We start from the raw sequence: 60,948 nt of genomic DNA on the forward strand, positions 1-60,948 counted from the left end.
AATAAAGGTATATGGTTTTAGCGGAATTGTAATAAAGAATTAAGTAAAAACTGATTGATAATGGGCCAAAATGAAAAAATTTAAGGTTAGACCGTTAAGATAAACTATAGAACAAAAATTGAGAAAATGGAAAAAATTTGCTGAAATAGTTAATTGAACTAGAATACAAAAAAGGGAGGTGTGAGGAGGCCGATGAAAAAAGTAAATGAAAGGTAAAGATATGGAACATTGGATGTGTGTTTTAGTGTTTTTGTTTCTTTTTGCTGTTTTGTTGTATTGTTTTTTATGTTTTTCTTTTTATGTATTGTAAGGTATGTTCTGTTAATTTTTTTATTGTTTTTCTTTTTTCCATTTTTTGTAATTTTTAAACTTCTAATAAATATCATTTTTTTAAAAAAGTAAAATTATCTAAGATGTATATCATAGCATTGAATTGCTTTATGACATAAAACCATTGTCTTGTTTCAAAGCAGAGATGGGGGGGGGAATTAATTCAGTTCACATATAAAGGCAAACCCGTCTAATTCACGCATTCTGAAAAATATGTGAATCCAAACATTGGCATCCCTTGAAATTTGTATTTCTTCAAATTTTGCAATGGAGCTCCTGGCCAAGTAGCATGCATAAAAATGCATTGAAATGTAACATACACCCTCCAGGTTCTCCTCCTCTTTCCCTCCAGGTTCTTCTCCTTCCAGCACCATGTAAAGTTGGACCATTCTGCTTAGCATCAGTTAAGTGAGAGGTTCTGACCCAGCATGGTGCTGTTTCTTCATGAGTGACTCATTCATTAAAGAGCTGCTCATAGGGAAGAAGCTACCAGGTGGGAGGATCTGATGTGGCAACCATCCTTTCCTGTCTATTTTTTTGTTTTGTTTTTAGCATTTTAGCACTGCTCCATGAATTGCTTCAGGAATGAATCCAGGGTATGGTAGGTAGCCACCGGGGTAGCTCAGAGCAAATAGGCCCAATCTGGGGGATACAGATCAAGGCCACACAGGGCAGGTTGTGGGACCTATGCACAGGCCTACTTAGTACTAAGTAGACATGTTTAGGATTGCACAGCAAATGGTTTGAGAGCTTACTCTGGAATGACCCTCTTAATGTTTGAATTCTGTTTCGGTTTTATTCAAGTGAATTAATTGAGTTGAACAAGTGGGTGGATATGATGGTTCATTGTAAGATAATTCACAACATAAGACATATGCACTGCCTACCCCCACCCCAGAGTAAAGACTTGCACACAGGAAAGTTGGACTAAAGGGTCAAACTTTATTAACAGAACAAAAGCATTTGCAGCTGGGTTGTAAACACATGTGGGATTAATTTTGGCATACAGCAATGGAATGCCAATAGCCTTTGGACAACAGCAGCCCAGTAAAAGCCCAAACCCTAGCTTTAGAACTAGAAGAGGTTCCTATTGCCACCTAGCACAGCTGTGAACTGACAGGAAACCTGTTTCCTCACACTGTCCAGCATTCAGCTGGGTAGACCTCCAAGTTCCAGGATCATCAGACCAAGTGACAAGTCACTGTAACCAGCTGGCAATGTGAGGTGGTTGGTGCCTCAGGGAGCTTACATTATGGGCATGAGCTAGCTGTTATATTCTGGAAGATCAGCACTACATAGAACTATAGAACCATAGAACCACAGAATCATAGAATTGTAGAGTTGGAAGGGACCCTAGTCCAACTCCCTACAATGCAATTGCACCTATGTGCAACCTCATGCACATGCTCTGGACTTGTGAATGGGGAACATATTTCTTCCTATCACAAGCAGCTTTAAAGACAAATCAATTCAGACAGATTTAGTAAGGAATACATTTGTTGCTACTAAACAGCAGTGTTTCAAATGACATTTGAAACACTGCTGTTTAGTAGCAGCAAATGTATTCCTTACCACATAAGAGACAACAACACTGTTTCCTATATTTTCCTTTGGGTGCCTAGGTCTTCCAAATAATCTGATGCAGGTCATGTGGCGCAATGGGTCAGTGCATCTGTGGTACAAGCCAGCCAGGAATGGCTGTGGGCAGGATTCCTGCATTTTTGTCATAATCACATACATATTAATTGAATGGATCAGACGAGGCTGTATATGCAATTTAGCATTCTAATTCAAACAAGTCACTTTTCTCTGAAAGCAAGGTATGATCATGGTAGCCATCTCATTGAAATAGTAGTGGCAGCTTTTACATTTTTATTTAAATAAAAAAAGGCCCTCCAGATGTTGCCAAACTGCTTCTCCCATCAACCCTGACCATTATCCATGGTAGCTGGAACTCATGTAAGTTGAAGTCCAACCAGTTCCCCATTCCTGGAGTATACAGAAGAAAGCCTGATGATGCTTATGATCTATCGACAAAATATCTCACAGCTTTCCTTAATGCTTGTTTAATGTCTTTATTTCTCAGGCTGTAAACGAAAGGATTCACCAAGGGTGTTAAGACAGTGTAGAAGACAGAGCAGACCTTGTTAAGGTCTCTAAGTGTTCTGGTTTTTGGTAACACGTATACAATGACTATAGTGCCATAAAAGAGTGTAACCACAATGAGGTGTGATGAGCAGGTGGAAAATGCTTTCTTCCTTCCTAAAGTGGATGGGATCTTCAGAATGGTTTTTATGATGCAGCTGTAGGAAATAAGTGTTAAAAGAAATGGCACCAATCCAAACAGAGCTGACAGAACAAAAATCAGCAGCTGTATTTTCAGGGTATCGTTACAAGACAGTTGAAGTAATGGTGCAAAATCACAGAAGAAGTGGTCGATTTCATTAGGTCCACAGAATATTAAGTGCCTCATTGAAGAGGTCGTTAAAGTATTAACGATGAATCCAATGACCCAAGAACCACTTGAAAGTTGCAGGGAGAACCTGGCATTCATAATGGTCATATAATGCAATGGTTTGCAGATTGCTAGATACCGATCGTAAGACATAGCAGCAAGCAGATAGCATTCTGCAGTAGCCAAGGCCCCAAAGAAATACAGTTGCATGAAACAAGAATTCACAGACATAGACTTGTTCCCAGTTATGAAACTGTTCAGCATTCTGGGCAAAATAGTTGAGATGTAGCACGACTCTAAAGAAGACAAATTTGCTAGGAAGAAGTACATGGGAGTGTGTAGGTGTTGATCAGCTGCAACTAAGATAACAATCAAAATGTTTCCCAACATGGTCACAAGGTAAATCACTAGAAATACCAGGAAAAGGAGCTGAAATGAATGTATATTTCCAAATCCAAGGAGGATGAATTCTTTGACCATTGTTTGATTGTTCCATTGTTTATTATCCATGAAATGCTCCTCAGGGTATTTCAAGGAACTGCAAAAGGCAATAGGTAGAAATAGAGATGTCATCATTCAAATCTGATACATACCATTTAATATACAAGTATGACTACACTCTGAGTTTTTATGTGCATGTGCACAAGTGTGTTAATGTGGAGATCATTCTTTTAATAAGCAAGTTCCTTGGTTCAGCAGATGAAAGGAACAGATTATTTATTGTTTTCTGATGAAGTTTGGTTTTTTTCTATAAAACATAAATCTCTTTGGTTTTCTGCTATTCTTTGGATACCATGAACAGACTAAATGTAGCCATTTACAGTGGTACCTCGGGTTCCAGATGCTTCAGGTTATGTATTTTCAGATTGTGCACCACGCTGAACCCAGAACGGGTACCAGAATGGGTTACTTCTGGGTTTCGGTGCTCATGCATGCGCAGAAGTACTAAATCATGCTTTGCACATGTGCAGAAGTGCTGAATCACGACCCACGAGTGTGTAGATGCGGCGCTGCGGGTTGTGAATTTGCATCCCGCATGGATCACGTTCACAACCCGAGGTTCCACTGTACATGTCTCCTGAGAAGTCCTAAAGAGTCCAGATAAATATGTATAGTGAAGTATAATACCACACAGCTTCTAGAAGAGGAAACATACTTTTCTCTAATTATTTTATAGGTGAGACACAGGTGACATCAGTGTAGATTTTTAACAAATATTACTGGTACTTTGAAACTTACTTGTTTGCAAAAAAATTAAAAAAGTTGTACAGATTACCTTTTATGAAATAAGCAAATATTTACTCAGAGAAGACCAAATGAAATGAATGGACTTATTCATGTTCATTCATTTCAGCAGGTCTATTCTGAGTAAAACTCAGTTTAATGAAACCCATTGTTCATGACTTCCGTTTGTTGTTCCTTATTTGTCTCTGTTAGAAGCAATTTAAACAATCTAGTTGCCTATGGAAATTGACAGTACTGCACTCAGATAGCACTAACACATGTGCAATAAGTGTAAGTAAAGCTTATTGGATCTTAAGTGCCACTTAAGTGCTATTTTAAGTGCTACATGTAACCACATTTCTCTTCTATTTATGTTTTTCTCATATTACATGAGTATGGTCTTTCAGGTCAATCTCAGGTCAAATGCAAAGACGAATGAGCATTTCGTAGCATTATTTAAAGATCTTCTATTTCAATTTGGTAAGCATTTGCCCAATCATCTAAAATTGGCAAATTCATTCAAGTTTAGCAACATATTTAAAAGGCAATGGTGATTTTATTATTATAATGTGATGGCATGTTTTGCTTTTAGGCCAAATTATCATGAATATCTTATCTGAAGATGCTGTATCATATCTCTCCTTCGTGCTACATTAAGGCTTTTACTTTACATCCTCACAACCCACACTACAGTCTAACGAGCAGAGTCTACAACCTCTTAGAGTGAAACAAGCTGTCTCCATTTTTATTTGTTACCCTGTCTTGAGATTCAAGTAGAATCCAGTTGTTGGGCACCATCAAGCAGCCAGCTTTGCTCCTTGTAGTTCCTGCATGGGCGGCTAATCAAATGTGAACAAAGAACTTCAAATAAAATCACCTTATTTCCCCCCCCTTCTGAATTTAGTCACAATGATCCAGATCACATTTGCAACAACAGTACCCCAACAACCATGGTTACACTTCTTTCTTTCTAGAAACAAAAAAATGAATGATTTTACAAGACGAAAAATGAGCTGCACTCAACAGGCCACGTTATATCCTTATGAAACTGTCATGCATGGAGGTTTGTGGACTACTCTACTGTGATGACAACCACAAATCTGTTTACATTCAACAGGCTAGGGAATTAATTAAGGTAAGAGTATGAAGAGAGGGAATTATTAGGGTCTAGTTGCAGATATCCAGAAATCCCAAAGTGGAAGACCCAGAATTCCCAAAGCTAGCATCAGTATTTTTGTTTAAATAATATATGCATAGTAAATAAATTTACATCAGGCATAAGAGAGTCTCCATTGATTATTTTAATAAGCAAGCAGGCTCTTATGGGATACATATGAGAACCAGTGTGGTGTAGTAGTTAAAGTATTGGACTAGGTCCTGGAAGACAGGGTTCAAATCCCAGCTCAGCAATGAAGTGGGTGACCTTGAGCCAAACGCTTTCTCTTGACCTAATCTAGCTCAGGGTTGGTTTGAGCGTAAAATGGGAAAGAGAGAGTTCTATGTTTGCGACCTTGAACTTCTTGGAGGAAATGCGAAATTTAAATGTAATAATAAAGAAAATAAAAATATGAGTGAAGGTGGTCTTTCACATATGCCTATCCTAAATATATGTCATAGCCAGTTCTTTTGTCCCGGAAGCCATTAAGAAGCAAGTTGAATTCTGTCTTCTTCTTTTTCTCATAATATTTTATTAAAGCTTTTTCATAATACAGTAAGATAAAAGAAACTAATCTAAACAAAACAGAGAAAGGAAGAGAGAGAAAAAACACAGAGACCTCTCTCAAAGGCAGCACTTAACCCTTGTCATGCACAGAAAGTGGTGGACCCTCCCAGCTCTCTGGGAACTCTTCATCTCCTCTCAGTCTCTCACTCTGGGATATCTTCTCTTCCCTACTTCTCACTCAGGGTCCTTCCACCAACCATCCACTGCTTTCATGTGTGTGCCATCATTGGGCTTTATGTTTGAGGGTATTGCCATCTGGATTTGGCATTACTAACATGGCCACCTTCCCAAAGAATTCAGTCTGAATTTGAAATTGGTCTGAAAACACTAATGAGGTGGAAATACTGTGGTGCAGAAGCTTTAGCCAGCTGGGGCATGACTGCAACTTCTAGGGTTCATGTAGTGGAATGTATTTTGAAACATATCTCACTAGGATTAACCATTTCAGTTAATTCTATATGTGCTAAACTAAGACCAATTTGCTACACAAAATGGTACCCAAATTGTAAGATAACTTCTACTACTCTGCTGCCTCTTTTTGCATGTAGTCAAAAGTGTCATTCTTTCAGGGATGTTAGGCAGACTGAGGCCTCTGCATCAAGTGGCAGATACTGAGAGACAGGAAGTGGTGTTCAAGGACAGAGTTGTGTGTGCTACTGAGCCCAAATTATCCTGCTGCCTTGAGGTGTCTTAGAAGCTGCTAGCTTATAGCCATTATTAAATATTCAACTGTCTATGCAGTTGACTTCTTCACATGGAATCGTGTGTGTGCGTGCGCGCGCACACACACACACACACACACACACACACACACACACACATCTTGTTCTCTGCTGCAGGTATCTGAAAGAGTTCTTAGGTGGGACTGAAAAGACCACATTTCCTACACCATCTTGGCATCAGTTTCCATCAGAGGAGAGAACAACAGAGACTTAGTTTATCTCTTATGACCTCTTTATTTACACTCTTTATTTACACTTGTTGAGAAGGTTCTAGAATACAAAGCAAATATTTAGGCACACAAGTTGTAGCATGGCTGGGGAAACCCAGCCAGATAGGTGGGATATAAATAATAAATTATTATTACTATTATTATTATTATCATTATTATCATTATCATCATCATCATCATCATCATATTGACCAGGAACTACCTGTATCATCTCTCAAGCACTGTGTGCTTGTGTCAGTTGTTTCTCACTTCATAACAATTTGTATTAAAGTTGTTTTTGTTATTCATCCTCTCTATGGCCTTATCTTCATGATAGTTTTCACCAGAAATATTAGTCTGGCTTTTCTTTTTGGCAAGAAATGGTAGGTGAATGGGATACATTTCTGAAAATGACAAAGACACCTTTGTCATTAGATTAAGTGGTTTTGCATATTCTTTTCCTTTGCTCCAAAATATGAAGAAGCATTTGGGTTGCTGGGGGCTGTACTCTACTGCACTACTTGATCTGAATGACTATGGGAATGATGGCACATAATGATGATTTTTTTGGACATGTTTTCCAAGAGTCCTTCTTTCCTTGCTAGGAATTTAAGAGCAAAAGAGTCTTTTATTCTTATAACTCATTTGTTCCAGCATTTGATTTCTTTAGTAACTTACTTTTGGTGTTCTGGTCAGGCCTCATGACAATAATGTAGACTTTGGGGAAGAAGATGCACCCCAGCAAGCCTGCACTGGAGGCTAAAATGGAGAAGACCTCTACAGCCACCATAAACTTCCCTTTAGTGCTGAAATATGTGGGAATAAATGAGATCCAAATGCTGCAAAAAATCAGCATGCTGAAGGTTATGAACTTGGCTTCATTGGAAATGTCTGACAGCTTCCTGGCTAGAAAAGCTACAGAGAAGCTTACAATAGCAAGAAAGGCCATGTAACCAAGAACTGTGTAGAACATATGGGCAGCTCCTTCATTACACTGGATTACTATGTGATTAGCTTCAGATTCAAAGTCAAAATCAGGGAATGGAGGAGAGGATTTAAGCCAGGCAATACAGATGATAACTTGAGCAAGGGTACAGAAAAGAGTGATGGAGTTTGTCATTTTTGTTCCATTCCATTTCCTAATCTTATTTCCAGGCTTAGTGGCCATGAAAGCCAGAACCACAGTGACAGTCTTTGCCAGGACACAAGAAATAGAGGCAGAAAATATAATCCCAAAAGTAGTTTGACGGAGAAGGCAAGTCACTTTTCCAGGCTGACCAATAAATAGGAAGGAACAAAGAAAGCAGAGCATCAGGGTAACGAGAAGGGTGTAGGTAAGATTCCGATTGTTGGCTTTTACAATGTATCCTGGTTCTTAATAAAAACTCCTAGCACCAAAATTGTGATAAGAAAAAGGGAACCAGCTGTCCCAGCCAAACCAATCCCCAAAGGCTCATGAAATGACAAAAATGTGACTGACTTTGGAATGCAGTTTGTTTTATCTGGATTTGGGTACTGATCTTCTGGGCATTTCTCACAACGATCTGCATCTGAATGAAAGGAAGAAACATTAAAATTGAGGGGGGAATGTTTTGCAGCCAGGACATCCAACTGAAGTGATGGAAAGACAATCCATTTTAGTCTCAGCAACGGACATGGCATGCAGTGTGAGCTCCTGATAGTTTGATAATATTCTCTAAAGGTGCAGGTGTCTCCCTCCTGTAGTTACAAACTGTTTGCCCAGTTTTGGGATTCACACCGAAAACTGAGCTCCATCTCCCTTAGGTTGGAAAGTAAACTCATCTGTTCAGATGAGGGGGATCTGCTTATCTTAGTAGCAGCAGTGGCACTGGTGCCAGCATCCTCTTTAAAAAATGTCACAATGTGTGAGTTTGGCAGCTTGGGGCTTCTTCTGATCTCTCCTGCACCCATATGTCCCCTCTGGGGTTTAGTGGCCAGAGCCAGTGGCGTAGCGTGGGGGGTGCTAGGGGGGCAATCCGCACCGGGCGCAACATCTGGGGGGGCGCGCTCGCTGCCTCCGGAGTCGCCGAAGAGCCTCGGGCGCAGGCTGTAGCAGAGCCGGCGAGCTGTGCGCGCGTCCGGGCTGAAGGCGCCCGGCAGGCAGCGGCTCTCAGTGCTTGCTGCGGAGGACGCACCAGGCAGCCCCTCCTCACAGCCCCGCCTCCGCCGCTGCTGCTGCAGCTGCTGGGCCGTTGCATTTTTCTCGCCTCTCTGCCCGCCTCCTCCTCCGGGCAAGCGGCGTCGTTTGGGCGGCAGCGCCAGCGGCAACTCGCAGGTTAGGGGTTAGGGGGGGCGCAAATTACGTGCCTTGCCCCGGGTTAGGGGGCACAAATTACTTGCGTTGCCCCGGGTGCTGACAACTCACGCTACGCCGCTGGCCAGAGCTCATGTTCCAACCACCCCCATTTTTCTGCAGTAGAAGTATGCTGGGTCATGAATTGGTCTTCGGTTGGGCCTCCCTGCATTAGAGAATGAACCACAAGCCAACTAAACTCTCTAGGACTTAAATTTAAGATAAACCAATATATTGATTCCACTAAGATTAATACAACAAAACATATGCACTTGTTTGTTTAATCAGGCTGTAGAAAAAACATAGGTGTCCTCTCCACTAGACATTTAAGGTAGTATTAAAATTTTCTCCATCCAGTTTGTACCACACTCATTTCACTGTCACATCAAGTAAACAGTTTTGCTGGGCTTTTCTATTGCATCAGAAACAGAAACAGTGAGTCAAAATAAATGATTTTATGCCTGACATGAAACTATGTCTCTAACTCACTTTCAAGTATTTTAAGGCCTATACTCACTAACTAGAACACCCTTCCCCAACCTCATACCCTCCCAATGTTTTGGATCATCCTGGCTGGGAGTGATGGGTGCTATAGTTTAGAACATTTGGAGGGCAAGAGATTGGGGAAGGCTGGGCTAGATAAAATTCTGAGACCACTTTTTTCTAATCAAATAGGTTATGATGATGCCTTCTGATAAAATGAATGAATTGTAAAAAACAAAAACAAAAACACCCTTCTTTACATGTCATAGAGTATTTGCATACAGAGCATTTGCAAAGAACGAAGTCCCTCCTGATTTTTCAGAGCTATATGTGTGGGTCTGAAATTCACAGGACATTGACTATATTCCAGGTTTTTGCAAGACATGATCTCTCCATAGCTCTTACTTGTGTAGTTAGAAAATGTTCCTTCTGGGCATGGAGAACAAGCAAAGCAACAGACAGGATTCCCTTCAATGGCTATCTTATGCTGACCTTCAAGGCAGCTCTTGGTGCAGATAGATTGTGGAACCTAAAACAACATGAAAACGAAGTTCACCACAACCAATCACAAACAAACAACCACACCTTAGGCCAACCCCAACCTCTCTCACAACCAAAGGAACACAAGCGAATAGTAAAGAAAACCCACACAAGCAATGCTGACACAAAACCTCACACATAAGTTAAGTAGAATAGAAACATTGCCACCCGACCCCACCCCCACTCACCATGCCCCCCTCCACCTCTTTCCCCCTTTTCTTCCTCAGGTAACACTAATGTCTCAACAAATGAAACTGATCTGTAGAAAATGTAACTTGAAAAAAGAGACATTGCACATACTTTTGTAAACCAAGAAATCTTTAATAAAAATATGTTTTATTTATATAGAAAAAAATAGAATAGAGATTCACAAAAATGATGGGGAAAAGCAATGGTTCATGTCAGCATGTGAAAGAGATTACTGAAAGACCATATGCTTTTTGTGAATATAAGCAAACTTTATATATCTGGGAAAACAAAATAAATGGCTCAAATGAAGGCTGCAGATGTATTTTTTATTCTTTTGTACTTTACTGGGAATCTGTATATTTGTGGACATTTCCATGGGTCAAATGCAATGTGCATTTATTGAAGCTGCACACAGGACTCCCATTCTGATTTTGGGGCTGATCCAGGGCTTCCTATCAGCCCTGATTTATCCTGGAACCAAGCCCTAGGGAGGCCTAACACTTAAATAAGCTTGAAAACCTAATTAAACATGTGGCTGAGAGGGAGAAAAGGAGATGCAGTGTCTCCTTCCCCCATCTTGCTGACTCCATGTTCAGTCAGAGTTTAAAACCACTGCATTCCTGCATTTCAGGGGGTTTGACTAGATGGCCCATGGAATCCCTTCCAACTCTATGATTCTATCTCAAGCCCTGCTGATTCACGTCAGTCAAGACAGAAAGTATGGGGCAGGTGTATATTTTTTTCCATATTTAAATACATATTTTGAGCAAATATACTTTAAAGAAATGCAAAAGTATGATGGAGCAGAAATAGACAGATTTTCTGATTATCATCTACAATTGCATTCAGTTTAAAAGATGTAAAGATGTATGAAATTACTACTTAGTGTGGTAGGGGGAGAAATTGCTAGTGAATACTAGTATATTATATTAATTATCAGTGATTAAAATAAAAAACAAAACAGAAAACCCACAACAACAACAACCCCATAGCAATTCTTACTTTCTTGAAATTCTTTTGCCAAACAATTCTTGTTGAATTTATAAAGAAAAATGGTTCAATTGATGGATGGTGCATGTAGACTCTACCAACTTTCCTGTTAATTAAGGTATCGTTTGGTAGGGTAAACCAATTGAGAATGTCATATCCAGATGTTGATTCCCCCCTCTCATCAAAAAAGACATCATCTGTTGAAGTAATATGATATCTGACTTCGTTCAGAAAAGGATGCAGCTGCATAGCATGATCAATTAAAAGAAGGAAATGCACAATGGTCAATATTTTTTGCTCAAATGCAAGCAACATTTTTTAATATACTGCAATAGCATTTTTTGCATTCATATCCCAAATAATAAAAACATTAGACCTGTACAGACATTATCTGTATACATGCTTGGAGCAATAAAGTTATGAACTATGCTGCAGAAGCCTGACTCTGGGCACTTTCATTTTTAGACATGGACTCTTCTTGTGCTCAGAGCAGGGCTTTCACAGTGATGGATCCACAGCTGTTGAACCAAGTTACCTGGCAAGCCAAAGTAATTGTTTGGTTAATTTCAAATGTGGAAGACAAATATTGGATTACACCCAAACTTGAGTCAATATGAAATCAATGTGATATTTTAATCATGACTAATGTTAAATCCTATTGATTTTGGTGGGAACTAAGTACAACTAATTTAGTCTGGATGCAAGCTATTGTTATTTTTAAAGTCATTTTTGAAGATAATGTGGTTCTTCTGGTGTGTGTTTTTGGAATGGGAAGTAAGGGTAATAGTTTTATTTTTATGTATGATTTGCTTTTATGTGCATACAGCAAGTCCTCCAAGTTGGGAACAATGTAATTAAAAACATCATCACAAAGCATTCATAACACCATTAAGACTCTAAAAACACAAACTTGGAAAAAGTTTTCAAGCATTTTCAACTACTGGGTCTTAAAGGCCCAAGTGAATGGATAAAACTTTAACTGGCTTCTAAATGCCACCAATGACAGGCTATCCATATTTCCTCAAGGATGGAATTCCAGAGACCGAGGGTCACCACCGGAAAGGCCCTGTCTTTGGTAATCACTCAATGAGCCACCCCCAGTTGTGGGACCATGAGCATGATCTCTCCAGTTAATTGAAACACATGGACAGAGTAGTATTGCAGGCCATGATTTGGGATGTTTTATCTCCCATTAGCCCCCATCTGGGGCTAATCATCAAAACTTTTATCATGGACCCCTTTACCAGAGTACCCTTAACATTTTGTTGCAGTTTTGACTAAGGATCCAACCTGTTATGGCTTGGTCTCTCCCACAAATGCGAGACGACTCTGGCTGTTAATTATTTCAGATTTATTGCTAAAACAACAAATTAGAACAGAGCTCCTCTACTCATCATCCTCCCCAGAAGATGGAGTTGCCCGGACTGAGCTCCTCCCCCTTTCCCAGCACGAAAGCCCCCACCTTCTTTTCCAGTATCTTTCACACATCTCAGCCACTTTTGAGGTCCTGCGAGATTTGGGAGAGAATGCTTCCTGCATTCCAACATCTAACTCACTATTGGAGCTCTCACAGAGCCACCTGTCACTTTGGCCCTGTCTTTTGTCTCCCCTTTGTTCAGAGCTCAGATTACAGCTGCTCTCCCCCTCTTCTCTGTCTTCTGCAGTTAACTGTTCTATGTCTATGCCTGGTTCTTCTTCTACTGCCAGCATCTGAGCTTCACTGACACAACCCAATGCCTTTTCTGCCAAAAGTTGTAACTGTTGCTATGAGGTAGGCAAAAACTCCAGACAGGCTTAATTTGTCTGCAGGCAAATTCCTCCCTGGCCCTTAATACAGCAACTGATTAATTCCACAGCAAGGCTGTGCTTGAGCACTGTCTACTAGCCTTTGGGCAGGGCCAAAAGATACAGAGTGTTGACTATGCTGGCCACTCAAAGCACAGCAAGAATTTATGCAACGGATCTGAGTGGAGACTAGTTCCCTCAGGTTCATCTCCCAAACCACACTCACTATTGGCCAATCTGAAGTTTGGAGAGATGTCCCAGAAGTCCCTGCTACTGGTAAAAGCTGTTATTGCTGCTGGTGGTCATGCAGGTGAGAACCCCTGGTTTTCCCATGGCCACGCAGAGCCGCGATTGCCGCCACTTGAAAAATAGTTTGAAGAACAATAGTAATCTGACTAACAAGAACACACTAAAGCAAGTAGTAGAAAGTGCAACTGCAACTGAATTGTTTCATTGGTGGGAACAGGTGGGTTTTTGGAAAACAGAAAATTTGGTTGCACCTTCTTTAAGCTGGAGACCATCATTGCTGTCATTCATCTTTCAATTTCTCAGGAAATGGAAACCTTGAATAATAATATTCCTTTGTTAACACAGATCCATCCTGAGACATACTTTTCTTTAGTGGAAACAGAAGCTAGCAGCAATTGCTCATAACCTTAAATAAGTAGAAAGTAAATATTCTTACTACCTTCCATGGTTTAATTTTATGCATCTTTGGTCTTGATCTGTTCTCCATCTTTGTTGAGATGTATCTGGATGAATACATTTCATGTAAAGATTTTGCGATGGCATAAACAGCTTTGTATATATTGTAGCTCAAGTCCAGTGTTTGCAAATCAAATTTGTACTTAGGCAAATCCTTAATCCTTTCATTTCCAGTACATAGTTGCCAAAACATGCTGCCTGAATCTAGTGATGGAATGAAACAGCTGAATGCAGCCCCCCAAAAATGTGGCAGAAAGACATCATCTGGGTATTTGCTGAGGGTTATGTTCTGAAGAAAATGGCGAAATCCCACAATTTCATGTTTATGGAGAGCAAATGACAAGGTGCCACTGAAGGAAGAAAATCCCATATGCAAATAAGAGACACTAGATAGGAAGTCCCATTGGGATGTGATGATTAAAACCTTCCCTGAAACTGCAGAACTTTCAATAGTTATCTTTACCCAGATGAGGAAATCTGTATCTCCATACACCACAATGATACTGGAGGATGACTTAATTATTTTATTTTTTATATGCATAGTTTTATCAAGCATTTTGGGAAGCATTTCTGTAAATTCAATGCACACACCCTTTTGGACAAATTCCTTCTTCAAGTTCAGGACAAAGGTTTCACCTTGATCATTATAAGATGCTATGAGGCCAACCCACGTCCAATCAAAGTGCAAAACTAATTTGGTTATTCCTAAGGTCTGAAGACCTTCATTTGGGACAGTCCGGTAGAAAAATGGGAAAAGGGTTTTACTTCTCAATACTTCATCAGATGATCCGTAGCTGATCTAAAATGAGGGGGAAAGAAGACAAGTACCCTTTTCACTGAGAGTCACAAACAAAGTATCACACATTTCCATATTAATTTACATCCCAACATCCTTCCTATTGGTGGTGAAAGCGTGCTCACATATAAACCGTCTAATATCGCTAATATGCCAAAAGAAGATCTGGATGTCTGAATGTTCTATCATGAAAGTCTCTCCCAATATACACACCTGTGGTATCTTGTATAAACCTAAGACAGTTGACATCTGAATGGATGACATGGACTTTAGCCCTCCAATAACAGCTATTAAGTTGTTCTGTTTCCTGCAGGTGTAGTTGGGAACTGTTCTGCCTCTTCCTGAAAGGATACTTAATGAACATTCATATGTTTTCCTTGCATTGAAATAGTTTTCATGGGTGTGAAATCCCAGAGTCATGTTGGGTAGCAGATTGGGGTTCTTGTTTATCTCCTCTACTGCATAGACCAAGGCAAGAACATGTTGATAATTGCGAGTCAAGGGACTGCAATGAGAATTAATTCTGTAAATGCACAGAAGATGCAGTATTCCATTACCACCACACATGCACACACACTGCAAAATTTAATTTCAAGAGTAATTGCAAGAAACCACTTATAAAAATACAGTGATCATAACAAAATAGAACTGGATCATAAGTACACCCCATTGAAATCACAACTGTTGGCAGCTGTTGAGTAAACATTCACAGGCAAACCAAGGTTTACTTCTGCGTAATGTTTGGAATGGAGAGAAATACCAGCTTGGTTTGGCGTGATCATTGAGTAGTTTGGGGAAAATATATATAATTGCTGAAGAGTTTTTTTAAAAAATCTTCCCAGTTTAGCCCTTATTTAAATATTTTTGTATATGTATTCAAGTATGTGTGAAGAATATGAAGAAACATGTCTGTATACCCACCAAAAACAACAACAACAAAACCCTTACAGGGATTCATCTTTATTGAAATAAATGAACTTTCTTTATTTTATAAGAAGCATTTCACAACATATTTGAAACAACTTTAACACAGTTAAAGGAAGAAGAGTGACTTACTATGGATCTAATGAGTAAGCAAGAGGAGGCTGAATATCAAATCCCTCTAGTTTTTCCCATGTAAGGAACTGAGATACAAGTGCGCCAATAATGAAGTCCCCATCTTTATGGTATCCCTCTGGGTAGCGGTGTTCACGTATACACTTAAAGTGGGTTTCTTTCCCTACCACATTTGGAAACAGCAGTGAAAGGAAAACCAGAGAGAGCATCATGAACATTTCAGAACAAGGTCTGCCAGGGCATGTTTCCTTCACATGTATCCCAGGGCTATGATAAGAAAGTAAGGCCTTTAGAAAAAGGAATGACTGAATAAGAGAGAGGAAGAACAAGGATTTTTGATGCATGCCTAGACTGAGGAAGTAAGTAATAGAAGAAAACCTCCAAATGAAGATACATTCCAATCTATCTCTCTTTCTGCCTTCTGAATTGGACACAAATGGGAAAGGTGTTTGAGATGAATTTAGTGTTTCCTGCGAAATATTCAAGGAATTTTGAAGAGGGTGGAGGGTTAAAATGAGTGGATATTTTTTCAGAGGTGCCTCATACCTCTGTGCTGCCACCTGCTTCACCAAAAATAAAATTTCAAGACCAACTCAGAGGTCCAGATGGAACATGCAAAGAATTTTGTCAAGAAGTGATTTGAGAAGGCTAGAAAAACATATTCCACACATGAACTAGATAATCTCAATATAAACCCTCTTGCTTATAAAACACAATCTCACTTAGGAGCTACGTATCTGAGGTAGAAATGTCAGGTCAGGCCAAAGGGTGGTCTTATTTATAGCTTCACTTAAGTACTCCTAGCCACTTTCACTGCAACATTTTTTCTTAATACATCCCTTCATTGCTATAATTCTGATGATCCTCAGATGAATATGGGGCATGAGGGAATTTACCCAGGTGCTTCAGTAATTGCAAGGTAGATAGAAAACTAATTTCACCCAGAAGAACTAGGTGAACTGTGGTAAATTCTTTTGTTTTAAGCTTGATACAGGCCAAACCAAACTAAAACAACTGACAGATTGCCTCTATCCGGATACACCCAACTGTTGTTTACATTTTCCAGTCTTTGTTCCATATCTGTTTTCAGACACCTCAGTCTGCAAGATGTACATTTCAGCCCTGTATTTTTTTTTAAGTTGCTAATTTCCCCCTGTTCAATGCCACCAATAGTCTAAATTAATACACAAAATGAACACACAATACTCAACAAAACACTAAATCCAAGATAAATATATACCACAACTACAAAAGGTAAACCACACATGCACACCCCACCAAAAAATCAGTCTTAATTCTCACCAAAGGTGAACTTGTTGCAAAAATAAAACTACAAATTGTGATCAAAACAAGATACATGTTCTAAATCAATATTAAATGATTGAGTGACTACTGTACTATTGTTATCATTGTCATCAACAACAACATTGTTACAATATGATTACATAGCAATTACAAATGTACTTCATATATATATAAAGCTCTGCATCTTGTAGGAATATTGCAAAAGTTAGAGACCTTGAGTTCCCAGGACAGGAGAGGATTTGGGGTCAAGGGGAGAGAGGGAGAGGAAAAGACAACAATGAAAGGTAAAACAGGAGGATAAAAGGTAATGAAGAAAAGATTAGAAAAATCCCACATACCAATCTGATCTAGCAGTAGCCAAGTGAAAGCATCAAAGTTTAGTTGTCTGTGAGAGATGCATGATTCCTGGGAAAGAAAAAGTAGCTTCTTATAAACTTGTACCTCTCTCCTGACTGAAAATATAGAGCAAGGCCTACCCAGGTATTTCTGTGGTTCTCTAGCCAGATTCAGCCTGTGGAAGGAGGCTAGAAATTTGCTAAATTTGGGATGGAACTAGTCCAGATTCTGTCATTCCACATTCAGTGTGTTTGTGTGTGTGTGTGCTTTTCTAATGTGCACAAAAAGGAGCACATTTATCTATAAAAATGAAAGCATATATGTTTAGTGATGCTATAAAATTTGACGTCACTTTTGAGAAAACAACACCTTTAGCAAATCTTAAGTCTGTCTTTTCTTCTCATTTTGCACTACTAGGAATGAAATATGTCTTCTCAATGCTTCCTTTACTTCTTTATTTCTTAAACTATATATGATGGGATTGATCATGGGAGTCAGGATGGTATAACAGATAGAGAAGACTTTGTGAAGGGCATTCAGTCTGTCAGTGTTCGGAATCACATAGACAGCCATCAGTGTGCCATAGAAAATTGTAACTACCAAGAGATGGGAGGAACAGGTAGAAAATGCTTTTTGTTTTCCGGTTGCAGAAGGGATTTTCATTATGGCTATAATTATGAAAGTATATGATGTGAAGGTCAATATAGATGGGGGAAAGGTGAATGCAGAGCATAAAACATATATATACACCACTTTAACGTGCTAGTGTCACCACAAAATAGTTCTATGATGGGGAAAGTGTCACAAAAGAAATGGTCAATTTTATTGTCACCACAGAAAACTAACTTGGACATGATAATCGTTGTCATAGTAATTGACAGAAAACCACTAAACCAAGAGCTGACTATGAGTTGGAAACACAATTTGCCATTCATCATGGTGACATAATGGAGAGGTTTACATATAGCTAAGTACCGGTCATAGGACATTGCTGATAATAAGTAGCATTCCACACCTCCAAAAAAACCAAAGAAGTAATGTTGCACAAAACATGCATTGACTGAAATCACTTTCCTTCCCGTAAGGAAACTGGATAACATTCTTGGCAAGATGTTTGAGCTGCAGAAGGTCTCCAAGCATGAGAGGTTCCCAAGGAAGAAGTACATTGGGGTGTGAAGGTGTCGGTCAGTGGCAACTAGTAAAATGATGAGGATGTTCCCAGCCATCGTCACAATGTAGATGAAAAGGAACAAAAGGAAAAGAGGAATCAGCAGTGCCTGGTGGTGATCTCCAAATCCCAGAAGAATAAATTCAGTTACATGTGTATGATTTAGCTGTTCTTTATTTTCATATAACTGCACCTGTAAAAAAGAAACAAGTTCATGGCAAAATTAAATGGTTTTTATATCTTGGATCCGAACACTTCAAAAGGAGCACATTTCCTTTGTTCTCCATATGATAATTGTTCAGCTGCATCAACTTTTAACCTGGCTAGCTTTTGCAAGAGTTTATAGTTCCAACAATGATAATTTCATTTCTTAAATGGAATATGGCTTTCCTGTTCCCTAATGGAACTACAATATCTGCATTAGAAATCCAGCCTGCCAAATTTCCATTCCTCCATCTAACTCACACTCCAGCAGCCTTGCACCCTTGTAATTCTAAGCATTGTTAAGTACTATATTGCATGCATTTTATATATTTCAAAAGAGAGTAAAAGGCCACATACCTTTAATTGGGTAGTCATAACTGATTCACATTGGTTAATTTTGTCCAACGTTTCAGCAACCAACACATAATTTCATTAGAAGTTCTTCATCTATAGAATTTGTTTTGTCATGTTGGATAGTCTTACCCATACTATCTAACATCTCCTTTGTGATTCTTCTGCTGTTCTTTCATTTAATACATTGCAGTACTTAGTCTGAAGAAAAAAATGTGGGCAACACTGAAAGTCAAAATCAAGAAACGTGTTAATTGAAACCTCCTAAATGTGGCCAGGTTCCTTTCCACCTTCATGTCTCTTTCTCTTTATTACAAGATGCCCCTCCTTATTACTAGTGCATTCTGCACTCAAGGGGAATTTACAGGACAGGGAGCAATCAGCAATATATACATTTATTTTCTTTAATGATGTCTGCTGAGCATCTTAATTCAGGAGTGGGCAATCTCCAATTCTGGCAAACAGGGAGGGGGCACATGGCAGTGGTAGATAGAGTCAGAAGCAAAAAGAGGGTGGAGAGATGGATTTTATGTTTATACAGTAGCCTAGTGGATACACACACTCTCACACCCATCTCCACCATCCATCTGAACAAGCAAGTGTCATTAGAGTGCAAGAACACATTCCAGCAAGGCAGGGAATATCCAAGGATACAGTGGTACCTCGGGTTAAGAACTTAATTCATTCTGGAGGTCTGTTCTTAATCTGAAACTGTTCTTAACCTGAGGTACCACTTTAGCTAATGGGGCCTCCTGCTGCTGCAGCACCGCTGCCATGCAATTTCTGTTCTCATCCTGAAGCAAAGTCCTTAACCCGAGGTACTATTTCTGGGTTAGCGGAGTCTGTAACCTGAAGCATCTGTAACCTGAAGCGTCTGTAACCCGACATACCACTGTATTGCAACAAATACGCAAGGAGTGTGAGGAAGGTGGCCTGGCAAAATAGGAGTTGACTGTGGTGGGTACCAAATGCCAAACAGAGAGGCCTGGAAGGCAACATTTGGCTCCCAGACCTGAATTTCCCCCACCCCTTCCTTAAATTAAATCCCTTTCCTGGCTTAATTTGGATATGCCATTCCCTGCCCCTGTGTGAAATATAAAACCGCTTGAGCAAGAGGCCGATGAACAAGGTTGGAATTTTGACTGAGCCCAAACATGCTTTGGAATGCCATGGCCTTGATGCTTTCAGGATACAAACCCCAAGCTGCTGCCATTGAGAATGAAATGTTACCTTGCAGGCATTCTAACACAAAGAGGCAAAGGACTTGGATGATGCACTCAGATTTGGCTGACTGATTGCCTACCTGGCTTAATTCATTAATTCTGCAACAGTCACTATGTTAATTACAAGTCAATATTAAATGATATATAAATTCAGCATGAATGCTTCATCACTACATTACTATTTGGTAGATTCATGCCGCTGATTGCTTTGGTCCCCTTTTATACAAGCGGACCAGAGTGAAATTTCCCTTGGCATAGTCTGCTCCTGTCACCCCAGCACCCGGCCCCTGCAGATTGACTGAATTTGAATCTGGGTTTGGTGGGAACCCAGAGGCCACCGTGACGGCTGTTGGGGACGTGGCAATGGGCAGGAAGAAAGAGCCATGGCTGTGGGATGATGGGGGAGCCTTGCACTGGGTCACAAACATCGCCCACTGCTGGATTGGTGAATGGCCATTATAGTTAAACTATGTGCTGTATGAAAGTGTATCCTTTTACTTGTCCTGAATCACCCACCCTTCAACTTAATTGGATGACCCCTGTTTCATCATTATGAGAGAGAGAGTGTGAATCTTATTTCTTTCCACTTTCTCCATGGTGGGTAGATCTGCGTTCACGTGAAAGATTGGGATAATGTTTCCCATGTGTCAAGATAAACTGGTTTTGAAATTGAGCAGTGATTTATTTATTTATTTATTCATTGTGATACAGTCTGATAAAATCCAATTTCCTATTTGGTGCATGAAAACATATGGATTCATCTTGTTTGAGCTACGTATCTACAAGCAACTGACGAATCTGTCTCTTCAGTGCCTTCTTTACTTCTTTGTTTCTCAGGCTGTAGACAAGTGGATTTATCATGGGAGTCAGGACAGCATAGAAGACAGAGAATACTTTGTTAAGATCTCTCAGTGTGACAGTGTTTGGTAACACATAGACAATGGCTATTGTGGAATAGAAAATTGTGACCACAATAAGATGAGATGAGCAAGTAGAAAAGGCCTTTTGTCTGCCACTGGTGGACTTGATTCTCAATATGGCAGTGATAATGGAAGCATACGATATCAATGTCAGCAAAAATGGAGGACCGGTGAATACAGAAGCAACAAGGAATATCAAAATCCTCAAAAGACTAGTGTCACTGCAAGACAATTCTATGAGTGGAAAGACATCACAAAAGAAATGATTTATTTCATTGGGGCCACAGAAAGCTAACCTGGACACTAATGATATTGTTATGGAAATAGCCAGAAATCCACTGATGAAAGACACACCAACTAACTTCACACAGAACTTACCATTCATATGGGTTGCATAATGCAAGGGTCGGCATATAGCTAAATAGCGATCATAGGACATCACAGATAAGAGATAGCACTCAGCTGCCCCAAATGATGCAAAGAAATAGTGCTGAACAAAGCAGAGATTGAATTGAATAGATCTGTCACCAGTTAAAAGGCTGGCCAGAGTCTTGGGCAGAATAGTAGAACTATAGCAGGTCTCTAGGCCAGAAAAATTCCCAAGGAAGAAGTACATGGGGGTATGAAGATGTTTATCAGCTATAACAAGCATGACAATGAGAATGTTCCCAACCAAGGTAACCATGTAGAAAAGCAAAAAAAGCAAGAAGAGAAGAATTTGCAGCTCTCGGAGATTACTAAATCCTATAAGGACAAACTCGGTCACATTAGGTTGATTTTCCTTATCGGTGCTGTTTAGAAGTTGCATCTTTGGGTAAAACATATTCAGACATATAATCTGGTGAAAATAAGAGAGGAACACAATATTGCAAATATTATGGGTTGGCCTTCAATTTCACAATTCAGAAGAGCAATCAAAGCAATGAGTCTTAAGCACAGTTAAATGCTTAAAATTGAATGATGTGAATGGTACTGATGCACAGCAACATTCTGATGCACAGCAACATTCTCTGATGCACAGCAACATTATCTGCAGTGTGCTACAGCTTAGCTGTTGTTGCTGCTGCTGCTGTGATATTCCATCCTTCCTTCTAAAGGCTCCTAGGGAAACAAACACATAAGTGATAAAATTAATTAATTAATGTATTAAAAACATGTTTGATACAATTCCATTACAGATGCAGAATGGGAAATATCTCTACTTGAAAGACAAGAGGCATTATGGAGAAACATGTTAGCTCTCCAGACTCAGAAAAGAACCACTACTCTTTCTCGAGAGAGGAGGCTAAACTATGCTTCTAAAAGCAAAGCAAAACAAAACAAGATCCACATATTACCATCACCTGAAGAAATAACACACAAAAAAAATTGTCCCTGGAAACGGGGCAACATAAATAGGAGCTTGAATGCAGGTCTTCCCAGTCTCTCCTGCTTTCTCCTACTCTGGATCTTAAGAGCAGGACTCATAAGCATCATCATACATTAGTTCAAAGACCTCTTGATTTCCATGGGAAATTTTAAAAAGTAAGAATGTGTTTAATTCTCCCACTAGAAAAAGAACCAGTTGACCTTAAAGGTGTCTAATTTTTGCACATTTCTTTTAACTTCCAGCAATGATAAATCTCTTTAGATATATCTCATTTCCCCTGCTGCTTTTGTCACATGGGACAATTTTAAAAGCAGTGCTGACCCAGTCCTGCATTTTCATCCATTCCAACATTTATTAAAGAGAAATATTATTACTGCTGTCTCAGTTTTCATCTTTTCCTTCATTATTCATCCTACCTTATACTTTGCCCATAATCAAGGATTGTACAGTTGGAGAAGTTATTAAGTCTGTGGTTTGTTGACAAGACATCCAATTAGATTCCTCACAGCATTGCAGCATGCCACTTTAAAGCATTTAACAGAGTTCGTTACTAAAAAAATAAATGTCTTTTGGAATGATTTCAATTCTTTTAAATATCAACTGCCTCGTGGCCTGTTAATTTACAGACTATTAATTTCAGTAAGGAAGAGTTTAAACTGCAAGCATGATAATCAATGGCACAAGAGTCTCCAAGGAAGAAGGAAAATTGGGAGAAAAACCACTGGGGCATCCTGTTAGACTTAAGCAAAACTCTAATCCCACAGGAAATATTAATGAGGAAGAAGACTGATCAAAACATAACAATAATAAACAATGCCATGATCTAGGGTTAAGTTGAACCTCACCTCTCTTTCTTTGTCCCATTCATGAGCAGTGAAATCAGGGTCACTGGGTTTTGGAATCCCCCCCCCCCTAGGATTGGTGGCTAACAATACCACTCGCAGAGATATTCAGGGAGATAAAAATATTAGCCAGTCAGGTCACCTCTATGAGCAGGGTTGCAGTGCCTTAAACAGGGGGGCACACCCTGAGCCTCTCCCCTTTTGAACCTTACCACAGGATTCACCACCCACTCTCCCATTTGTATATAATCTGTATGTAGTCCTGTCCAAAGATGTGTGGGCAGGACAATGTGGACCTTGCTATGGTATATGTTGTCACCATATTCAGGGCCAGGGAGGATTTTCCTGCAGACAAATTGGCTGGTCTGTAGATTTTTACCTACCTCATAGAAAACATTACAACTTGGGCGGTTAAGGCATTGGGTTGTATACTTAGCTGATCAGGTAAAGGGGCCAGGGAGGGCTGTCTCTGCCTGAGAGCCCACACAGGGGCCAACAGGCCATAGCAACCTTCCGAAAGGTGGCCCTGGCAGGTGACCCCCCCTTTCTACACCTACTTATCAACCAGCAGTCGGGCTGCTTGATACGAGATACATACCCAATGACTTTGGCCAAAGCCTATTCCATCTGCAATCAATAAAAGTTGTGGCCAATTTCCACCCAACATCAATGTCTTATGTCTTATTTCATACTGAGACCCTGCACCAGGTAGCAAGCATCATGTGCCTGGGTATGTAAATGACACCTGCTTTCTGTTAATAATCTTGTGTGGTAGCTGGAGTCCAAGGATTGAAAAGTGTTGCCTTCCAGATATTGTTAGGTTCCAACTTTTGTCAGATCTAATAAGCATAGGTCAGGGGTTATTGGAGCTGTCATGCAGACACACCTGGAGGGCAATAGATTTTCCTTCCCTGCTGTAAGCATCCAACACCCACACCAGAACCAGAATGTTTGTTTAGCTACAAGTCAGCTACAGAAAAATTTGTTTGGTAAAATAAAATTATCTGGAAATAGCTATAGAATTTACCAGAATTCTCATGACCTATTTATTGGATTTTTTGGTCATGTAAATATCACATTTGTTGCACTCTCAGCCAGATCACATAATTTTCTTCTTCATGTCTAAATAATCCAATGATAAGAAAGAAAAGGGGGGAACAACCTGCCATTTTAAGATGAGAGTTAAGACTATGGCATGTTGCCACAGAATTGTGAAATCAGAAGCTAGGATGGATGCCTCAGTGAATGTATCCCATGACCATGCAATGTCACAAATATTGCTTGCTTACAACCAGCAAAGATTGCTGTTGCTGCCTTGGTCTTCCATTGCTAACCACCTGAGCTTTTTACTGGATTGCTAGAGGACTCCTCATGTGAGCTTTTGCTTTTTGCTTACCTCATTCCTTTTTTGTTGACCATTTTATTCCCTCTTAACCCTTCAAGGAAAGCTGTCAGGGTGAGTTACATGAAAACCCTCATGAGTGCTTTTCCCCCCTTAAAAATTTTTTAGGAGTTCTCTCATTTTATAGTTCAAATCAGGAAAAATAAATGCAGTAAATGGACAAAAGTACAAAGATTCACAAAATATTTAGGGGTATGCACCCCCTTGTTTTCCCCTCAAACGCATCTCTTTCTTTCATTCATATGCCCCCCACTCACCCCAAACATACATAATAATACATTTTTCCTCATTATCTTAAGTGCACTTATTGCTCTCCCTCCCTTGAGTGTCTTCTATTTTTTTCTTGCCTTTGTTGATTCTTGATTGTTAGGAATTTCTACTTTACTCATTAATTTCCCTTATGGTTTTAGTGTTTTCTTCTTCTTTTACATTTCTTACTGAGTTTTTTTTTCAGGTTGATTAATTGGTTTGGATATATATATATATGACCTATAGATGAATTGTATTATGCAGGGGGAGGGATCTCACAAAACATTCATCCACATTTTCAGTATAGGGCAAGATTGTCAAGGTGTCAGAGACACCTAGACAGCTTTGAAGTGTTGGATATAATGATGTTTCACTAATATAATGGCTTCTACCTAACATACAACTGATGAAGATCAACAGAAATTATGTTATGTGTCCAACTATTCCCATGCTCCAGGATTCCTGAACACTCTTTGCCTGTGACCTGATCACAGCCTGGGTGAAGTATTCTTTTATATTTATTTTTCAATTCCCATTTAGATTTCAGCTGTTTAAATTAAATAGTTTTATTTGACAGAGCATCAGGATGAAAACAGGTAATATCTCAGACTGCTCTTACACACAAACATAGGAACCAGGTACTCAATGCTAGAGGCAGGAGAGGTGTGAGACTGCAGCGGCATCAATAGCCGCAAGACTGGGCAGCAGATCATGCTCAGGCATAATCTTGACTCCAGTCACAGGAATGTCATGCAATAATCATAGTGACTGACTACAGTTTTCATATTTCTCTTTTCACATTTTGTTTATCATCTTTCCAGTCCAGTGCTCGTGCTCTCTCTCTCTCGCTCTCTCTCTCTCTCTCTCTTCTCTCTCTGTCACACAGACACACACACATGTGTGCAGAGATACACACAAGCCCTTGTAGCTGTTCATTCATTAAATGGATGCACAGAGAAAATGTAATCAGAAATGCTCACTTTCAAGATGCAGAAACATTATGAAAACTGACATTGAGTTCTACGGTTTTCAACTGGTTTTATAGTTTGACAATGGAGTAATACACCAATATTTCGATGAATTAATTATTAACAGGAAATCAAGGTGAACATTCATTGTTTTATTACAGCCTGACAAACAAATGAGAACAAATGCTCAATAAATCCAACCCTGAATAAACTATGTGCAAACAAATTAGGATGAATACTCAACAAATAGGTCATCTGGAGGTGTTCCAAGTAGTTTTTGAGTCTGTTGGTGAACAAGTATGTATTTTCAATCATTTAGGCTCTTTTATCAGACAATTCTTAAGTTCGATAGTGAGCTCTCACACTTTACATTGTGGGAGCCCTTTACAGGATTGCGCGCGGTGCTACAGTTCCCAGGGAACTTACTGGCGAACAAGGACTGGCCTGCCTCTCAGTGTTAATCTTTGGAGGTTCATGCCCAGCTTCTGTAGTCAAGTTTCAATCCTGGGAGGTGGAGCCGACAGTATCCAGGCAGTCGGCTTAGGAGATTCACCCTCTCTACCCTCCCTTAGTTTAATGTTCTCTTGTTTGCAGGTTAACTTTTTCTTCCTGTTTAGCGGGCGCTGCTACGGTCTTTGACTGGTTGCTGTTGAAGGACCAGGAATAAATTTTCCTGCATTGGCAGGTTTCGTCTTCCCTGTAGCAGTTCGTCACAACTTTGGCGGTTATGGCCTTGGGTGGAATCCTTTAGTCTTTTCTTCCCTGTATGGGGGGAGGGCGTGAAGTGGTGATTCACTCCCCCCTGCAGCGGCAATTCCAGGGTCTCTTCTTAAAGGGGTTATATATAATGGGTGTCACTGGCCACTGAAAGGTTGTCAGTAAACTACCCTGCATGCGGGAATATGGGCTGGGCTGCCTGCTACACTTATGTCTCGCAGAGCACCCCAATATCCCATTTACCCTGATGAGCCCCAGCTCCCCCTGGCTGGGGGGTTGGGAGGGATACATGCCCACAGCCTAAGCCAAGGTCTTCCTACATTCAGAAGTTTAATAAAGTTGTAGCCTAATTGTAATTCCATATAACATCATCAGAGTCTTTATTCTTTCCTTATGGTCCCTGGGGGCTGGGGCTGCCGCTGCCTGGTCACACAATTGGCAGAACTTCACCCTCTCTTTTATTTCATACTGCATTATATTTGTTGCCAACTGCTTGCCAATGATGAAGCGGCTGGGCCAAAGCCGAAAGGACGCTCAGTTGTGGATATGCATGGAAGCGAAAGGAAAGTCCAATGCTGTAAAGAAAAAAATATTGCATAGGAACCTGGAATGTAAGAACCATGAACCTGGGTAAGTTGGATGTGGTCAAAAATGAGATGGCAAGAATAAATATTGACATCCTGGGCATCAGTGAGCTAAAATGGACGGGAATGGGCGAATTCAGTTCGGATGACTATCATATCTACTACTGTGGGCAAGAAACCCGTAAAAGAAATGGAGTGGCCCTCATAGTCAACAAAAGAGTGGCGAAAGCTGTACTGGGATGCAGTCTCAAAAATGATAGAATGATCTCGATACAAATCCAAGGCAGACCTTTTAACATCACAGTAATCCAAGTTTATGCACCAACTACTGGTGCTGAAGAAACTGAAATTGACCAATTCTATGAAGACTTACAAGACCTTATAGAAGTGACACCAAAGAAGGATGTTCTGCTCATTATAGGGGATTGGAATGCTAAAGTAGGGAATCAAGAGATAAAAGGAACAACTGGCAAGTTTGGCCTTGGAGATCAAAACGAAGCAGGGCAAAGGCTAATAGAGTTCTGTCAAGAGAACAAGCTGGTCATCACAAACACGCTTTTCCAACAACACAAGAGACGACTCTACACATGGACATCCCCAGATGGGCAACATCGAAATCAGATTGATTATATTCTCTGCAGCCAAAGATGGAGAAGCTCTATACAGTCAGCAAAAACAAGACCTGGAGCTGACTGTGGCTCAGATCATCAGCTTCTTATAGCAAAATTCAAGCTTAAACTGAAGAAAGTAGGAAAAACCACTGGACGGGTAAGATACAATCTAAACCAAATCCCTTATGAATACACAGTGGAAGTGAGGAACAGGTTTAAGGATTTAGATTTGCTGGACAGAGTGCCTGAAGAACTATGGGTGGAGGCTCGCAACATTATACAGGAGGCAGCAACTAAAACCATCCCAATGAAAAAGAAATGCAAGAAAGCAAAGTGGCTGTCCAACGAGGCCTTACAAATAGCGGGGGAGAGAAGGCAAGCAAAATGCGAGGGAGATAGTGAAAGATACAGGAAATTGAATGCAGATTTCCAAAGAATAGCAAGGAGAGACAAGAAGGCCTTCTTAAACGAGCAATGCAAAGAAATAGAGGAAAGCAACAGAATGGGAAGAACCAGAGATCTGTTCAAGAAAATCGGAAATATGAAAGGAACATTTCGTACAAAGATTACCATAATAAAGGACAAAAGTGGTAAAGACCTAACTGAAGCAGAAGACATCAAGAAGAGGTGGCAAGAATACACAGAGGAATTATACCAGAAAGATATGGATGTCTCGTACACCCCAGGTAGTGTGGTTGCTGACCTTGAGCCAGACATCCTGGAGAGTGAAGTCAAAGGGGCCTTAGAAAGCACTGCAAATAACAAGGCCAGTGGAAGTGATGGTATTCCAGCAGAACTGTTTAAAATTTTAAAAGATGATGCTGTTAAAGTGCTACACTCAATATGCCAGCAAGTTTGGAAAACTCAGCAGTGGCCAGAGGATTGTAGAAGATCAGTCTACATCCCAATCCCAAAGAAAGGCAGTGCCAAAGAATGCTCCAACTACCGCACAATTTCACTCATTTCACATGCTAGCAAGGTTATGCTTAAAATTCTACAAGGAAGGCTCAAGCAGTATGTGGACCGAGAACTCCCAGAAGTGCAAGCTGGATTTAGAAGAGGCAGAGGAACCAGAGACCAAATTGCAAACATGCGCTGGATTATGGAGAAAGCTAGAGAGTTCCAGAAAGACATCTACTTCTGCTTCATTGACTATGCAAAAGCCTTTGACTGTGTTGACCACAGCAAACTATGGCAAGTTCTTAAAGAAATGGGAGTGCCTGATCACCTCATCTGTCTCCTGAGAAATCTCTATGTGGGACAAGAAGCTACAGTTAGAACTGGATATGGAACAACTGATTGGTTCCAAATTGGGAAAGGAGTACGGCAAGGCTGTATATTGTCTCCCTGCTTATTTAACTTATATGCAGAATTCATCATGCGAAAGGGTGGGCTGGATGAATCCCAAGCCGGAATTAAGATTGCCGGAAGAAATATCAACAACCTCAGATATGCAGATGACACAACCTTGATGGCAGAAAGTGAAGAGGAATTAAAGAACATTTTAATGAGGGTGAAAGAGGAGAGCACAAAATATGGTCTGAAGCTCAACATCAAAAAAACGAAGATCATGGCCACTGGGCCCATCACCTCCTGGCAAATAGAAGGGGAAGAAATGGAGGCAGTGAGAGATTTTACTTTCTTGGGCTCCATGATCAGTGCAGATGGTGACAGCAGTCACGAAATTAAAAGACGCCTGCTCCTTGGGAGAAAGGCGATGGCAAACCTAGACAACATCTTAAAAAGCAGAGACATCACCTTGCCAACAAAGGTCCGTATAGTAAAAGCCATGGTTTTCCCAGTAGTGATGTATGGAAGTGAGAGCTGGACCATAAAGAAGGCTGATCGCCGAAGAATTGATGCTTTTGAATTATGGTGCTGGAGGAGACTCTTGAGAGTCCCATGGACTGCAAGAAGATCAAACCTCTCCATTCTGAAGGAAATCAGCCCTGAGCGCTCACTGGAAGGACAGATCGTGAAGTTGAGGCTCCAATACTTTGGCCACCTCATGAGAAGAGAAGACTCCCTGGAAAAGACCCTGATGTTGGGAAAGATGGAGGGCACAAGGAGAAGGGGACGACAGAGAATGAGATGGTTGGATGGTGTTCTTGAAGCTACCAGCATGAGTTTGATCAAACTGCGGGAGGCAGTGGAGGACAGAAGTGCCTGGCATGCTCTGGTCCATGGGGTCACGAAGAGTCGGACACGACTAAACGACTAAACAACAACAAGCTTGCCAATGAGATCAATTCTGCATGATATTAGAAATTAAGATGCCTCTAAATGTGCATATGGATTTGTGTGTCTAGATACTGGTGAGCTCTTACATGCTGCTGTATTGTTTAATACAGAACTTGCACAGATGAGCTATGTAAACTCCTTTATTGAAATTATCCATACAAACATACTATTTACTTTAGTTGCTGCCAGCATAGACATTGAAGCAGCTGATGCATAGCATTCACATAAGTTTTGCCTCACCCATGAACTTGAAAGCAGCGCTTTATCTGTTCTGCTGACTAATGTATGTGAGCTATATTTGGCAGAAATATCCCTGAGAAACCAATGAGTTACACAATTTATTGGTAAAACTAACACTGAAAGCAAAGAACATTGAGAATTTTCCACAAATCCCATCCTCAAATGTAAACATAAATTTATTTGGATTGTTGTCTTTGGCCTTTAACTGCACATAATGTTAAAGGACTGAATGCAATTGAAATGCAGTGTTTCTTTTGTAAAATAAATGAAATGAAATCACCCTCAATAGGTGCTGAGTAGAAACAGGGAGACTTTTCTCTTCTAATGTGATCCCACCTGCAAAGCTTCTATGCATTGACAGGAATACAGTCTTAGCAAATAATTACATGTTGTGCTCATTTGAATGTCAACTTCATAATATAGTAGAATTGTTTATTTAACCTATATATAATGTGGTTTGCTCAGCTGAGTTACAGAAACTCCTGCAGCAGTTCTACAAGTGCAAAGCTTTATTAACACTGCCTGATGTTATTTAGATACACCTCAACATGAAACGAGAAGAAGAAAATCAGACAGCCCCTGTGGCATTTATTCTCCTGGACTTCAATAGTGATGATGTACCGATACTACTTTTCATACTGTTTCTACCAATCTACCTTGCAAGCATGGCTGGAAACATCCTCATTATTATTCTAGTGATTCTTGATCAGCATCTTCACACACCCATGTATTTCTTCCTGGGAAACCTGTCATGCCTGGAGACTTGTTACAGCTCAACTGTCATGCCGAGGATGCTGGTCAGTTTTCTGACTGGAGACAGAACCATTTCTATTAATGGATGTTTTGCACAGCTATATTTCTTTGGGCTTCTTGCAACTACAGAATGCTACTTTCTAGCAGTGATGTCTTACGATCGCTACTTAGCAATATGTAAGCCATTGCATTATGCAATACTCATGAATGGAAGAATTTGCTTTCTGCTGATTGCTGGATCATGGATCAGTGGGTCACTACCTATCAATGTCATGATATTCTTGGTATCTCACCTGGGTTTCTGTGGGGCCAACAAAATAAACAATTTCTTCTGTGATTTCACCCCATTGATAAGACTTTCCTGCGATGACACCAAAGTGGCTGAAATGACAGCCTTCATTTTCTCCTCCATAGGCACTCTGCCCCCTCTTTTAATAACCGTGGCATCTTATGTTTTTATTATCAAGAGCATTTTAAGGATCCCATCCACCACTGGGAAACAAAAAGCATTTTCTACATGTTCCTCTCACCTGACCGTGGTTGCTTGCTTCTATGGCTCCCTGATGATAGTCTATGTATTACCAAACAAGAGTTATCTGAGTGAGTTGAAGAAAGTATTCTCTCTGTTCTATACTTTGCTCACCCCACTGGTCAACCCCCTTGTATACAGTTTGAGGAACAAAGAAGTGAAGGAAGCAATAAAGAATACTTTATTTAAGATGATTCATAGAATTCATTAAGATTGAGGATAATGTGGGGGACGATGAGGATGCTTCATTAACATAGATTTAACTATTTCAATGTTTTTCATTGTCTTCTATTATATCCGCATGATGTATTTAGTTGAAATCTTAATCAGGTAGGCATCTTTTGCATATGCTTTTTCTCATTGAAACTGCACTGCAAAATCTAGAGAAGCATGTGAGTTGCATTCTTATCCACAATCACATTTGGAAACACAAAATATTTTCATTGTGAAAAGCAGACCAATCAATTTTTTCATCCTTCCCTATTCTGAATTCTGAAGTAAGCCTCAACTGACAGTAGGACTCAAATCCTCTCATATGCCAGCCACTAGTATGACTTTCACAATCTCTCCTTCAAGCCCACTCCTTACTGAGGAGACAGTAAAGCCATTTCTGGACTATGCCAGCCTAAACAGCAGGAGCAGTCGCAAATGACACAATGTTCAATAATACAATATAAATTCCATGCACACAGAAAACTGGGCTGTCAAGCAGAATAGTGAGATGTTAACCTATGCTGAAATTAATGTGCACTAGACTGAAAGTTTAACTCATTCTTTTCTGAGTTGGGACGAATAAAAGGGTGTGAAAATTGTTCTGAAACTTCAGCACAAGCATTTGTTTTGGGGTTGTTTTTGCCAACACTTGTTTCTTGATACCAGATTCCCTCCCACTAGGAGTCCCCTCAAAGCAATGCCCATCATTATATAGCATCATTCTATGGAAAAGCACCAGTCATTAGTTCTGTGAGGAAAAACATCACCCCAAAAATATATGAAATGGGTGTTCCAGTTTTGCCACGTACAAATGTGGAAACTAATTGGGGTGGATATGTTTAGGCTCTTAATTATATGTTTCTACTTGACATGCTAAATTTCTGTGATCAGAGAATGTATTTCTATAGATAAACTTATTTATTAATAATGTTTATATACAACCCTTCATGAATAAAGAAAGCAGGTGGGATCTGGAATGCTTTCATGTGAGCCCAGACTTGAAGTTTGGGGTAAACAGTCTAAAAATAGATTTACCATTTCATTTTATATTTCTGTGAGAACTAGGTGTAAGTTATATTATGATAAGATCAGTTCTCCTGGCTGAAGGACTGCCATTTCAAACATGTGAGAGAAATAATGAGATGATATCTGTTCATTCTTTCATTCTCCATGTTTATGCTCTGTCTCTCTCTCCCACCTGACCAGTGGTCTCCCTTGGGTGAAAACTTCATTTGCAGTCAACAATGGTTCTTGGGGGCTTTTGTGTTCTGCTTAGCTTTTCCCACTGAGAATAAAAGAATGATGTAATTAACCTGGAATATGAGAAAGAATGTGTCTGTGAGACTGTGCAGATACAAATATAAATACAAATTAATATATTCAGTGTTTCAGAGCCTTCTTCTTTATAGTATAAACAGATCAATGATGTTACCTGGCCTTTCAAACATCATGAAACAAAGAACTTTCTAGAAATGGATGTGAAAACGTGTTGCCCTCAGCAGCAGGTACACTTAGATTTTGGGGGAAATTGCTTTAGGTGACCCCCCCAAAAAAAATTTATATTCATTCCAGGAATTTTTGATTCATTTAGGATCTTGTTGATAATTCTTCAATGGGAACAATCCTTAATGAGAAGAAAAGCAAGTTTTTCCGATAGCAAGCTCACCATTATTACAGATTACCTTGCAATGCACCCAGTTCTCTCCCATTATTCGCAGGGTTTCACAATTTTTAATTTTATTCAGTTAGATTTTCCACTGCTTATAAGAGGGAGAATTTTGCAAATTTTATACCATACAACATTGTTCAAAATATGGATATCAGACATGAATATTTATTTTTTTTGACTAATTTTTAAGGATCTCTCATTATGTTATCTTTTGCTTATAGAAAACATGACTCTCTTTCTAGAGCCAATATAAAATAATTTATTTTTATCCCACACTTTTAAGTGCAGTTCCTCCTATTGTGGATTTGTAGGGAAGCAGATCTGTTGCACAACCAATTTTCTTTTTCACTTTTGCACCCTGATTTTGCCTGTCAGTGATTGAACCTCCTCCTGAATAGTGGCAGTTTGACAGTGCCTTTCTTCTGAGTCAAGGATCTTCTGCAGCTCATGAGAAGTGGGGGAAAAAAACACATTACATAGCAACTTGTTAATAGATGCAGCAAAAACAATGCAAGCACTGGTGTATGTGTGCTGAGTGATGGTTGCTTAATTCTTGTGTGGGGATGGGGGGGAACCTAATTTTTCAATGACTTCAATTACGTGTATATGGCACAATGGTGTATGTGTGTTGAGTGATGGTTGCTTAATTCTTGTGTGGGGATGGGGGTAGAAACCTATTTTTTCAATTACTCAGTATATTACTTCCTATCTATAGATGCAGCATTTGAAAAACTCAGAATGGCAAAACGGAACAGGTATCACCAAATTCCTTCTCCTTGGATTTAGGAATGTTGAAAATGTGAATATACTCCTCTTCTTGTTATTTCTAGTCATCTATATTGTGACTCTGTCTGGTAATCTCCTCATAGTTGTACTTGTCATGGCTGAGCAGCACCTTCACACTCCCATGTATTTCTTTCTGTCAAATTTGTCCTTCGTGGAAATATGCTACACCTCAAATATCTTACCTAGAATGCTGAACAGTTTTCTTACAGGGGACAAAACCATTTCTATTGTGGGCTGCATTTTACAGATGCATATATTTTCCACCCTGGCAGCTACTGAATGTTACCTCTTGGCAGTGATGTCATATGATCGCTACCTAGCCATATGTAGACCATTGCATTATGTCACACTTATGGACAACAGAACATGCATCCTGCTGGTTTCAGTATCCTGGTTAATTGGGTCGCTGCTTATAACCATCTTAACGTCTTTGTTGACCCAGCTCACTTTCTGCAGTCAATATCAAATTGACCATTTCTTTTGTGATTTTACACCTTTAGTAAGACTGTCTTGCAGTGACACCTGGGTTATTGAAACTGCTGCTTTCATAACATCATCCATCGGAATTCTACCCACATTTCTCATAACTGTAACATCTTACATTTTTATCATCAGTACAATCCTAAAAATCCCATCTATGACTGGGAGGCAAAAGGCCTTTTCTACTTGCTCTTCTCATCTCACTGTTGTTTCGGTTTTCTATGGATCTTTAACCTTTGTCTACATCTTACCAACAACTGGTAAATTCAAAGAACTAAATAAGGTTTTCTCCTTCTTGTACACAATTCTAACTCCAATGGCTAATCCCTTCATATACAGCCTAAGGAACAAAGATGTAAAGGACATCCTTAGAAAAGCATTGTGCCAATTTGGGTTTTTTTCTTGTATTCATTGATATCAGAGAATCCCAGAAATAAGGACTGGTGTAACTGTTATTGAAGGTCACAGAGATCTGTTATTTACGTCTGTGTGTTTAATTACATGAATGGGTTTGAATCCAACTAAGTCATAGATACATTGAAATCCATGGACAAGACTAATTAAATCCATCAATTTTAATAGGTCTGCTATGATTGTGACTAAGGGCCGACCCATATCATATATTTAAGGTACATGTTTTTTCCCCCAAAGAGCCTTTGGAACTGCATTTTTCCATTTACAGAGATACAATTCTCTGCATTTTTAACAAATACATTTCCCAGAATTTTCTGGCAGAAACCATGTGCTTTAAGTGTACTTTGGATGCGTTTTGAATGTTCGGTGTGGATCTGCTCTTAGATGGATACAAACCATGATGAATATGCCTCTACTCTTATTTTGCTGTTAATGGATACTGTCTATGTGCTGTTACATTTTATATATCTCAAAAACCTTGTATATTGATTTGCTGATTGTGTATATTATATATGATCACAATGTATTGAAAAATTGTATAAAATGCATTATACAATATTGTATGCCTTAAACAAGATAACTATTGACTGAATGGTTTTAAATAATCATATACCCATAAAATCGCAATTTGACAGTTATTCCAATACTTAGCAGCAATTTTAGAGTGGATGCTGTCCACTTAGGATTACAGTAGTTGTTTTGTTCTAAAACCAAGGGCAACCATGTGATTCGTGTTGGAACAAACTTTGATCACTCAGGTAAGGCCTCAGCATCAGCTTAAAATAGACTGAATCTCACTTTACTCTCCTCAACTGCTGTTAAAGAGCAATGCATTACTTTGTATTTTGTATTGTTTCTTTGTAAATATTTTAAGGCTGTTTCCAGTAAATCTTTGAAACTCATTCTTGTGGTGGAAAGCTATTATTCTTTTATTTATTTATTTATTTATTTATTTATTTATTTATACCCTGTCTTTTCCCTTGATGGGACTCAAGGCATCTTATTAAAATGAGAACTGCTGAAAAAATAAAAGCATAATTTTGTATGTCTCTTTAAAATGGGTTACTTGAAAACAAAAATCTTTTTATATGTCATTTATATTACCCTATGAATTACAGTGATTTCCGCATCAAATATTCAAGTCTTAATTTTTTCTAGATATCATCTGATTTATTTAGATGCAACTGAAAAGCAATAAGAAACAAGGAAATAAAACAGAGTCCATAACATTCATCCTCTTGTACTTTAATAATGAAGATATGTGAGTTTTATTTGCTATATTGTTTCTACCTATATAACCATAGCTGGAAACAGCCTCATTATTATTCTAGTGATTCTTGATCAGTATCTTCACACACTCATGTATTTCTTCCTGGGAAATCTCTCCTGTCTGGTGACTTGCTATAGCTCAACTCTCATGCCAAAGATACGGGTCACTTTTCTGACTAGAGGCAGAAGCATTTCTATCAATGGATGCTTTGCACCACTATGTTTATTTGGGCTTTTTGCAACTTCAAAATGCTGCAGAACCCCTCACAGAAGGAGCCGCCTCAGAACAATGGCATTCACCATATAGCAACATCCCATGGGAAAGCATTAGTCATTAGCAACTGTGAGGAGCATCATCATCAGTGCCACTGGGAAGCCAAGCTAGTGTTCTAGAAGCTTATTTATAATCCCTGAACAAAAAGTCCAAAATGGGTGTGCCATTTTTGCCACGTACAAAGGTGGAAACTAATTGGGTTGGATATGTTTTGGCTCATTCTTAATTAAATTTCTGTGCTCAGAGAATGTATCTCTATCTATAGATGGACATTTCTATTAATAATGTTTATATCCCACCCTTCATGAATATAGATAGCAGGTGATATTTGGCTTGAACAGTCATGTGAGCCCTCACCTGAAGTCTGAGGACACACAGTCCAGAAATAGGTCTATCATGTTATTTTATATTTCTGTGAAAATTAGGCATAGTTAGATTATGATAACATTGGTTCTCCTGACTGGAGGACTGCCATTTTAAATATGTGAGAGACATAATAAGATGATATCTGTTCATTCTTTCATCCTCAGTGTTTATGCTCTGCCTCTCTCTCCTACCTGACCAATAGTCTCTCTTGAATAGAAACTTCATTTGCAATCAACAATGGGTCTTGGGGGCTTTTGTGTTCTGCTTGGCTTTCCCCACTGAGAATAAAAGAATAATGCAATTAACCTGGAATATGAGAGAGAATGTGTCTGTGAGACTGTGCAGATACAAATATAAATACAAATGAATATATTCAGTGTTTCGTAGCCTTCTTCTTAATAGTTTGGGACATATCAATGGGTAAGCCAGAAAGACATCACCTGGACTTACAAACATCATGAAAGAAAGAACCTTCTAGAAATGGATGTGAAAAAGCAGGTACACTCAGATTTTAGGTAAATAGCTTAAAGTAGATTTTTAAAAATTCTACTCCTTCCAGGGATTTTTTTGACTCATTTAGGATCTTATTGAAGATTCCTCAGTGGGAACAATCTTTAATGAGAAGAGCAGCAATGTTTGGCATGTTTTCCTGAAATCCAGCTGTCCCCATTATTACTGCTATTCCCTGAAATGCACCCCATGTTCTCCCATGAATATCATGCTTTCATAATTCTTATTTTGATTCTATTATGTTTTACACTGTTTATGAGAAGGGAACTCAATTATGCATTTAAAAAAAAAATACCAAACAACATTGTTCAAAAGATGGATACAGTATCTGACATGAACATTTAAGTTTTGGATTGCTGTTGACTAATTCCGTAAGAGTCCTTGACTCAGTATATTATTTGTTAGTTGTAGAAGACATGACTCCCTTTCTGCAGCCAATATAAAACCATTTATTTTGCAGTTTTGCACCCATGGTGAAACGTCCTTGCCATTACACCTGGGTAATTGAAACTACAGCACCAGCCACAGGAATTCTGTCTATTTTTCTTGAAACTGTGATACCTTTTATTTTCGACAGCAGCACAGACCTGAAAATCCCATCCATGGCAAAAGCTACTATCTACCTGCTCTTTTCAACACACTGCAGGTTAGATTTCTAATTTAAAGGAACCGAGGCTATGATTTTTTTTTTTTAAGGAGGGGATAATAATCAGCAGCCAAAACATTTAGACTAACATTGGCTCAAAACTTCTATCATGAATCTTCCTTACAATGCACACACCTCCTTTTTCTTTTACACCACGCATAGGCAAACTCCGGCCCCCCATATGTTTTGGAACTACAATTTCCAACATCCCTAGCTAACAAGACCAGTGGTCAGGGGTGATGGGAATTGTAGTTCCAAAACATCTGGAGGGCCGGAGTTTGCCTATGCCTGTTTTACACCTTACACCCATCCAACTTATCTATATTTCCTATGAAGTGCACACCTGTTTCCACATGTCTTAAGTTGCTTCTAGATGACTTAGAACCAAGAGTCATCTTGATTGCTTTGGACAAAGTTTGCAGAGAGGATAGACAGCATCAGGGAAGTTACACAATGTTGCAATTGTTATTCCACACATTTAAGAGCAGTTCCCCTTATTGTGGATTTGTGGGGAGCCAGATATGTTGCACAACAGCACAAGCCATTTCTTTCTTTTTTACTTTTGCACCCTGAATTTGCCAGTCAGTGATTGAATCCTACCCCCAAATAATGGCAGTTTGAAAGTGCCCATCTTCAGAGTCAAGAATTTTCTGCAGATTTTCTGCAGCCCATAAGAAGTGAACAAACATATTACATAGCAACTTGTCAAGAGATGCAGCAAAACCAATGCAAGTGCTGATTTAAAATGGCCCTGCTAAAAAAGATGTGTATATGGCACAATGGTGTATCTGTGTTGAGTGATGGTTGCTTAATTCTTGTGTGGGGATGGGGGTGGGTGGAAACCTATTTTTTCAATTACTCAGTATATTACTTCCTATCTATAGATGCAGCATTTGAAAAACTCAGAATGGCAAAACGGAACAGGTATCACCGAAATCATTCTCCTGGGATTTAGGAATGTTGAGAACTTGAATATACTCCTCTTTTTGTTATTTCTAGTCATCTATATTGTGACTCTGTCTGGTAATCTCCTCATAGTTGTACTTGTCATGGCTGAGCAGCACCTTCACACTCCCATGTATTTCTTTCTGTCAAATTTGTCCTTCGTGGAGATATGCTACACCTCGACTATCTTACCAAGAATGCTGAACAGTTTTCTTACAGGGGACAAAACCATTTCTTTTGTGGGCTGCATCCTACAGATGCATATATTTTCCACCTTGGGAGCTACTGAATGTTACCTCTTGGCAGTGATGTCATATGATCACTACCTAGCCATATGTAGACCATTGCATTATGTCACACTTATGGACAACAGAACATGCATCCTGCTGGTTTCAGTATCCTGGTTAATTGGGTCGCTGCTTATAACCATCTTAACATCTTTGTTGACCCAGCTCACTTTCTGCAGTCAATATCAAATTGACCATTTCTTTTGTGATTTTACACCTGTAGTAAGACTGTCTTGCAGTGATACCCGGGTTATTGAAACTGCAGCATTCATAACATCATCCATCGGAATTCTACCCACATTTCTCATAACTGTAACATCTTACATTTTTATCATCAGTACAATCCTAAAAATCCCATCTGTGACTGGGAGGCAAAAGGCCTTTTCTACTTGCTCTTCTCATCTCACTGTTGTTTCGGTTTTCTATGGATCTTTAACCTTTGTCTACATCTTACCAACAAGTGGTAAATTCAAAGATCTAAATAAGGTTTTCTCCTTCTTGTACACAATTCTAACTCCAATGGCTAATCCTTTCATATACAGACTAAGGAACAAAGATGTAAAGGATATTCTTAGAAAAGCATTGTGCCAATTTGGGTTTTGTTCCTGTATTCATTGATATTGGAGAATACCAGAAATAAGCACTGGTGCAACTGCTGTTTGGACATTGTGGATTCCAATCCCTTCCCTGCATCACCCTGATTCAATACTGTTGCTTGGATTAGTAAAGTTGCTGTTGACTTGAATTCTCAGAAGTTCGTTCAATTGGTTGATCTGTAACCAATCCAAGTCTGAGTTGTTTCTATTTCCTCTCAGTTTTTAGTATGCAGGTGTTCCCGCCCCCCCCCCCGCCCCACTTCGGAGCAGCGTTCCAAAGCGGGGCGGCTGGGGCATGTGTTCCCGCCCCCCGCCCCGCTTCGGAGCAGTGTTCTGAAGCCGGGCGGTGGGGGCAGGTGTTCCCTCCCCCCCGCCCGGCTTCGGAGCACCGGGAGAAGCGATCTCCCCGCAGCCCCTTGCTTCAAAAGAGGTCCGGGGGCAGCAGGAAGCGCTTCCCGCTGTCCCCGGACCTGGGGCTGTGGGGAGAAGATCGCTTCTCCCCGCCGCCCCTTGCTTCAAAAGAGAAGACCCGCTGTCCCCGGGGCAAGCTTCGTTTTGCGAAGCAAGCCCATAGGGAAATTCGTCTTGCGAGGCAACTCGAAACGAAAAAACCTTTCGTTTTGCGAGTTTTTCGTCTCGCGAGGCGTTCATCTTGCGGGGTACCACTGTATTGTCTTCATTGTAAAAATGGTTTAAGGTGTAAGTTTAATAAGCATAAAATGCATTTTTTTGTAGGCATTGTGTTTGAAAACATTTTACAATAAAAGTTTGCATTAGGCACAAGTAGCAAACTCTGATGCTGATGGAAGCAAGTTGCTTAGGATCTATCTGGAACTAGAAAAAGGAAAGTTTTTGGAACTGTATGAAGGACTTAAAAGAAGATGGGACCACATCGCTTGCTGTTAAAGAGCTATGTGTTACTTTGTATTTTGTTATGTCTCTTTGTAAATATTATAAGGCTGTGTCCAGTAAAGCTTTGAAACCCATTCTTGTGGTGGAGAGCTATTCCTATCTATCTATCTATCTATCTATCTATCTATCTATCCATCATCTCCCATCTTTTTCCCTGACAGGAAAAAGTAGTGCTAAAAGTATCAAAGCATATTTTTGTATGTATCTTTAAAATGGGTCATATGCAAACCACAATCATTTGATATGTCCTTGATATTACCTTCCAAAGTGACTTCAACATCATATATTCAAGTCTATTTTTTCCCTAGATTCTGTATGATTTATTTAGATGCAACTGAAAAGCAATGAGAAAGCGAAATCAATCAAAGCCCATAACTTTCATCCTTATACTTGAATAATGAAGATATTTGGGTTTTGTTTACCATATTGTTTCTACATATCTAACTTGTAACCATGGCTGGAAACATCTTTATTATTATTCTAGTAATTCTTGATCAGTATTTTCACACACCCATGCATTTCTTCTTAGGAATCATATCCTGGCTGGAGACTTGCTATAGCTCAACCATCATGCCAAGGATGGCAATCAGTTTTCTTTAAGAATCAAGCAGGAGTAATGTGAAACAAAGCTGTCCCTCCTACTCTGCCTCTGCACTGTTTTGTGCTGAGCCACTTCTTGATAACTGTTCCATTTGTCTGCCGTATGTGTCACTGAGTTTCTCTCACTTTCTGATCTCCCAACTCACTTACTTAGCTCTTCCTCATCCAGCCAGTCCCTGACACAAAGATTCAAATGGAACAAAGTTGTATGTCCATATTTATAATGTAGTATTTCATCTATCCTCCAATTTGGCGGCTTTCTTTTTGCCATGGCAAAGACCAAACTAACTAGTAATCAAGTAAAAAGCATGGAAATAAAATCAATAAGACTACAAAGAAAGACCAACACTACTAGACATAAACTAGTCCTAATGGAGAGAGAATGAAATTTCTAATTGGCATGCTGAATAGTGGTCCTGTATGAACATGGTGCAGCCCTGGAAGTCTCACTATGCTAGCCTAGAAGGATCATTCATGTCATATAAACCAGTATTCCAATTTATATTATGGAGAATGAAATGGGCAGATATCACTTAGTCAGAATACAGAATCTCGGCTTTGGATAACCCAGAAAGGTTTTTATAAATTATGAGTTCTAACAGATGTTTTGTTTTTTTTTTTGGTAGTATGCATATTTATGGATTTCTAAACTGTCCTTGAGCTTAAGATATCACAGGGTTCCCTTGAGTTAAACAAATCCATCAGGGATTTGCCAGGAAGGAAGTTATGGATATAGTATTAGGAGAACCACTAATTTCCCTTATGATTTAGGCAATGACTTTTCTGTGTCGATTTCCCATTGAGATTTTGCAAGCAGATTAATAGGTTTGGATGCTTACATAAACTATGGAATGGTTGCATCTTGCAAGAGCTGACAAATATCAAGAAGAAATGCGTCAAAATTTTCAGTGCAGCATCAGATTTTCAAGACTTCGGGGAAATCCTCCAGATGTATACTTGAAACTACTAGATGCAGAACAGTTGCTAACAAGACATACATTCAAGATCTGACATGTGTTGGTCGTGCAGAAATGATGCTTGTGCAATTTTTTCCGTGAGACACATTTTGGTGTGATGCAGAGAGGAAAACCCATAATTCTTCAAGAATCTGGTTTGTTCTGGCTTTAAGGTAAGGAGCACAGTCAACTATTTAAGCGCAATCCTATAATGTGTCTCATCAGTAGTAAATTCAACTAATTTCACTGGTGCTTACTCTCAGTTAAGCCAATATAGGATTTCAGCTTCTCTCCCTTCAAAATAGCTCTGAGAAATGAAAGCAAACAAATACCTGGAAGTATTTACCATGTGGCTCTAATATTTGGCCCCTGGGAGGCATAGCTAAAATACTTTAATATTATATATTATTTTAATATTATATCATATTTTAACATACAAGACACATAGAGTTTAAATATATGGTTGGGAAAGGGTGTACCAGAACTGTGCAGGATCAGATCCCCCCCCCCCACTTACCCGTTTTGAAGCAAGGGGATCTAATTCTGCTCCTTTGTGAGCAGATTGCCTGTATGGAAGGGAAACTGCTCATAAAAGAAAAGCAACCAGTACTGAACAGCTTCCAGATTTCCTGGTTGAGAGGTGTTAAATGAGAAGATCCAATTCTGTGCAGTCCTGCTTCAAGGGTCAGCAAGATGTAGAAGCCTGGCAGGAAAAGTTAGAGGTTGGGAAACAAAGGCATCCACCTGCACCCATACCTTGTCCCTTGAAGATGCAGCTGCCCAGTAGGTCCCTCCATTTTATGCTTCCTCCTCCTCCTTTCTCATGCTTGCCTCTCCTTCCTGCCTGAATGATCACACCCTGCTGTTCAGGTTTTAATTTAAGAAGCCCAGGGAACTCTTTCACCAATCTTTGGCTCCCAGATTTGCCCTGGTCAACCTGGAAACTACTTACCCCTGCTGCATTTAACAAAGAGTCAACATACAGCTTAAAAATGCAGTCAGGAATGAAAGCACCAGCACTGTGAAGGATCAGATTCTCCCACTTCCTAGCTATTAAGAAGGAGGAGCTAATCATGTATGGTGCTGTTCCTTCACAAGCAGCTTCCCTACTAGCAAGGCAAGCCTCTCACAAAAAACCTAGTGATCAGCACTGTGCGAGGTTAAAATTTCCTGGTTAAGAGCTCATAACAGAGAGAGTTTGATCCTGTGCTATGCCACTTTAGAGGGCAGGAAGGAGGAGAGGCCAAGCAGGAAGATACCTCACACAGATACATTCTCTGTCAAAAATATAGCTGCCAAATGGGGTTTTTTTTGCTCTTTCTCCTTTTTCTACCTCATGACAGTCTCTCTTTCCTGCCTGAAAGTCCACTCCCTGACAGCCCAGGACAAAGGGATCCACACTTTCCCCAACCCAACTCAGCTGAAGCTTGGATCTCTCCAAATAGGTCATATTTAGCTCAGAATTTAAATCTCAGTCCAATCCTTTACACAGCCCTAGTCATTACCATTGTAATTCAATTTGTGTTTCACTTAATGTGAACCTCTGTTATATACACTGCTATTTGTTCTAGAAAAAGAGGTGCCGGAACTCACCATGAATTTCTCCCTTGCTGTCTTACAATGGCAATGGGGCCCACCTGAGAGGGGCCAGAACTGAGTTTCAGTGACTTCTGGTTGACAAAACCCCCTGGTCATATATACATGTCAATGTTTTTCTCAATATTGTCTGTTCCCCCGCCCCCCAGATGTCAATGAAGAACAATGAGGAAGATGGAAATCAAACAGAGCCCATAACATTCATCCTCTTGGACTTTAATAATGAAGATCTGCAGGTTTTATTTTCTGTGTTGTTTCTACCTATCTACCTTGTGACCATGGCTGGAAACATCCTCATTATTCTATTAGTGGTGAATAATCAGCACCTCCACACACCCATGTATTTCTTCCTAGGAAATCTCTCCTGCCTGGAGACTTGCTATAGCTCAGCCATCATGCCGAGGATGCTGGTCAGTTTTCTGACTGGAGACAGAACTATTTCTGTTCATGGATGCTTTGCACAGCTGTATTTCTTTGGGTGTCTTGCAGGAACAGAATGTTACTTCCTAGCAGTGATGTCATATGATCGGTATTTAGCAATTTGCAAGCCACTGCATTATGTAATGCTCATGAATGGAAGAATTTGCATCATGCTTATTGTTGGTTCATGGGTCAGTGGATCATTGGGTATTAGTGTCCTAATATATTTGGTATCTCAGCTAAGATTCTGTGGGCCCAACAAAATCAATCATTTTTTCTGTGATTTCACCCCCATGGTAAGACTTTCCTGCAATGAGACAGATTTGGTTGAACAGACAGCCTTCATTGTCTCCTCTTTAGCTACACTACCTCCTCTTCTAATAACTGTGTCATCTTATGTGTGCATTATCAAAAGCATTTTAAGAATCCCATCCACCATTGGTAAACAAAAGGCATTCTCTACATGTTCCTCTCACCTGACTGTGGTTGCTTGCTTCTATGGTTCGCTGATGATAGTCTATGTCTTACCAAACATGAGTTCCTTAATGGACCTGAAGAAACTATTATCTTTGTTGTACACTATGCTCACCCCTCTGGTCAATCCCCTTGTGTACAGTCTGAGGAACAAAGAAGTAAAAGATGCAGCAAAGAAAACTTTCAAGCTGCTTCAGAGAGCTCACTAAATTTCTGGTAAAAATGTGGAGTAGACCACTGCTACTATTGGCTTTATGATGTCAATGTTTTACTGGGACAGATTCTGATTAATTAACATATTTTGCCCCTTACTTCTTTATCAAAGCAGGAGTTTGACCTTGTATGAATTATATAGCTTAGCTTCATATTGGTATTGAGTCCAGCATCAAGAGAAAGGATTATAGAATTAATCCTTTGGTTTATTCTTGTGGTTTATCCTTGTGGTTGTGTTTACAACAAGAGAAACCTCGCATTGCATCATAAAACTATCTAAAAAGAAAAGAGGAATCTGAATCATATGTTGTCAGCCCATTGTTCCTCTGTGTTGCCAATACTGACTGATGGCAGCTCTCCAGAATTTCAGGCAGGACTCTCTGCAAGACTTACGAGCAGATGCCTGGAACTAAACTTGGGATTTCCTGCGCACAACCACTGAACTATGGTCCTCCCCAAAATGCAAATTATACACCTAACTGCAACATTTTAAAAAGTAGCTGTCTTTCAAAATCAGCACATCTCCAAATTTTGCCATGCAGGCCTTTCAGCAAGTAATATGTACAAAAGACATACACTAGTAAAATTAAGATGGAAAGGTTTGTTATATTAGGGGAAAGTGCTTTGCAAAAATATGTTACGTCAGAGAAGACTGTATGCAAAAATGTGTTTATTTAGAAAGAGTCAGACTACAATTCTTAAGCATTTTCATGATTACATATTATTTGTTCTGCTTTTAAAATACAAACTGCCTTGGCCACTGGAGTTAAGAATGGAAAAATGAGAAACTGAGAGAAACCAAAACTGAATGTTTTGCTCATTCCTCTTCACAGTGCTGGGGCAGGAGGAGCTCATGAACATGAAAATCACTATCTCTCTGGTCATCTCATCATTTTCTGAGTGAAAAGGGAGTGCAGTAGTATGAACCCTATTATCTGCATGGATTATCTGAAGAGAAGGGCTTTGTGTGTAAGAGTCTGTGTATATGTGGCAAATATTTTCACTCCTGAACACATTTTTGCATCCATTTTTACTGGTTTCAGAGACAATGGAACAGGCACTATAATTGATCCTCCTTAGCCCAATTCAACATGGAAATAAAAAATCATTTTTCTATTTTTTATCATCCTTCTTAGACAGACCAGACTTGCATATGTAACTGACCGCTACTCCCCATTTCCTGTCCTGAACCAATACACTTATGCTTCCTGTTATAAAAAAACCCTTCATATTGTATGTTTTAATCAATCTTAAACAAAGCTTAAACAAATTTGATGGGGGAAAAATGAGCTCAAAGAAATTTAGCTTAAAGAAGTTGTGTTCACAGGAGTGGTGGAGTGTAAGGTACCACTGCCTGGGGCAGGTGCACAGGGTGCCCCTCCACCCACCCAAGGGGACAAGGTGAAGAGGGAGCCTGCTATTCACAAAACAATTTTTTTATGTTTTTATGTTATCCTCATTACTAGAGAACTGGGAGTTTCTTTGATCTCAACAAATCCATCAGTGATTTGCCAGGAAAAAGCTTTGACATTAGAAACACTAATAATTTCCCTCATGAGTCAGGTGTCTCCTCTGTGTTCATTTTCCTTTGAGATTTTACAAGCAGATGGATAGATGTGAATATTAACTTAAGCTATAGATTGATGATATTCAGCAGTAGCTAACCCATATCCACATATCCATAATCCACATTTTCAAAGCAGCACTAGATGGCCACAAAATCTTCCAGATATATATTGAAACATACTGGATGTAGGACTGTTACTAGCAGGACATACATTAAGTTGATGCCTGTGGAAATAATGATACTTGTGCAATTATTTCCATGATCTACAATTTTGGGTAAATCAGAGGAAAACTCAGAATTCATCTGGAATCTGGTGAATTCTGGCTTTAAGGTAAGGAGCACATGAAACTCTTCCAGGCAAAATCCTCTATAAGTTTCTTCAATAGTATGTTTTGCTAACTGCAGTGAGACTTACCCAAAGTTAAGTGAGCATAGGATTTCTGTGTTTTGTTTTGTTTTTTTAAAAAAACAAAAACCTGTAGTTCTCAGAAACTAAGGAATATACTTCCTATCCACTTAGTGGCTCAGATGGTTCTGGATTTGTCTTTGGATTAGAAGCTCTACTGACTGTTACACAAATTGACATTGAATTCAAAGTGATTTGCTTAAGAGTAGATATGTATTGGATTGGATTATGCTGTAAGTGTGTCAGAGATTTGACTATAAAAATAGCAGCGGATAGCTTGTGTCAATGATATCATATTTGGATCGCTGTTGTCAGTGCTGTGATGTGTAACCCAATACAGAGAGTTTTGTTTGCTTAAATGCGGGTTGAGTACAAGCTACCATCCTTTGGCATGTCATTGATATAATCCTATGAATTAAAGTGAATCCAGAATCAAATGCTCAAGTCGAATTCTTTCCTAATAATGTCTTATTTATTTAGATGCAACTGAAAAACAGTGATAGAGATGGAAATCAAACAGAGACCATAATGTTTATCCTCTTGGACTTTAATAATGAAGATCTGTGGGTTTTATTTTCCATACTGTTACTGCCTATTTACCTTGTGACCATGGCTGGGAACATCCTCATTGTTATTCTAGTAGTCCTTGATCAGCATCTTCACACACCCATGTATTTCTTCCTGGGAAACCTGTCCTGCCTGGAGACCTGCTACAGCTCAACCATCATGCCAAGGATGCTGGTCAGTTTTCTGTCTGGGGACAGATCCATTTCTGTTCATGGATGCTTTGCACAGCTATATTTCTTTGGGTTTCTTGCAGCTACAGAATGTTACTTTCTAGCAGTGATGTCTTATGATCGTTACTTAGCAATTTGCAGGCCACTGCATTATGTGATGCTCATGGATGGCAGAATTTGCATGATGCTCATTGCTGGGTCTTGGATCACTGGCTCATTGGGTATCAGCTTCATAATATTTTTGGTATCTCAGCTGAGATTCTGTGGGCCCAACAAAATCAATCATTTCTTCTGTGATTTAACCCCTGTGATAAGACTCTCCTGCGATAAGACTGATTTAGTTGAAATGACAGCCTTCATCATCTCCTCTATAGGCACTCTGCCACCTCTTCTAATAACCATATTGTCTTATGTTGGCATCATCAAAAACATTATAAGAATCCCATCAACCACTGGTAAACAAAAGGCATTCTCTACATGCTCCTCTCACTTGACTGTGGTTGCTTGCTTCTATGGTTCGCTGATGATTGTCTATGTCTTACCAAATATGAGTTCAATGAGTTATTTGAAAAAACTTTTTTCTCTGTTCTACACTCTGCTCACCCCACTGATCAACCCCATTATATACAGTTTGAGGAACAAGGAGGTAAAGGATGCAGCAAAGAAAACTTTCAAGCTGCTTCACAGAACTGATTAGAATTCAGGTCAAAAAGTGTGGAGAACATTGATTGCATTGGCTTCACAATATGAATGCTTACAAAAACAGGTCATTAATGTAATTAATTAATGTAGTTTTCCTCTGCCATGTCTATCAAGGAAGGAATTTGAAAACATAATAATTTTGTTTGACATGAATTTTACAGTTTGGTTTCATATTGGTTATTGAATGTAGCATTGCTGTGTTTTGCAATGAAAGAAAGAAACAATCTCACAGCACGTCACAAAATTTCCCAGAAATAAGAAAGGAAGGTTACCAATATAGACTCCAGAGTTTCAGGCACTGTGATGGTTCCCAAGTATGTAACATATAACTCCAGAATTCTAAATGCCTATCATATGTGATGCTATTCAAGCTGGCTTTGGGCAGCTAAGAAACAGGAAGTTTAGGGGCATAGAAAGATTGCTCTTGACTTTTTGACTGCAGGAAGGATCAATGTATAATTCCAAGCAAGCAACAAATGCACATCATTTGTTGACAATATGTGTGGTCAGAAAGGGTAAGGTCTGTCAACTGTTAAGTGTAAAACAAAAGAAGAGAATTAGTATGAATAAGAACTTTTAAGTGATTCTGAAATAATACAATAATCTTTCATAACAAAATACACAGACACCTACACATATCAGAGAAGTAACTGAGAAGTCAAATAATGTGAGAGCATGCAAATGGTTGAAAATAGAAAAATAGGTGTTTCTGAAAATGGAAGGGAAATTGCTAAAGACTTAAAAAGAGAGCTGATGGATAATACCAAACTCCTTGTTGACAATGGGTTCAAGAGTCTGTTCCCTCCATTCTGTTAGGGTAAGGAACACACACACACACACACACACACACACACACGCTTTGAACTATTCACAGGCACTTTATGGAAATTCTTAATGGACTTCTAAGATTTGGGGCTTTTAGAGTTAGGAAAGAGGTGCATGAAACCCAAATTTGAAGGGTGGATGCAAGACCTGAAGAAATTAATTTCTGGCCCTCAAAAGTCCCACAATTTTAGTGAGAGAATAATTCATTTTGATTCTCATTTCAATGTGAACTTACCAAATTCACCCTTTCTGAAATAATACATGAACCACAACATTGCCATCTTTAAAAATCCTCCCTTCTATGAATTTTGCAATGCACTTCTGACGTCGCATAATGTATAAAAGAAGGCGTATATTAGTGAAAATATGCATTATGTTAGGGGTAATTTATTTGCAAATATGTGTATGTTGGAGATAATTGCATAGAAAAATGTTTGTATTTTGAGTAATTCTCAATAATTTTAAGAAGAGCCTGCTGCATCAGGCCTTTGGCATCTAGTCCAGCATCCTGTTCTCACGATGGCCAACCAGATGGCTGTAGGAATCCACCAAGCAAGATTCAAGCACAACAGCATTCACCTCACCTATGGTTTCCAGCAAGTGGTATTCAGAAGCATTGCTGCCTCCAACTGTGAAAGGCAGAGCATGAATTTGTCTAATTCTCTTCTAAAGCCATCCATGTTGGTGAGTATCATCACATCCTGTGGAAGCAGGCAACTACGCACCGCATAAAGAAGTGATTTCTTTTATTTCTCCTCAATCTTTAAACAATCAGTTTCATAGCATGTCACAAGTTCTATTGTCAATAAGACTTCTTAAAATTAAATTGTAAACTGATGTGGAATTTTGGAAAACTGAAGCTATGACTGGGAAATTAAGAAACTGAGACTGAATGATGTTTATTCCCAGTTATGGTGCTGCAGTAGATAAAACCCACTACTGTTATGGTGGTGGAAATAATTTCCTATCTGATAATCAACTCCCTCTTTCCATGAGCACAAACAGGGCAATAACTTCCTTCCTCGGATTATCTGCATGGATTATCTGAAGGTACGGGCTGTGTGTATGCTATATGTATGTTTGAACAATAGTGTAGGGGTTTTTTGGGGGGATATGAATAGTGGCAAGTAACATAAATAAAAAGGCAAAGCAAATATCTTAAACATGCAGAATGATCAGTAGCTTCTGCCTGGTTTGAGCAACCTGGCTTGCATAAAAAATAACAGATCTCACATAGATGGAATCCTGATCTAAATTGGATGATGTGAGTTTTGAACAGATTTCTTCATGGAATTCATTGCAGATCGCCCACGAGAATATGCCAGAAATCAAAGGGGAATCACTGATTTCCCTTGTGCTTACTATTTTTTTTCCTCCATGTTCATATCCCAGTGAGATTTTTCAGACTTATAAATAGAACTGAGAGGTTAATTTATGCTAAAGATTATATTCAGTAATGGATGGCACCTCTGAAGAAGACAGCTATCTACATATTTATTATAACAGAAGATTCCAAAATCTTCAAGAAAATCTTTGAGATAGATGGATTTCAGGACTCTCTGTAAGACTTTCCAGCAGATGTCAAGAACTGAACAAGGAATTTTCTGCATACAATATGCAATATATACACCTTCGGTTCAGCAGATGGATAGATGTTAATGTTAACATAAGCTATAGATTGATGGCATTCAGCAACAGCTGAGCCATATCCACAAGAGATGTATCCACATTTTCAGAGCAGCACTACAGGTGATGATCAAAAAATCTTCCTGATATACCTTTGGGTATAGGGCGGTATAGAAATTAAATAAGTAATAATAATAATAATACCTGTGGGTTTTTTTGAAAAGTAGCTGTCTGTCAAAATTAGCACATCTCCAAATTTTGCAATGCAGACCTTTCACCAAGTAACAGGTACAAAAAGGCATTCATTAGGAAAAATAAGATGGACATATTTATTATATGAGAGGAAAGTGCTTTGCAAAAATCTGTCATGTTAGAGAAGAATGCATGAAAATGGAATGGAAAAATGAGAAACAGAGAGAAACCAAAACTGAATGTTTTGCTCATTTCTCTTCACAGTGCTGGGGCAGGTGGAGCTGATGAACATGAAAATCACTATCTCTCTGGTCATCTCATTTTCTGAGTGAAAAGGGAGTACAGTGGTATGAACCCCCCTTCTATTACCTGCATGGATTATCTGAAGAGAAGGGCTTTCTGTGTAAGAGGTTGTGTATGTGTGGCAAATATTTTCACTCCTGAACACATTTTTGCACCCGTTTTTGCTGGTTTCAGAGACAATGGAAACCAATGAAAACCCTATAGTTGGTCCTACTTAGCCCAATTCAACATGGGAATAAAGAGCATCTGTTTTTTAATATCCTTCATAGACAAGCCAGGATTGCATATGAGACTGATTGCTACTCTCCATTTCCTGTTTAGAACTAGTACCCTTATGCTTCCTGTTATATATAAATAAACCCTTCACATTGTATGTTTTAATCAATCTTAAACAAAGCATAAACAATTTAGCTTAAACAAATTGTGTTCACACCAGTGCCGGAGAATAAGGTCCAACTGCCTGGGGCAGGCACATGGGGTAATCCCCCCCAAGGGGACAAGGCGCAGAGGGAACCTGCTGCAGCTTGCTTTGCAAAGTGATTATGCTGCTCCTCATTACTAGATAACTGGGTGTTTCTTGGATCTCAACAAATCCATCAGTGATTTTCCAGGAAAAAGCTTTGACAGTAGACATAGGAGTGCCACTAATTTCCCTCATGAATCGGGTGTCTCCTCTGTGTTCATTCTCCTTTGAGATTTTACAAACAGATGGATAGACGTGAATGTTAATATAAGTTATATATTGATGGCATTCAGCAATAGTTGACCCATAGCCACAAGATATGTATCCACATTTTCAGAGCAGCACTAGATGGTCACAAAATCTTAGTGATATATATTGAAACATACTGGATGATACTAGCAAGACATATATTAAGTTGATGCCCTTTGGAAATAAATACGGATACTCGTGAAATATTTCCATGACCTACGATTCTGGGTGATACAGAGGAAAACTCAGAATTCATCAAGAAATCTGGTGAATTCTGGCTTCAAGGTAAGGGGCACATGAAACTCTTCCAGGCAAATCCTCTATAGGTTTTTTCAATAGTAAGTTCTGCTAACAGCATTGAGACTTAGCCCAAGTTAAGTGAACATAGGATTTCAGCTTTTTTATGATTATTATTTAACTCTCAGAAACATAAACCTCCCCGAAAGCTTTATGCAGCCCCTATCATCCACCCAGTGGCTTAGATTGTGCTAGATTTGTTTTTGGATTAGAAGCTCTACCGACTGCTGCACAAATTGACATTGAATTCAAAGTCATTTGCTTAAGAGTAGATATGTATTGTACAGTATTGGATTACACTGTAAATGTGCCAGAGATTTAATTCTAAAAATAGCAGTGAATAGCATGCATCAATCATATCATAGCTGAATCATTGTCAATGTTGTGATATATCCCGAAACAGAAATACAGTCATACCTCGTGTTGCGAATGCTGCGGGTTGTGTGTTTTTGGGTTACGGGCAAGCCAAACCCGGATGCACCGGAATGGGTTACTTCCAGATTTCGGCAATCACACATGTCCAGATACTCTAAATGTCACTTTGCGCATGTGCAAAAGTGCCGAATCGCGTCACACGTGTGCGCAGACACAGCAATGCGGGTTGCGAGTGCTGTGGGTTGCGAACGTGCCTCCCGCATGGATCACATTCGCAACACAAGGTTCCACTGTAGAGAATTTTGTTTGCTTAAATGCAGGTTGTGTACAAACCCCCAGCCTTTTGCATGTCATTGATATAATCCTATGAATTAAAGTGAATTCAGCATCAAATACTCAACTCTAATTCTTTCTTGATATTGTCTTATTTATATAGATGCAACTGAAAAACAATGATATAGATGGAAATCAAACAGAGCCCATAATGTTTATCCTCTTGAACTTTAAGAATGAAGATTTGTGGGTTTTATTTTCCATACTGTTTCTGCCTATTTACCTTGCAACCATAGCTGGGAACATCCTCATTGTTATTCTAGTGATTCTTGATCAGCGTCTTCACACACCCATGTATTTCTTCCTGGGAAACCTGTCCTGCCTGGAAACCTGTTACAGCTCAACCATCATGCCAAGGATGCTGGTCAGTTTTCTGACTGGAGACAGAACTATTTCTATTAAAGGGTGCTTTACACAGCTGTATTTCTTTGGGTCTCTTGCAGCTGCAGAATGTTACTTACTAGCAGTGATGTCATATGATCGCTATTTAGCAATATGCAGACCACTGCATTACGTGACGCTCATGGATGGCAGAATTTGCATCATGCTCATTGCTGGGTCTTGGATCAGTGGCTTTTTGGGTATGAACATTGTACTATATTTCGTATCTCAGCTGAGATTCTGTGGGCCCAACAAAATCAATCATTTCTTCTGTGATTTAACCCCCATGGTAAGACTTTCCTGCAATGACACTGATTTGGTTGAAAAGACTGCCTTCATTGTATCCTTTGTAGCCATACTACCCCCTCTTGTAATAACTGTGTCATCTTATGTTTGCATTATCAAAAAAATTATAAGAATCCCATCTACCACTGGTAAACAAAAGGCATTCTCTACATGCTCCTCTCACCTGACTGTGGTTGCTTGCTTCTATGGTTCACTGACGATAGTCTATGTCTTACCAAATATGAGTTCACTGAGTTATTTGAAAAAACTTTTTTCTCTGTTCTACACTCTGCTCACCCCACTGGTAAACCCCATTATATACAGTTTGAGGAACAAGGAGGTAAAGGATGCAGCAAAGAAAACTTTCAAGCTGCTTCACAGAACTGATTAGAATTCAGGTCGAAAAGTGTGGAGAACATTGATTGCATTGGTTTCACAATATGAATGCTTACAAAAACAGGTCATTAATGTAATTAATTAATGTATTTTGCCTCTGCCTTGTTTATCAAGGAAGGAATTTGAAAAAATAATAATTTTGTTTGACATGAATTTTACAGTTTGGTTTCATATTGGTTATTGAATGCAGCATTGCTGTGTTTTGCAATGAAAAATAGAAACAATCTCACAGCACGTCACAAAATTTCCCAGAAATAACAAAGGAAGGTGACCAATATAGAGTCCAGAGTTTCAGGCACTATGGTGGTTCCCAAATATGTAACATATAACTCTAGAATTCTAAATGCCTATCATATGTGATGCTATTCAAGCTGGCTTTGGGCAGCTAAGAAACAGTAAGTTTAGGGGCATAGACAGATTGCTGTTGACTTTTTGACTGCAGGAAGGATCAATGTGTAATTCCAAGCAAGCAACAAATGCACATCATTTGTTGACAATATGTGTGGTCAGAAAGGGTAAGGTCTGTCAACTGTTATGTGTAAAACAAAAGAAGAGAATTAGTATGAATAAGAACTTTTAAGTAATTCTGAAATAATACAATAATCTTTCATAACAAAATACACAGGCACCTACACATATCAGAGAAGTAACTGAGAAGTCAAATAATGTGAGAGCATGTAAATGGTTGAAAATAGAAAAATAGGTGGTTCCTAAAATGGAAGGGAAATTGCTAAAGACTTAAAAAGAGTGCTGATGGATAATACCAAACTCATTGTTGACAATGGGTTCAAGAGTTCCCTCCATTCTGTTAGGCTAAGGAACACACACACACACACACACACACACACACACACAGGCTTTGAACTATTCACAGGCACTTTATGGAAATTCTTAATGGACTTCTAAGATTTGGGGCTTTTAGAGTTAGGGAAGAGGTGGATGAAACCCAAATTTGAAGGGTTGATGCAAGACCTGAAGAAATTAATTTCTGGCCCTCAAAAGTCCCACAATTTTAGTGAGAGAATAATTCATTTTGATTCTCATTTCAGTGTGAACTTACCAAATTCACCCTTTCTGAAATAATACATGAACCACAACATTGCCATCTTTAAAAATCCTCCCTTCTATGAATTTTGCAATGCACTTCTGACGTCACATAATGTATACAAGAAGGCGTATATTAGTGAAAATCTGCATTATGTTAGGAGTAATTTATTTGCAAATATGTGTAGGTTGGAGATAATTGCATAGAAAAATGTTTGTATTTTGAGTAATTCTCAATAATTTTAAGAAGAGCCTGCTGCGTCAGGCCTTTGGCATCTAGTCCAGCATCCTGTTCTCACGATGGCCAACCAGATGGCTGTAGGAATCCACCAAGCAAGATTCAAGCACAACAGCATTCACCTCACCTATGGTTTCCAGCAAGTGGTATTCAGAAGCATTTCTGCCTCCAACTGTGAAAGGCAGAGCATGGATTTGTCTAATTCTCTTCTAAAGCCATCCATGTTGGTGAGTATCATCACATCCTGTGGAAGCAGGCAACTACGCACTGCATAAAGAAGTGATTTCTTTTATTTCTCCTCAATCTTTAAACAATCAGTTTCATAGCATGTCCACAAGTTCTATTGTCAATAAGACTTCTTAAAATTAAATTGTTAACTGATGTGGAATTTTGGAGAACTGAAGCTATGACTGGGAAATTGAGAAACTGTGACTGAATGATGTTTATTCCCAGTTATGGTGCTGCAGTAGATAAATCCCACTACTGTGATGGTGGTGGAAATAATTTCCTATCTGATAATCAACTCCCTCTTTCCATGAGCACAAACAGGGCAATAACTTCCTTCCTCGGATTATCTGCATGGATTATCTGAAGGTACGGGCTGTGTGTATGCTATGTGTATGTTTGAACAATAGTGTAGGGTTTTTTGGAGGGGATATGAATAGTGGCAAGTAAAATAAATAAAAAGGCAAAGCAAATATCTTAAACATGCAGAATGATCAGTAGCTTCTGCCTGGTTTGAGCAACCTGGATTGCATAAAAAATAACAGATCTCACATAGATGGAATCCTGATCTAAATTGGATGATGTGAGTTTTGAACAGATTTCTTCATGGAATTCATTGCAATCGCCCAAGAGAATATGCCAGAAATCAAAGGGGAATCATTGATTTCCCTTGTGCTTTCTATTTTTTCTTCTCCATGTTCATATCCCAGTGAGATTTTTCAGACTTATAAATAGAACTGAGAGGTTAATTTATGCTAAAGATTATATTCAGTAATGGATGGCACCTCTGAAGAAGACAGCTATCTACATATTTATTATAACAGAAGATTCCAAAATCTTCAAGAAAATCTTTGAGATAGATGGATTTTTTGCAGGATTGTCCCTAGTTGGAGGATTGTCCCCTTTCATAATTTTGAGAGTTGTTATGTGCTAAAGAAGCTGTTTGGGCAATAAAGTCCATTATCCAGATTTTTTTTTTTTTGTAATAGGAAAAACAAGAAGCAACCAAGTTTTGAGGGCATTCTGGCTTTAAGGTAATGACACCTGAAAACTCTTTATCACCTGATTCAGAACCAGACACATATATTTTCTCATATGTGAAGGTAAAGGACCCCTGACAGTCGCAAATGACTCTGGGGTTGCAGCGCTCATCTCGCTTTACTGGCCGAGGGAGCAGACGTTTGTCCGCAGACAGTTTTTCCGGATCATGTGGCCAGCATGACTAAGACACTTCTGGCAAACCAGAGCAGCATATAGAACGGAACGGAACGGTACCTATTTATCTACTTGTATTTTGACATGCTTTCAAACTGCTAGGTTGGCAGGAGCTGAGACCGAGCTCCAGCAGAGTGCTCTGATGGATTGTCTTCACTGAGACATAAAGGAAATAAGCCAAGATGCCACTGAAATTTGGAACTCACTTTCTGCTTTATTTTTGCCCCATATTGGGTGTACGATTCTTGCATTGCAGGGAGTTGGACTAGATGGCCCCCATGGTCACACCTAGAGTCAATTCTATGATTCTATGATTTCTTATGAGTCTGCAACTTATAATTTCCATGCAGAAAGTTAGCTAGTGTGGCCAAGGGTCCTAATTTACATAGGTCCATCATTTATCTATTTGAAGGACACTCTGGTTCAAGGCTTAAGAATAAATGACTGTAAGAAGGGAGGACAGGAACTTTGAAGTAGCCCATGAGCACTTAGCTTCCAGAAAGTGGACCGTACAGAGATACTGGCCACCTATTGATTCTTTCTCCATTCCTTTCAAAATTACATAGAAATTAGATTATGCAGTTTTAATGGAAATTTAGCCCCCCTTCTGTTCTATTCTTTAGTGCTGCTTCACTGGCTACCTTAATAGACACCAGTAAAAGAATGCAAAAGCAGCAATGCTTCCCTAATTTGAATGCGCCTATGCAAAATGCCCTCTGTGCAGCCCATTCTTAAAGTGGACTTTCTTTCCCCCGCTGACCTGCATCATTTCTCATCATTGACTATGCTGGTGGAAGGAGGGGGGAGCTGATAAGAATTAGAGTCCAACAACATCTGAAGAACAGACAAGGCTGCTTCGGATTTAGAACACTAGAAATATCACAGCAGGTTCTTTTCCCCAGGCCAACATGTACACATTGCACTATTTGGATTATTGTTTTCACTACTGTAATATACCTAAAATGTGATTGGCTGAATTACATATCCTAAGCATGATTCCAAAGTGTAATACAGTGGTACCTCAGGTTACATACGCTTCAGGTTACAGACTCCGCTAACCCAGAAATAGTACCTCGGGTTAAGAACTTTGCTTCAGGATGAGAACAGAAATTGTGCTCCGGAGGCACGGCAGCAGCGGGAGGCCCCATTAGCTAAAGTGGTGTTTCAGGTTAAGTACAGTTTCAGGTTAAGAACAGACCTCTAGAATGAATTAAGTTCTTAACCCGAGGTACCACTGTATAATTCAATAGAGCTTATACCCTAATAAGTGTGTACAGCAATGCAACCATAATTAAAGATACACTCAAACATACTTTCATATCTTTGAGCATATGCTGAATTAAAACAACAAATGAATCAAATAGTTCAGCCTAAATATTTCTTAATTTTTATTGCAATTATTTAGATGAACTTAGATGTCAACTCAGAAGAGGAAAATCAAACAGCTCCTGTGGCATTCATCCTCTTGGACTTTAATAGTGAGGACTTACAGACATTGTTTTCCATACTTTTTCTTCCTATCTACCTTGTGACCATGGCTGGAAACATTCTCATTATTATTCTAGTAGTCCTCAATCAGCATCTTCACACACCCATGTATTTCTTCCTGGGAAACCTGTCATGCCTGGAGACTTGCTACAGCTCAACCATCATGCCAAGGATGCTGGTCAGTTTTCTGACTGGGGACAGAACCATTTCTATTAATGGATGCTTTGCCCAGCTGTATTTCTTTGGTTATCTTGCAACTACAGAATGCTATTTTCTAGCAGTGATGTCTTACGATCGCTATTTAGCAATTTGCAAACCATTGCATTATGCATTGCTGATGAATAGCAGAATCTGCATCATGCTAATCACTGCATCATGGATCAGTGGATCACTGATTATCAGTCTTATAATATTTTTGGTATCTCAACTAAGATTCTGTGGACCAAATGAAATCAATCATTTCTTCTGTGATTTGATCCCAATGATAAGACTCTCCTGTGATGATACGTATTTTGTTGAAATTGCATCCTTTATTGTCTCCTGTATAGGCATCCTGCCTTCCTTTCTAATAACACTTACATCTTATGCTTTCATCATCAACAGCATTTTAAGAATTGCATCCACCACTGGTAAACAAAAGGCATTCTCTACATGCTCCTCTCACCTGACTGTGGTTGCTTGCTTCTATGGTTCGCTGATGATAGTCTATGTCTTACCAAATATCAGTTCACTGAGCGACTTGAAGAAACTCTTTTCTCTGTTCTACACTTTGCTCACCCCACTGGTCAACCCCCTTGTATACAGTTTGAGGAACAAAGAAGTGAAGGAAGCCATAAAGAAAACACTCTTTAAAATGTTCAATAGAATTTATTAAAATACAGAAGAAAAACCAGGATAACTCTTTTACCTCTAAAGTGTGGGAAACAAGGTGGAAACCTCCCCCCCCCCATGATGTTGATGCTTTAAGCTATTGAATAAAGAAAAAAATCATAATGCATTTTGTCAATGTTTGTTTCAGAGGCAAGGTCCAGAAATCAGTCTGTTTTGCAATCATATATGTAGACTTCCTGTTTGTGTTTAAAGGTAAAGGTACCCCTGCCCGTACAGGCCAGTCGTGTCCAACTCTAGGGTTGTGCGCTCATCTCACTTAAGAGGCCGGGAGCCAGCGCTGTCCGGAGACACTTCGGGTCACGTGGCCAGCGTGACGAAGCTGCTCTGGTGAGCCAGCACCAGTGCAGTGCACGGAAACGCTATTTACCTTCCCGCTATAAAGTGGTCCCTATTTATCTACTTGCACTTAGGGGTGCTTTCGAACTGCTAGGTGGGCAGGAGCTGGGACCGAACGACGGGAGCTCACCCCGCTGCGGGGATTCAAACTGCCGACCATACGATCGGCAAGTCCTAGGCACTGAGGTTTTACCCACAGCGCCACCCGCGTCCCGCGTGTTTGTGTTTAAGTTGACAGAAATTCAAATTCTAACACAACTATCAGAAAACCTGTCAGCTACATTATATATTTTTTTGTTTAGAAGCTTTCTATTCAAATCAGCATTCCACTGCCCACATTCATGGGATTGGTGAGCCTTTCAATTTTAGTTTATTTACTTTTCTCATCACCCCCCCCCCCCACTCTTATATTCAGGTCTCCACCTCTCCACATTCATTTTTTTTAAAAAAAAATGACAAAATTTTATCTGCATTTTATTAATTTCTCCTAGTACTCCCATTTTGTATGTGATCTGTCCTCTCCCCAGGAATGTTGCTACATCATACACATCTTAAGAAGCCATTCCATCATCTCCTTGTAATAATTCTCATAAGGAAATGAAATGGGATTGCTTGCAGAACAGTAATTGGATAGGAAAGGCAACTTCAGAATTGTTTCTATGCCCACCCTTGACAAAAACTGGAGCTAGTTTGTCTTGTTACCAGCACATGGTTATCACTATTCTGATTAGAACATCTAGATCAGACTTTCATAACTTAGGACTCCAGATGCTGATGGACATCATCCTTTGCTAGCAGGACCAGACATCAGGGATGACTGGAGTTGTAGTCCAACAACATCTGGGGACCCAAGACTGAGAAAAGCTGATATTGACAGAGTGGTACTCTCCCTGCTGCCAGACATTTGAAACATACAAAAGGACAAAACAAATGAACATATATCAGCTAAAATCCTGAATCCTAGTCCAGATGGTGCAATGATTTCTCCAGGGCTCTTGGTCTGAGGAAATCTACAAAGGATTTCTCAGAATGAAGAAAACTCATTAATCATTGTGGAGTCCTTGGTTTCCCATATGACTTTGATAGGTTTTTTGTTTTTGTTTTTTTACTCTTGCATACTCCTTTCCCAGTGAGACTTTTCAGATGCAGTGATAGATTTAGATGGTTATATAAGGCATAAATTGGTTATATGCAGCAATGGCTGCACAGTTCAAG

General features: G+C 39.4%; 7 protein-coding genes and 1 pseudogene across 8 annotated transcripts; 6 read left to right on the forward strand and 2 right to left on the reverse strand.

Moving 5' to 3' along the window:
- Positions 1–2,350: 2,350 nt before the first annotated feature.
- Positions 2,351–18,909, reverse strand: LOC308571692 (olfactory receptor 6B1-like; the record flags this gene model as incomplete). Its single annotated transcript, XM_081167335.1, has 3 exons — positions 2,351–3,019; positions 18,233–18,523; positions 18,892–18,909. 3 exons carry the CDS (start codon positions 18,907–18,909, stop codon positions 2,351–2,353), a joined length of 978 nt encoding a protein of 325 aa, XP_081023461.1.
- Positions 18,910–20,879: 1,970 nt separating this feature from the next.
- On the reverse strand, positions 20,880–21,836 carry LOC308571693 (olfactory receptor 5B21-like; the record flags this gene model as incomplete). Its single annotated transcript, XM_081167336.1, has 1 exon — positions 20,880–21,836. One exon carries the CDS (start codon positions 21,834–21,836, stop codon positions 20,880–20,882), a length of 957 nt encoding a protein of 318 aa, XP_081023462.1.
- An 8,978-nt stretch (positions 21,837–30,814) lies between these two features.
- LOC308570596 (olfactory receptor 5AP2-like) lies at positions 30,815–31,744 on the forward strand (the record flags this gene model as incomplete). The annotated part of the gene is made up of 1 exon (XM_081165521.1): positions 30,815–31,744. The coding sequence occupies exon 1, from the start codon at positions 30,917–30,919 to the stop codon at positions 31,742–31,744; it is 828 nt and encodes a 275-aa protein (XP_081021647.1). The 5' UTR covers positions 30,815–30,916.
- Positions 31,745–34,130: 2,386 nt separating this feature from the next.
- On the forward strand, positions 34,131–35,096 carry LOC308571694 (olfactory receptor 2AP1-like; the record flags this gene model as incomplete). Its single annotated transcript, XM_081167337.1, has 1 exon — positions 34,131–35,096. The coding sequence occupies one exon, from the start codon at positions 34,131–34,133 to the stop codon at positions 35,094–35,096; it is 966 nt and encodes a 321-aa protein (XP_081023463.1).
- Positions 35,097–37,484: 2,388 nt separating this feature from the next.
- On the forward strand, positions 37,485–54,291 carry LOC308571695 (olfactory receptor 6B1-like; the record flags this gene model as incomplete). Its single annotated transcript, XM_081167338.1, has 3 exons — positions 37,485–37,502; positions 39,045–39,183; positions 53,471–54,291. The coding sequence occupies 3 exons, from the start codon at positions 37,485–37,487 to the stop codon at positions 54,289–54,291; spliced, it is 978 nt and encodes a 325-aa protein (XP_081023464.1).
- LOC308570513 (olfactory receptor 11A1-like) lies at positions 39,141–59,380 on the forward strand (the record flags this gene model as incomplete). Its single annotated transcript, XM_081165416.1, has 2 exons — positions 39,141–39,170; positions 58,547–59,380. The coding sequence occupies exon 2, from the start codon at positions 58,553–58,555 to the stop codon at positions 59,378–59,380; it is 828 nt and encodes a 275-aa protein (XP_081021542.1). The 5' UTR covers positions 39,141–39,170; positions 58,547–58,552.
- Positions 44,158–45,155, forward strand: LOC308570501 (olfactory receptor 6F1-like; annotated as a pseudogene). The gene has a single exon. The product of its transcript is annotated as an olfactory receptor 6F1-like (transcript).
- LOC308570661 (olfactory receptor 2AP1-like) lies at positions 47,742–48,566 on the forward strand (the record flags this gene model as incomplete). The annotated part of the gene is made up of 1 exon (XM_081165573.1): positions 47,742–48,566. One exon carries the CDS (start codon positions 47,742–47,744, stop codon positions 48,564–48,566), a length of 825 nt encoding a protein of 274 aa, XP_081021699.1.
- Positions 59,381–60,948: the final 1,568 nt, after the last annotated feature.

The sequence above is a fragment of the Podarcis bocagei genome (genome assembly GCF_964188305.1).
Source record: "Podarcis bocagei genome assembly, chromosome: 13".
NCBI lineage: Eukaryota > Metazoa > Chordata > Lepidosauria > Squamata > Lacertidae > Podarcis > Podarcis bocagei.